This window comes from Caloenas nicobarica, chromosome 3 (genome assembly GCF_036013445.1).
Source record: "Caloenas nicobarica isolate bCalNic1 chromosome 3, bCalNic1.hap1, whole genome shotgun sequence".
Classification (NCBI taxonomy): Eukaryota; Metazoa; Chordata; class Aves; order Columbiformes; family Columbidae; genus Caloenas; species Caloenas nicobarica.
Genome location: NC_088247.1, coordinates 93,412,511 through 93,484,599, shown reverse-complemented (window position 1 = coordinate 93,484,599; position 72,089 = coordinate 93,412,511).

The window sequence follows — 72,089 nt, the reverse complement described above, 5'->3', positions numbered from 1 at the left end:
ATCTTCTCTGTCATGTAAAAAAGGTCATTCCCATTCTGATTGCTTTTCCTCATTTATAGTGCCACACAATATTGATAGTTCTCTTTGGGGGGTTTTTTAATGGGATGACCTTAACGAGAATAACTTAACTGGATAAGGGCTTTTTTAACATTGTATTTCTTTAAAAAAATATAAAGACTATCTGTTCTGATTTGTACCTTTTTTGTGTGTATTTTTTCTGCGGGTTTTCCATAAATCAGTTAAATTTGTTCACATAGACATTAATTTTTGTATTAAGCCTCTCATAGAAGAGGTGACAGAGACAGTGGACTTTCACAAACTTAGTCTCCACCGCCATCTCACGCATTTACATCTCCAGTTCTATAGATGCTCTAGGTAAATGTGAGAAGAGCAGTCCTACTGATGTGCTTGAAGTTAGACATGTCTTGAAACAGGGCACATTAGATTAATTTGTGTTTGAAGTTTCTGTGAAAATTTCCTCTCAAATTTACTATTAGTAAACTTCTGGCTTTCTAGTGACTAAAGTATGAATAAATAATTATGCAAATACAATTCAGTAAATAAATTGACTATAGAAGTAAGCAGGCATTATGACAGTTAAGATACATGGGAAATGAAAACAAACCTAAAAGGACAGATCACTCTTGGTTATACAATGGAAAATGTCTAGTTATTCATTGTTCATTGACCAATATTTTTATAGCAAATGAGGCATGAAGAAATTGTGCACAAGAACAGTGCTGGTAGAAAAAAAAAAAAAGGAATCCCTCACTAGATGTAACGTTGTGAAATACTATAGCTTTTCGAGTTCTGTGTGTATATTTATCTGACTACTGTTTGTATGACTTAAAACATCAAAGAATAAAAGGTTGATATGCACAGCAGATGTAGCTTTTCCAAGATGTTTTGTGTCTTGATGCACAGACAATCTAAATATTAATATTCATCATGTTCTAATTTCCTTATTCCTATGCCAAGCTCAGAACCACTTAGAATTAAGACTCTTCTGGTTTGCTGCTGTTACATATTGTTTTGTCTGATTTCACTTCAGCTTGTACAGTTCCACCTAAATAAGCAACTGTGCATGATTGCTTTACAGCTTCAAACTGTGATGTGTAGAGGAAATAAAATTCCCGATGTGTTTCTGGTAAAAGACAACATCTGCATGTCCATTTTAACATATGATTGGAAACTTATGACCCAAAAATCCCAGTCTTGCAATTAGATCTGTGTAGTTCCTGTTACCCTCTTTCTGTATGTTTTTAAAACCTTCTGTAAGGTGACCCCTTAATGCAAGTTATTATTGTCTTCAAAGTATTCCAGTTTTTATTCACAGTGTTAATGTAGATTCTTTATTTTATTTCTCTGTTTGGCATCTTGGCTTCCAGAGATACATAAATTCTTATCTTTCCATGTACAGTCTGTGGAACAGAAATTGTCACAGGCAACGAGAAAATCAAACCTGATAATCACTGAGAGATTCAAAGTATTTCCGTAACTCAGTATACTTCTCCAAGGAATTTCGCTGATGAAGGGGGCAGAAGCTCCACCTGGACAGACAACGTTAAAATCATGTAATTATAAAATGATATAATTCAAAGAAATATCAGAAACGAGCGATATTGGTGGAAGAATTGCAACAGAATTGCCAATGTCTGGATGAGTCCAGAGTCTGGATCTAAAGACCTTAGAAACCATGTGTATTCTGGTGAAGATGGCAAGGCCATGAAGAGAAAAATTCTGCCTAAAATCTCTCAGGACTTCAGACTTAAGGAATTCTTGAATCCTTTTGGGGGTGGGAAATGGTGCAGAGACCTATTTCAAATACCTTCATAATGGTGTATTTCAATGGAGTCAGTAGCACAGGTTGGCTAACGTTTTTCAGGATGAAAAAAAAATCTATTCATGTAGAAAAAAAAAAATCCTGCAAATTTCTTAATGTCAGCAAAATTAATCTTCTGTGTCTGGTGCCAGTAAAAGTTCATATGCTGGTGCTCACAGGGAGGTTTTTTTTTTTTCTCTCTTTTTGTAATTATTTTTCCAAATCTGAAACAATAAAGAGAAAAGGAATTTTGCTGCTGAATTCAAGCACAACTGGGTGTTATCCAGAGGCTAAATTCTTTTCCTGCTTAACATAAGAACATAATAAGAACATAAGAGGCACACTGGTTCAGAACAAAGGTCAGTGTAGCCCAATATCCTGGCTCCAACAATAGCCATAAGTGGGTATGCAGGGAAGAGTAGAGAACCGGTCTTGCATATCTGATGCCTCTCCCTAAGTATTCTCCCAGCTCTCAGCTACTTGCAGCTGAAGAATTTCCTGAAATGGGTGTAGTTCTGAAGTATTGAAAAGCCCTCTATACATTTCTGTTCTGTGGTCTTGCCCAGTCTTCCCTTGAGGCTATGTAAAATTACAGTGTCTACTAACTGATGCCAAATGGGAGTTGGGCACCTGGATTTTGTGGCAAAAAGTCATTAATGGCATTTGGGATTCAAGAATAACACTTTCTCTGTATCTTCATTATTTCATTAATACAATAGTTCTAGAACAAATCTGGTGATTTACAGGTGTATGATAAGAAGTGAGGCTATGTTCAGAAATATTACCATGTTTTTCTTCAAAATATCTATGCAGGCATTGTGATCTGAGACAAAAAAAAAGAAGAGTGGGTTTTGCCAGAGTAGGACACTAATAAACTGTTGATAAAAGAGTAGCCTGTGGGTTGAATGAGGAGATACTCAAACTGTTCAGGCAAGGTGCTAGAGGCAAAGAAATAGGTGATTACCTTTGAATTATGCAGTTCTGAATTAAAGGAGAATAACTGACAAAAGTCCATGAACGTTTTTCAGCGTTGCAGAGAAGGAGGCAGATGTCAAATTATATAGCCGTTCAGTGGCAAATTCCAGTTAGATTGCTCTCAGACCAGATTAAAATGTTTTTGTATCTGTCTTCCTTGATTTTTCAAACATTTCCCTTCCATTTTTTTTTTCTAGTGAAATTTATCCATTGTTTATAATTATACAGATTAACTTTCTGAGATCATGCCACTCTCATTTACATTTCCCCATACAGGGCAATTACACAAAATGAACGAAATGCAAAGATACATACAACAAATCTTCCTGACTGTAAGTGCTCGCAGACAACAAAGACACTTGAATATTCTGATGACAGGGCTTGTATAAGGACCTATGTGGCTAAACAGAGTGAATCTTTTATTTTCTGTGCCTACTGTAACCAGCCGTATCTCCTGCTGTTCTGAATCACTAGGTTCAAATCATTGGCTTCCAAGAATCCTGTAGTTGGAAATGTTGAAGACAGAAAAACTCTAATGGGTCATTTTGCACAGCCTCCTGCCAGGACATGATTATTCCCTCCAGAGCTATGTTAGTGCTTGATAAACAGCAACACTATCCACAAATGAAGCAATGTTGTCCACAGATGTAGACAAGGAGAAAGAAGATACTGGTGAATGTGATCAACAGATATCTTGCTCTGTAGCCTGTGTTTTTATTCTGTGTTATCTTTAATTTTATTCCTTGCATTGGAAAGACAAGAAAAGGAAGGCTTGTTTGAAAATCTCCAGTAGAAACTGAACTGCCGAAGTTATGAATTTGTGTTGGTTTCACTGTGTTTGAGTAGCGAGGAGCACTTTAAAGTAATCACAATTGAATGCTTCTCAGACATCTGCACATTTTCTCTAACATGTTGTGGGGTTTTGATTATGAGCGTATGTGTGGATTGTGTAGGGTGGCAGATGTTCTGTTACCTATTAGTAGCTTTGGTGTGTCTCTCAGAGGATGTCCCATTAGATCAACAGGTTGCTCCTGGTGCCTGATAACTTATGGATGCTCACAGATATCACCTGATCACACAGCTGGCAATTTTTCCAAAGAGAAGTTTTAATAAGACATTTCAGTCAAGGTGAGGTCTATAATCTTAATTTCTGGGGGAAGTAGTCATCTTTTGCAGTGATGGTAAATGTCTTTTTTACCTAAACAAAGTGTCAAACAAGCTGGAGAAATTTTTAAACCAACCTGTAAGAGGCTGCTGGCCCCCCTCAGTAGTTCGTAAAATCTTCTGATGAGGTTAGACCCACATGAGGGAAGGGGATGTCAGTGCTAGTCTTAACTCTTCACTTTTAATGATATTTTTCAAGCTTTTAGTATCAACATTCTCGATCTGCAAGTCCTTCAGAGTCCTTAATGGTTTCTGCCTATGCCTACGGCAGTAGCTATGAATGTTTTTATCTAATCTACTTGGTGATGAAGCTGTATTCAATTTCTTCTCATGATTAGATCTCTGCAATGCATCTACATCCAGTTACACCGTGAAACCAGAGCCAAACTTCAGCTGTGGTTTGTTTGTGAGGGGTTGTTTTATGAGCAGCCTGCAATATCTCCACTCTATTACTTCAAAAGAGTTTTTTACTGTGATTTTCCCCTTAAATAGTTATGATACTTGCTATAGAAACCATCTCCCTTTTTCTGTGATTCAGTGAAGACGAGCTGATGTACCTTGAGGGACCAGGAATGTGTCAACTTTGATAGATGGCTCCTTGGCTGGTGGAACTTTCATCTTATAGTCTCCACAGAGGTATATAGCTCTCAGATGATGCTGTAAAGCTCAAGGATACCCAGGTTTGGGAAGAGGGGGGAGATGCCAATAGGGTGTGACGACAACAAGGCATTTTTACATTTTTGAACTCTGAGGATTTGAGAGTATCTTTGCTCTGATGACAGTCAGTGATGACTGAACCTGAGTCTAGATAGGTGTATTTTTAAATTCTGAAATAGTGAGAGACACTCTCTGCCTAGCCACAAATCCTTCTCAAAAGCCAATTTCTCCATTCTATGTGTGTTAGAGCTAATGTGTTTGGAGTTATACTTTCATGTATGTACATAAATTATTCTTAAAGAAAATCAAAATGTATATATGTGGGAGACAGTGTTTTCTGTTGTTAGCTAGCAAGGTTTTGTAGTTCTCCAATTCCAGTTTCAAACATATTTATTGTAGTAAGTAATATTTAAGACTGGTCTGTTTTCTACATCTTTTCTCTGTTCCTTCTGCTGCTTCCCTGGCAAAGCATGACAGAGATATGTGGTGCATATCCTCTAGGGGCCAAGGAAAAGTTGTTTATTTATGAAAAAACTTCTTCCTCTGCGGCATTCTCAAAAGGAATCAGATTTTCTATGGTTGGTTGAACAGCTACATGTCTCACATTAAAACTATCAGACCTTTAATTCAGGAGAACATCCGCTTCCTCCTCCTGGACTGAACTTAGATAGGAATGGGACTTTAAGTACTTGGCGTCCTGAAGAGAAACACTTTCCTCAGTTGGAGCCCAGGTGGGGCAGAGTAACAGGATGGATGGGGCAAAGGCTGAATGTGCTGGTGACTCTGGACGGGTGCAGAGAGGACACCCTGGATAATTTCACTGGAGCTCCAAGAGAACCTATGGAGCCTACCTGCAGCCCACACACAGCTGTCAGTGGCAGAAGTCCCCACTCATTCAGCAGGAGCAGGATCACGCCCAGTGTTTGTAAAATGTAGGCTCGTTATCCCTGGGTTTCTTACACAAAGATGATTACTGTAATATTTTATATGACTTTTCTCTGAACTGACTATTCTTCTTATTTGTTGAACAGAATTGCCCGTTTTTCTCCTTGGTGCATTTACACAAAGTACCTTTTCTTTTTCTTGTCTTTTTAGGTAGGATTTTCTGTCAGCATGTTTTATTTGGGAAATAGCATGTGACACTGATGGATCTTCCCCTTTCCTTTCTTTTTCTGAGGAAAAACACCTGCAGCATCGAACAGCCTTGGAAAAGTCAAGTAAGAGCCTGTGTGCTGTGATGTGCTGCGGTGGTAAATATATTCTAGTGTGTTGAGCAGCATAAATATGTAAATATTTTACAACGTGTACTTACATATACATTTTTTTCTTCTTGCAGAGCATACAATTAAAATACACACATCAAGTTACATGTGTCTGGTGTAGTGGCAGCAGTCTGCTCTGTTAATACTGAATATGTAAATCCCCCTACTTTTTATAACCAGTACTTTAGGTTGCATTTACTGTAAACAAAGATGTATTTTGGGGGGCAGTTGGTTTGAGTTTATTGTTTATGTAAATCTCTCAGAGTGTGACATAGCCAGATAGCTTCCTATGTTGTGCTGATCCACATTTTAGGCCAGCAGCCAAAGTATTTTATCTTTTACTTCATTATAGTGATCTTCCAATTAGCTGTGGTCTGTAATACCCTGATTTTGGTGGCAGTGGTTTGGGGAGGATTGTTTGATAGTTCTGCTCGAGAGGCAAAATGAGGGGCCTTATTATAGAAAGTGCAGAGGTTGTGCAGTAGCTGAGTTCTGTTGCAAAGTTTGCCGATAAGGGAAAACTGGCCCTTGAGCATCCATTCTATTCTGTATATTAACACTTCTAATCTGCACTGCTGATAAAACTGCAAGCCATTTGCCTTTGGAGGAATTAGTTCTGCCTCACTTGTGTAACCAGGCGATGGTGATTAACCTTTAAACTGTCCAATATTCTCAGCAGACTCCTGCTCCAGATTAGAAACTATTTAGTTATGACCAACTAAATTAACAACATTCCCTCCTCTGAAGAATAAGATTTGGAAAGTATGCATTTTAAGGTGGAATGTGGAGAATGTCCTTATTTATTCAGGACTTTTGCTACATAAAATGTATTTGTTGTTTAAGACGAAAAAAGAAGGAGAAAGGGAGATTGATTTCAGATTGAAGCAATCTACAGTTAGTTACGTACAGGAGGATCTTGGGTTGAATTTGGCTTGGGGTGCTGCTTCAGATGGCTGAGACCTGTTTCTGTCTTTTCATTCTCAAATAAAACTTACAGTGCAGGGGATAAAATGGCAGGATGGTGCTCTGGTATGGGCAGCAGTTTAGGAAAAAGATTTCCTTCCTTTGAAAAGAAAGACAATTATCTCAGTTCTTCGGGAGAGTAATTTTTGGAAGTTTACTAACCTTCCTGTCACAATCAGGCAAAACAAAAGGTTTTGTAGGTGGTGGTTACAGACCGACATACCCAATGGACTTTAGCTGCTGTGATAACCTAGTACTGTACCGTTGTATCTACATATTTAAAATGTGTAATTTATCAATTGAAACATACCCTTCAATACATGTGCCATAAAAGAAAAGAGCAAGGGCAATTATGTAATAGTATAGTGTTTGTCTGACGTGCCTTAAATCCCCATATTGTTATTCCTCACTGAATAACAAATACAAAATCCCTGTTAGCAATGTTTTCCGTTTTACCAGTTTTATATTAGCTGCCTCCTTAAAAATTGCTAATCTAGATACTACATTAGTAGGATGTCAGTCAAACTGCAATCCACAGTGAAGCCTTCTTCATATACCAATTTAAATCATTCATGGTCCTTTCTTTGGCATTATTCAAAAGATCATAATAATTTTCTTGTGCCCACAGCACAAAAAAATCAATTATTTCCCCACAAAGACTTGAAAGTACTTAGCGAGTGCTGTAAGAAAAGCTGAGGGTTATATCAAATTGAAATTGCACTCATTACACACAACACAATTAGTTGCCACTAGTCTGGCCGGTGCTTTAATTCTGAATGGCATATCTTTATTATTACAGAAACAAGCATGCAAATGGCATTGTTCAGGATTTGCAGAAATCAATAGGATATAGTGCTGTGTGTTTGGTGGCCACTGTCACTCAGTCTGCTGTGGATTTGAGATAATGTGTGTATTTGAATTAATGAAGGGAACGTGAGACATCATAAGTGACACCCAAATAAAAGAAATGGGTACATGATATTTGTAATTATTCTACTTGTGTTTTTGTTGTAAATACTTGTGCTTTTTGTTTTTTAATCAAAGGATTAATTGCATTTTAATAAGGCATTATGATTTTCAGAGCTTTAGTTAATTAAAACTTGTAGTATATAATTATGAAGTGATGCTGAGATTTGTCTAAAGATCACCCATACGTTTAGAATATGTATATTTTTCCTTATTAAGCAGTTGCTACATTTTGAGGGGAGGGTGAATTATATTAAATGTTTGAAAGATGATGGCAATTCCAAATGGATTTCTATAAATGTCAGCTAGGAATGTAGATTATGTTGTTGGACAAATTAAAGTGGAGGAACTACTGGGGTTGGAAACACTCTTTGGCTGTAGTGCTGGAACACTCATTTGCACAAATGTTAGCTTTCAGCCGCAACGGTAAGAACAGATGTATTTGTTCAATGTATCATATCATTCTGCCCATTACGTCCCACTGAAATTGCTGCAGTTTGAAATTCTGAGTACAAGCCATAAATAGTTACTGGTCGTGCGTGGTAAAGATTATTTTCCGTGTGACAAAAGGGTTTTAAAAGGAGGGAGAAGGTAGGTGTGCATGCGTGTGTCTGTGTGTGTACAGACAACTTTATGTATCGACTTGTTTCCTGAATTGATGAATATTCCTGGTACAAAGTTTTAATCACTCAGAATCTAACCTGGGAGATACATATGTATATATAAAGACTGTTTCCTGTGGGAGTATATTATGTACGGATTGATAGACTAATTGCTAGATGGATAAAACAGAGTTAGAGCAAATCGGTATTAGAAAGTTAAAATCTTAGTGTGACGAATGAAGCTTTCCTACAGCAGTATTTTAAAAAAATCTGTTATATTTATTCTATTCCTTTCATAAGTGTACATGGAAAATATATTTTTTTAAAATATATAGAGAGGAAAATATTACTTTGCTGTTGAATGGTGAGGTGTTGTTTTGGGAGTTGGTTTTGGTTTTTATTTCATGTCAACTATAAAACGAAATATACGTTTATGCAGAATAGTCCAATACAGTCGTATGTTCCAATCACATGGGCCCATGAACTAGAAGGGGTTTCTAATGTTCTCTCTTGAAGGAAGGGTCTTAAATTAGACCTCAGCATTTCCTGCTTGGAAGCTTGGTTCTTGCAATGCACGAATATTTATTTATTTATTTGTTTGTTATGCCCTTGCTTGCAGATACTTCTTGAGACAAACCCACTCAAGAGTTTAAAATGTTCCAAGTGAGGTGGGGAGACGAAGCCTGCAGAGAGGGCAAAAGAAAGAACAAGAATTTTCAAAAATTTACGTTGACTTCAGCACTCAGAACAGGATTTTATTAGGTATCTATAAATGGATTTTAAGTAGGATTTTCCTATGTTTTCTCCCAAAGCTGATTTAAAATCTAATATTATTAGATTGGTCACAGCCTTCATATTTTAACTGTCAAACCCAAAGCCTGAAAGGTGATTCATTCAAAGCCTGCTAAAATATTTGCTCAGCAGCACAATAGTGTGTGATGGAAAATAAACTCCTCTAGAGCATCTCACCCTATCAGCCATGGCCTGCAGCAGGAAAAGAATGAGGGAAGGTCAGTCAATTATGTGTGGTAATCACCGTAAGCATATTATCTGAGACACAGATGTCTTCCCTGACCCCACACGACATAGCTATTAACCCCACAGTAGTATAAAAATGGGGAGGAGGAGGAGCCGGTCCCCTAGGTAAACCAGACCTTTTCAGTCAGGGCTTGTCCAGCAGCTCGGCAGAGTCGCGGTGACGAGGGTGCTGGTGTGGGGAGCCGGCCCCGCGGGCGACGTGGCCGCCTCTCCCCTTCGGAGACCTTTCTATAGACCTAGTCATGTGAGATAAATAGTTGCATCATCGGAAAAATGAGACTGGCAAATTGACGCGTGAGATATTTCGGGAGCGTAAACAGCCCTGGAATGCCAGGCACTGCCCATGTTTTTACGAGAACAACTTTTGTGTTCCTGAGTACACTTACACAGTTGATGTATTAGTGCTGATAAAGTATAATACCACTATCGTGCAATAGTCTAATGCTTCTAGAAAACAGAGATGATTTTCTCATTACACTGAGTAATGTGCTGATTACCACATACGGCTCCTTTTCAGTTCAAGTTCCTTCTATATTTACTTCAGAAAAATGATCAACTGCTTATTCAAGTGAAAGAGATTTTTTTCATTGTGATTGTTCAAACACATCAAGTAAGCAAAGCAGATTTTTAAACTGACTATTTAAACTGTTGAAGTCGAAGGTTCATTTAAAAGTTTGCATGTAAAATTTGGTTTCTGTGTGGAAAACATGCATTAGTAAGAGATGCAACATCCCTCACCAGCTCTAATCTTTCTAACCGAGCATCAACCCTGAAAGCAGGTCTGTTTATTTCTTGTAGCCTTTCGAAAATATTTTCTTTAGGTGACACTTCGTTACCTTTTGGGGGGTCATTTTGGATTTTTCTACCAAAAAGGTGAGTGACCATTAAGCAACGTAACCTACTGCGATTGCTGCACAACATACAGTGCAAAAGAGTCCATGACCAACCAGATTCAGGTTTTCTTTCCTTTTTAAATAATTTATTTTAATGGCATTCCGGTCTTGTGGCATCCTTGTAACTGAGATCAGACTGGGCCCAGTGAATACCAGAGCATTAGGGAAACTCTTTGCTCGTGAGATTTGCCACAGAACATAGCAGAGGAATCCATGAATTTCATTTCTGACAAAAGGAATTATTAAAATATATTCTCTTTGATACTGTCTCCTTTCCCATGGATAATCACTATGTGAGTGAACATTTGCATGCATTGCTGAGCTACAGGTTACAGACAAGGAAAGTGCTGGGTTGAGCACTGGGATAAGCCTAACCACCAGACTCCCAGGAAAGGAAAATCTATTAGAGATACGGGATTTAGTCATGGTGTAGAGAGAGCACCGGTTGCCTCTGCCACCAACCTAAAGGGATGACCTGAAAGTGGATGAAAAGATGGATGGAGATGACTCACTGGGATAGCTGGGCTGAAGGGAGGTGTGGCCGGTTCCCATCACAGCCACTGCTGACCAAATTCAGCTGGAGTCCAAAGAAGAGATTTGGGCTATCCTCCCCATGAGTAAACCCCTGTAGGGGTCTCAGCTATGTGGAAAGACACCACTTGCACTTCGTCCTATTATTGTGGTCAGTCTTGAATTTTCGTCTTCTTATATTCCCTTATTAAACTTCCATCCTTTTGTCGTTTCAGCCCTATGTCTAAATGTTGCTAAGTAACCTCCTGTGTCAAATACTTTTTCTGCCAAGAGAGAATCTTGCATCAGTCACCTATTGTGACTGCCAGATTAGATGCCATAATGTGCTCGACATGGGACTGCGCTTTACTTCTATCTGGAAACTGCAGCTGATACAAGATTTGGCAGACTACTTGTTAAGCAGCGTCTTTTCCTTGAGCATATTAAAGCAGCCCTGAACAACTTGCACAGTTTGTTTACTGGTCCCTGGGCTGATTTTTTAAATGCTGGAGATTTAAGAGTTTGTTTTATTTTAGCTTTAAAGCCTACCTGTTTGAATGAGCAACTCTGCTGAAGAAGAGATTGCTCTGTTTGCAAACAGTGAAACCTGTAAGTTGAGACCTTACCTCTGAAAGGGAATGAGCAATGCATACCTGGAGCTTTAGAAAGCTGTGGTCTCTACAAGGTTTTTTTATCATGTTTTCCGCAGGGCCAAATAAAAGCCAAATTCTGAAGATCACTTGCGTAAGTAGAAATTGAGAGCAATGCTATTTAAATAATATGTAATTAGGCTAGAGTGAATGAGAATGGGAGTTGGTCCCAATTGATTATATATTTCAGGTCAGTTGAAATAATGGAACAGCCTTTTCTGTCTCAGCTTAATGCAGTGGTTCTGAAGAGTTCATCACCTGCTCTTGGCTCTCTTTCCTATTTCCAGCTGATAAATCATCTTTAATGTTTCCTAATATTACTTTTCCATGTAAGCACTGGTTATAGTTCTATGTGACAACAAGGAGGGGTGTAAAGCGGGGGGGCAGGCAATAATTTCACTGACACAGAAATTACTCTAAAAATGCATTAATGTGTCTTAAATTTTGCTAACAAAAACTAGAGGTAGGCAGAACTCCCACAGCATCATTCCTGGATACATATTAGATAGTAGTGAGGGTTTCAATTGATATATTTGTAAAATATATTCGAATTCCACATGTAGAAATCACACATCTTATTCAGTCATGTTTTGTCAGTTAACCTTTTCTTATGTGATGGTTTATTTTTCTAGAGCAAATATTTTCTAAAGCCCATAGTGATTTTAATACACAATTTACCATGTTAATACTTGTCACTTATCACATGCTCTTCAGTTTCTCCTTGTTGATTTTCTGTTAACCTTATATGTCACAGTAAAAGCAAAGCATTTTTCATAAGGCTGTGGGAAGTCAGAATTTATATTCACTTTTCTTAGCTAAATTTTGTCCTAATTATAAATAATCGTGGCCAGTAAAATAATTGAAAAGAAAAAGAAAAAAGCTAACTTGCACTATGGTTTTATCATTGGCCTAAAATCTCTCCTGAATAATGAGAACAATCTGAGAATTGTTCAGTTTTATTCATCCAAGTTAAACTATAGCTGGTTTACATACCAAGGAGCCCAAAAGTACCCATTTCTCCATTGTATAGAAGGAAAATATATCTATATACTTGATAGGTATACCGGTTGCAAGGAGACTAATCATTTGCACATGATGACTCAAGCATGAGAAACTGCACATATGAGTTGCATTCAGTACACATCTGAGCACTTCACCTGCACACTGCAGACCATTCCAGCTGCAGCACTGCTGGTCGCACTGAAAAGATTCATATAATTGCAGCTGAAAAAAACAACACAAAACGTGGTATCCTGCCACTCTCACCATTGCGTTATTTTGAAGGGCCCTATAGACGTCAGGTCTGGCTTGCTGACAGGTAAGCTGCATCTTCACCTGCCTTTTTTTAAAATGTGGATTGGGCTTCCAAATAATTTAGCTGCTTTTAAAGACTGATGTAGCTCTACATGTCAAGAGATGAAAATAGATATTTTCCACAAATGCTACAGTGTAATGTTGAAAAGGTTTACACAGATTACAGTGGTGTTTGCAATAAGTCTCCAAACACCAGATAGGAGGTCACTTTCATATGTTGGGATTTTTTTTATATTGGATCCTGCAGGAGATAGAAAGCATTTTATAGACGACATGTCCCAAACCAACCCCAAAGCTGTATTGGCTATACCTACAGTATAACCAGGAATTTTGTTTCTGCGAATTGGTGTTTACAATTTTACAAAAGGACTGAGAACCTTTGGGAAATCCATGGATAATTACTAAACACAGAGGTCTGTATTTAGACAAGGTTAAATATAGGTATAAATTCAGAAATATGTCTTTGCATCGACCCAAATTTTCTTTGTATTAAACATTTCTGCCTACATCTGTCAAATTATTTGAGTCAAAATGTATTTTCAGTAAGCCTTTAAGTTAAAGGGTAAAAGGGTTAAGTTGCTGTCATAACAGCTCTGTGCTGCGCCTTCCATTTTTATGAGAACATCTCACCTGTGTTCTTGTCTGTGACCATCCATTTAGGAAGAAAGGTATAAGATTTTGATTGTGAGTCAGACTCAAAATACACAAATTTTTTCTGTGGAAGTATTGTTACACTATTAGCCAAAAGAGCATTTCAAATAAAGTGGATACAAAATGTCCTTCACTTTAAAGAAAAAAAAAATCAGGTTTTTTATGTGATTCATTTGGGGTTTAAGGAACATATTGACAGAAGAAATTGTATTGTTCTGCCTGATAAGAAGTAGGGACTGGAGTACCTCCAGTTAATAACAGACCTCCGAGATTCTAGGTAATTTTCTTCTTTGCCTGCTAGAAGTTAGGCAGAAACAGTAAACCGGGAAACTTCAAGTTCTAACACAAAATGAGATAAGAAATACAAAATACTCACTTCCAGGACTGTTGAGTGCCCAGTGAAGACAGAGGCTGTTTACTATTTTTGAAGAGGTCTTCAGTATTAGCTACAGAGGGCATGAAGGAAAAGTCTGGAAGAGAAAGTGTAGAAGGAGGAATCGTAGTTTTGCTCCACTCTTTCCCATCTGATGCCGTCCAAGAAACAGTGAATTGGATGCCAATCCTGCAAGCTCCTGAATGAAGCTGTACAAAGAGCTGTCCTTGGACCCTGATTTTGAGTCTTAAGCGTCAAGGTAGTGAGCATTTTGTGGAAGATCCTCAATAGTTTTTACAGACCTCTGTTGTACTCAAAATCTTGCAGAATATTGCTCCCAGAGCTCTGGGTGACTAAATCCTCTTTGTCACAAATGTTGCTTGTTGCCGTCATCTAGGCCTGATTAAGCCACTCGCACCATGGTTTTTCACACTAGCGTTGCACACATGCTGGACTTAATATACTGTAGGGTACAAGTGCCAAGATTGTGTTCTTGCGGGCTAGTGTATCAGCCACCTTGTCCCATCATGGATTTTCACCTCATCCTGCTCAATCACTGCATCCTTTGGCTGTTACTGTAACCTCCCTGCTACCTTCTTCTCTTAGTCTCCCTCCATGCCCCCAGCTGCATCAGCTCTTCTTCTCCGTCAGACATTCAGACTCAGCCTTCAGTCTTCCCACATTTCTCTTCCAGATGCTTTGCACACACTGAAGATACAACTTAGAAGAGTGTCACTGACACTCACAGCTCCCATGCACATACATCCTTTTCTTATATTTATATTGCACATCCAGTCACCTCCCCAGGTGCAACGTGTACAGCTGCTCCCTCCTCTATGGATGCCTTTCCTTCTCTATCTCTTCGGACTGACTCAACTGCAACGGCACGCAGCAAAACAGCTGGTTGGCTTTTTTCTCCTCTGCCTTTAGCAAACCCTGGATCAGCTCTCCTAATCCCTGCAAAGGTTACATCCTTTACCCTTTTCCCACAAAGCACTACTCCTTTCTGACCTCTTGCTTTCTACATTCCTCTCTGTGACAAGCACCTCTTCTTGCTAAAAGCTTTAGGCAAAAAATAGTCCTTCTACCTTGAGGAAAAAAATAATCAAACTGAACCTGGAGAAAAAAATGCAGACATTTCTGTTTGAAATATTTTTATGCTAGAAAATCACAAATTTATATTTCTATTCCTGATGTATTTCCTTCAATCATTGCCACATTTCAGTTTATCTGCCTGTCATCCCTTTTGAAGAGGTTTTATCTTCAGCTTTGACTTAGCATGGCCAAAACTGGGTTCTTCTCTTCTGTACTCTGACTCTACTTTGACGCTTGTTCTTTGTTACAATGACCAACATTGTCATCATCCCTGTGATCTTAGACCTAGTAACCTGCCATTTTTTCCCTCCAAGATAGGGGCCAAAGTCATTTTTCTTTTTGTACTAAAACAAGGAAATATGGTCTTTCTTGCCCTTAAACTTACATCATCTCTCCTTGACACAGACAGAAAAACAGCCCTAATCATGCCCATTAGTCTAAGCAGTCAGTCCTGCTCGCTCCTTGTCTCTTATGCCTTTCCATTGCTCTCACCTTCAGGCCTGCCAAGCAGCTGCCTTGCCTCCTAGCTGTCACCAGCCTGCACCCCATTCCTGGTTATTAGCCTGTATGGGCATCACTATTTGTTTTTAACACAAATAACACCTGGTGGGCCCATTTGTAAGGCTCTCTAATTCTTCAGCCCTTTCTTCAAAAGCCATATGTACTGCAGCAATGACCTCTGGAAACACCTTGGGGTTGTAGTTGGCACATAAGGTTTTCATACTCTTGGGACAAGGGCAACAAGATATGCAGATGCCTACAATGAGAGCAGACACACATCTTTTTGGTTTTATAATTTTTGTTTTTCAACTTCTGTGTGTTGCCTGAATAATTTGACTATAAGTCCTCTGGGTCAGGGATGCTCTGCCTTGAGCTGTGTAGCACCACCTCTGTGGGCTCTGAATGCCAGCCAAAGCCTCTGTGTGTCACTGCAGAAAACCCACTGGCTCATACCCCCATTCCCAGTGCTGTGCTTTCTGGAAATCCCCCGTGTTTGCATCCATACTACTCATGCTCTTTCCCATACTTAATGACATATCTTTCTCAGGCAAGGACAAGGCTCCTTTAAATGCATCAACCTGCAAAAAACTTATGTGTGAGACGTGTATGTCACATATGTTCTGTGGAACTTTCACAGTCATGATGTTTATCTTGATTTAGTGATATATTGTTCCTCGAGAAAACAGGAGCTCCAGGGCAGAGACGGACTTTGGCAGCTGTAAGGAATGATTACTTTCCAGTTTGGCTAATGATATAATCCACTGTGGTTGCAAGTCTTGCTTTCCTCTTTAGATGATGTCAACATTTCCATGAGCTACATGTGTTGTATTCATAAGTGGTACTTAGAAATATGTGTTCTGTAATCTCCTCCTTATGCCTGACACTTTACACATGTGTTTATCTACAGAGTGGTGACATTAGCTTGCTAATTTTGCCAGTGTACTGTACTAGCGAGGCCATGAGAGACTCAGAAGAATATTTAAACTGGCAAAGAGGGAATTATTGACATTAGCTAGGAGTACTTTATGAGACCCTGTTTTGGAATGTCATTTGTTAGAAAATCTTTACTGCTGAAAGTCATCCATCATTCCCAGATGGACCTGCAAGCCTTACAGAAACCTCTCTTCCCGAATCCCACTCATTGCCAGTGGCCAAAAGTACTCGCCTATTGACATTTGCAAATTAAATATACAGATATTATTCCTTGAGAAGAAGTAGAGTGTGCAAATGGTATGATAAAGTATGGTTTTCTTGGCCGCTGAATGGACTTCAGTGGTGAAAAAAATGCTCATTTGCCAGAATTCCACCCACAGGCCCCTGTGTATCCACAGAACTCAGTTTTTCTTTATTAAGTAGACTGTATGCACAATATTCACATGGTGAAGATCCTCAGCAAGAGCTCATACTGCCCATGTAAGTGTTTTTTTTGACAACTCAAGCTCTTACCTCTCAAAATTACATTCACATGGCATCGTTCAATATGTATGGCTGACTACTATAGAAAGCAACAACAACGGGGTACAATGCACTGATTTTATCCCACTTTGACTTTGAAAATATAATCGGTACTTATAAAATTGTAAATACTACAGAATCATGCTAGTAGGATTATTCTAAAATGGAAGTGCTAATACATCAAGCAAAATAGCTTTGCTAGTCCTAACTGGCTCCTATTATCACCATTATCAGAGAAGATATACCTCTGGCAACAGAAATGTGATGGAGTATAAATTAATATATGCGAGAGAGCCAAGATTTATGGAGGTGTTTCTTTTTCTCTCACAATGAACTTTTTTCTTTTGAGTGCCACAGTTAGAGTAATAAGTGCAAGCTCTTATGTCCAGTGGCCAAGTTTCATCTGGCTAATGAAATGGTAGCCTGATAAAATACACATAACTACCCATTTTGGCAGTACACTATTCCTCTCTGCATTAGGCAACAAAACACAATCGTTCTCGATGCATTATGTATTTATAATATTACCTATAAGAGCCTATTGTAAACAAGTTGTTAGATTAACAAGCACAGCGTATAAACTATCGTTATAAAGTAATCGTTCAATCAACCACTCAATCAGAATCATCACAGAGATGTTTTTTTTCCATATGAAAGACAATGCCTGAACTGAGGAATTTTTTTCCTCAGATGATGCTATAGAATCTTTTTTTGTATATGACTATTCTGAATGTTAAATTGCCTGTCGCAAGAAACTGCAACTAGAACAGCATGGTGGCTTGGACGTGTTTTGGAGGGAGAAAGGGCTCCACAGCAGTGTTTGATTTGGACTGAGTTTAAGATGGCATAAGCACCATTGCCTGCTCATCGATGACAGTCTGAATCATTTCTATCATGTCCTGTTCCACCAAGTTTTCAGCAGGTGTGTTTCAGACTGCTGCAGCCTGCTCCTGCTGGCCTGAGAGCTGTGCGCCCTCCATGTGCTGAAGATGTTGTGTCAGCACCATGTCAGAGCATCCAAAGCCAGAAACTCACCCCGGGAGTCCCATCAAATCTAATTGCACACAGCCAAAGCTTCCTGGACTCTGCAGGGATTCATCTCATCCTCATCAAGATGACACCGTGCCGACTTTGGGGCTGTCACGGCATCACTTGTAGGACCATGGCAGCCACACAAGAAAAACAAAGGAAAAAGGTAACCTGTAGCCTCTACCTGCCTTCAGGAAGGCACCTTTGCAAATGGAAGCAAGTGAACACAGACCTCACTTCTCTTTCATAGCCCAGTACACAGCAGGTCAGCAAGACAGTGGTGGCCTTACCTCTCACTGCCTGCTGAAATAACACTCTGCTTAAGCCTGACACCTTAGCACAGCAGCAACAGATCTTAACGTCCCTCTTTCTCTTCCCAAAGAACAAAAAGGCTACATCTAGACATTGCCCCTTCTATAAATGCCTTCTGAAGTGCAATTTAGCTAGTTTGTAAGTTGTCTGGGATGACAGATTCATTAGGTACAGATAGAGTTTGTGAAATGAGCCCTAGTCCTGGCAAAATCTGCTTCACACTCATGGAAATTATAGTAGCAGTGGAAGTGGTAACAGAAGAAAGTAAGAATTAATTCATTAGCAAGGTGGGCAAGATGAGGCAACTGAAAAGATTGTGTAGAAAAAATGCACACAGCTTCAGAGCTTTTTATATTCCGCCATGTAAGTTAGAGTATTTTATATTCTGCCGTGTAAGTTAGAGTATCGTGTAAGAATGAAAATTCTCAATTCAGGTTGTTGAGTTTAAGATCTCTCATTACTGATAGAAAATGACCTAGCTTTTGTTATGGAACAAGGTATAACTGAGACGTGTTTAGGTGAGATGGAAGGATTTGTTTTGATGTAATTAACACAACGTAAGACGACAATGTGGATGAGAGGGTTCTGCTGGCATGGATGAGTGGTTTAAGTCTTCGGCTTTCATCTCATTTTAAATGGAGTTGGTTACCAGCTCAAAAAAACAGTCTGCTAGAAGATGCTGATTAAGTAGGTGAGTCCTGGAAGAGTACTAGCGTGAGACAGATCTGCCAGACAGCATCTGTTTTGACGGTTCACGCTCAGTATTTAATAGAGTACTGAGTTGTCCAAAACGCCTTGAGGTAAAATAAATTGTTGCCAGCAGCTGCTCTCTTGCTAGTTTAGTACATCTTAATAGCGATCTTTTGTCCTCAGCTGCAAGGTGATTCCTAAATGTCTTCCAAGGTTTTGTTCACAAAATGGCCATCAGTAATTTATACAGTAAGTGTTTACATTATTTACAACAATAGAGAGCACTGGCAATAGAATTACCTTGTGAAACTAACTAGTTATATCATAAAGGCACAATTTGTTGAATAGGCAAATTAAAGTGTCTATACCCTCTGCAAAATCCTGATGAGTGGATTTATTTGGGTTGGTGGACATCTGGTTAATCCTAGCTGTCTTCACTTGGCTGCTGATGTGAATTCCTCACATTGTGAGGAAATTTCTTGTTAGCTGTTAGCTAAAACCAATGAGATCTGACTGAGCTCTCCATGCGCGTGGAAGGCAGCCAGGGTGTTGTTTGAAGAACACACGCGAGGGGCTTCCTGAGCACTTCGCAGCTGTTGCCTGCTCCTGGTGCTCTGGGTACAGGCAAAAGCTCTATGCCATAGCTGATAGGGGGGTTCATGCCTTTCTGGGTGGAGACTGCCAAGTCTCTTCACTTTGATACAGGACGCTTCAAATAGCTGTCTGATGCTTGCTTTATAAGAGATGTGTTTGGTGCCTATTCTAGTAGTAAGTCTCTAGTACTAGAAATATCTGTCTATTTTGGGGCTGGAATGTGAAAGGAGAAGTGTTGAAAGTGAGTACAACATCTTGGATGCTTTGATGCCTCAGTATTCCCCAACTTTGCCTTTCAGGATGGTGACCTGGATGTAGCCTAAGTGGGACATTGTTTCCCTGCATGTCCATTGCTGCTCTACTGATGAAGATCCACTGGAATAACACTAGATCTCATAGCTGCTTTCGTTACTGAGGGTCAAGAGTAATGAAGTAGAGGTGTATGGAATTGCATTTCTTTCTCTTCAACATCTAACAAAAGGTAATTTTAGATAAATAACTTCCCTTTCTTGAGATATTTTATATGCGTGGGATAGCAAAAGTTCTATGTTCAAAATCTATGTGAGCTCATAAGAAAAAGAAAAATGAAGTTAAAAGCTTTTGATGTGCTAATCAATCTTTATCATATGACTTTACTTCAAGTATCCAAAGAATGTGGCTGAGGATCTCTTCACAGCCTAAAAAGTCTGGACTAGAGATGAGTCATTCTGATAAATCTGATGTAACAACCACAAATTGGGGGAAGCAATTGGAAGGGCTGACTGCTGTTATGTCGTTCCACTTGACTGAGTGCATTTGCTTGTTTATCATTCGCATTTGCAGGATGCAAGGTCCCCACCATGTTGAAAATGTGAAATTTTTTTCTGTCATTCAGTAAAAAAATCCCTGGCGATACTTACTTTAAAATGTTACTGATAGCTGAGTTCAGAGTTTAGAAATTTACCGGTGCAATTATTTTCTGAACAATATTACTAGACACCTCTGTGCAAAATATGGAGTTGAGACTGACAGTCTGATGGACTCAATCCTATTTATTGTCTTAACTATCATAAACACTTGCTAAATCTGTACTTATTATCTTGGTCAACATTAGTGAAACACTAGTATCTATGACATGGTCCAGGAAAGCAGCATGCTCTAGGCATACTCTGGTTATATTTAATAACCAGGAGTTCTTGGGCACAAAGTTTGCACAGAAATCCTAGAATTTAAGTATGAATCTGGGTATTTTTGTTCTATTTCACATGTGACCATTAAGTAAGTGCTCTCCAGACCACATGTAATAGCCAGTAGCCCCTAAATGACTGAATGTTTAAAACTCATAAGGATTTGAAAACACTCAATACCGCTTAGAGTGTGCTCAGCCTTTAGCCAGATCAGATTATTGAAGTAGGAAAAGACATGTCTTCTTTATTTCATGGTTCTCTGGGAATGTCACTTTCCCCAGCAATCTCATTGTAGTTGACCAAATTTGGGGATGGAGGAAGGTAGTTCAATAACTTAAATTAATTATTTGATCTATTCTGTCCTTTCAAGACACACATTTCTCTCACGCGTAAAAAAGAAGCTGTATAGCCAACCTAGATAAATGTTGAGTCTTTAAGGTTCTTCTGAGCATGCTCTGCCAAGACCTGGCTGTCAGAGGTGCTCAGCACATGCCAAGATCACATCTCACATTTATAGAAAAAAGATGGTACTTAAGAAATGACATGCATGTACGTGAAAAGTAACAAGTCACCTATTTGCAGTGTAGTTCATTTGCACATAAATAAAATGACAAAATCCTGATGGAGGTTTGTAATGTTTTTAAAGTAACTAATTCTATGCATAGCAGAATTTGTTAATGAGAGCAATTGTATCACACTTACTGGATTTATAAATACATATATATATGTGAAGAAAAGTCCTTGTAAATATCCTTTGTGTTATCTTGGAATTATTGGCTGGGTAGAAGGTTACAGTAGAACGCAAAATCATCTTCTTGTCTGAATTATTGTCACCATGGAACAAATTGGAAAAAAAATTATTTTGTGTCAACCAGTCGCACCCCACTGCACACATGGATGTCTCCTAAAGCCATCAAGATAGTATCTGAGCATGTAATCATAGCTGGAACAGTAAGGAATCCTCTTTTTCTGCGACAACCAAACAGCATATTGAGCCCACAAAGACACGACTAACATTGTCACTCTCAGCCAAAGTTAGAAAGAAGATTTCTGCCTTATGGCCTTTGAGATATCTTTTTTTTTTTTTTAATGTGCAAGCAGGAAATTTTGGAGACAACCTTAGCATTCTAAATAACTTGTGTAGCTAAGGTTAAAACCGCAAGCTTTGCAAGTCACTTGAAATTCCAAAACAGAGTCAAAGTAAGCTTAAATTGTGTTTAAGTATTTCTAGATTTATACAACTGTTCATCCTCTGTTGGGTTTTTTTTTCCCAAATCTTCTTCCTGTGCTGAGGATTATGGATTTAATCGTGCTTAATATATTTATCATGCTAAAAAGAGATAATTGCTTCAACCAAGTTATCTGACTATATATATTTTGTTCAGAATTCACTGTATTGTATAATTATCGTATATAAATACTAGCTTGTGTTTCTAACAGTAAAGCTCTGTTTCAAGGAAATCCAAGTAGCTATCTTTTAAAGGCTTTATCACGCAAGATGCTTCGAGCACCATAAAATCTGCAATGGGTGCTCAGCTCCACACAGAAGTGCACAGCTGCTGACAGCATCCTTGGTTGAAGGTGAAGCAAGAGCTCCCAATGACTTCACTTGCTTGATCCAGCAAGGTAATGTGCTATTTGCAAACCACCAAAAGTGTAAGTCCTTACTGTAGCTGCAGTTTCTCAGGTAGAGAAAGTAACCAACAAGTAATCCTCAGTCTTAAGGAACATCACTTTGGGTCAGTTTGGGAATTTTCAGTGACCTGCAAAGCTTTTAATTTCAATGTCTATTATACATCAGGGTTATTCTAGGAAAATGATGGAACTGTGCAAAATACTCATTTTCCAACACTTTTAATGCTCACAGTTAAATATATGCTTTAGTGATCTCTGGAAAATTAGTACCTTAAAAATTACTCTGGACTGCTCAGAAATACTAGATCCTGCCTTCCTACCTGCACTGAATGCTGATCCTGAGGCAAAACAAGAAACTGAGTTCTCCAGACTGATTTGGAGGGTTGAGTGGCGGGGGCTGAGAAAGAAGTTTTCCCCCTGAAATCTTCTAGGTCAGATGGATTCTGTTTGCCATTGTTCTGAAGAGAAGTTCTTGTCCTGGCAGGTTATTTGTTCATATGAAGCTTTTTAACATTAATTGTAGAAAGCTCTGTAAAAAAATACCATAATGTGAAATGACAAGAAGGCTTTACCCAAGGAGTATTTATTTATTTACGCTTCCATCAGCAGCCTTCTGCTACCCCGAAGCACCAAAGCTACCATACATTTTGATTTTAGAATATTTTTTTAATTCAATAAATTTGTCATTTCGGTCAATTTTGTTTAAAAAAAAAAAAAACAAACACAGCTAGGAGAGATAACTGTGCCTTTGGTTTCAACATATTTTCTTGTTTATGGATCAAACTATAATACAAAGTGCTGTGGTTTAGTTCTACTTTTAAAGGTGAGCTGACCATATTCTACATTGCAAGAAATCTATGAGTACTTACTTCTGACCATGGAGCAAACAAATGCATTTTTTTCCTAAATGGTCATTTTTCCAGAAAGCACATTGAAGTGCAATTTATCCAGTTTACAAAAACACTATATCATTTCTGTGTTTAGCATTCTGTTCATGGATGGATGAATCTTCTACAACAGCGTACAGTATTTACTGTACAGGCAACAGATTTTCTACACTACCTGGCCACCAGTAACTAAGAAAGAAGATGAACTGTGCACAATTCTAATGGATCCTAGTCTATTAGTACACTGCAGTTTTATTTCAGAATAAAATGGCTGGAAGCACAGGGAAAGAGCATTACTTTGTTGATTTGAGTGACCTCTTGCTGCCCAGAATCTGGGTCTTATCTATTCTAGGCATTTATGAAGCTGAATGAATTATTTGCCACTTCTGTTTAAATATGATTCTTGCGAGACTGATTCAGGGCCAGATTTTCAAAACCCTGTTGCTAAGAACATTGCTGTCTAGCCAAAGGGAGAGGAAAAAGTAGCTGCAGTGGCTCTGGGACAAGGCAGGAATCAGAGAGTGGCTTGGTTTGGTGCACGGGATTTACTTCTAGTAAGGAAATTGCCCACTAACAAAAGCAGTGGCCTGCAGTGGTCCACTATAGCCTACCACAAGTGTTAGAATTATTTTGGCGTTAATGTAGCCAGAAACAAGTAGGACTTAACACTTACACCAAGACACAGACTAGATCCACATCACCCTTAATATGCTGAATGTAGCATCATATAGACCAAAATTAGCCTTTGGTGCAATTTCTGACACAGCCAACTGACTATAATTTGTAGCCTCTGCCTACGATTAACACCTCAACTGCTTCTGAGACTAGTAGACCACAACAGTGGAGACGAGATGCATCTAAATGTTACTGAACTCTGAAGTCCAGCTTTCTTCAGGGAACAGCTGCACAAAAACTTTCTTACTCCATTTATACTGGTAAATTGCTTAGATTTGATCAGTGTATCTGAGTCACTAGTAACTGTTGTCTCGATTTTAATGGCTATAAGTGGTTTTAATACCAAACAAGGGAAAACTCAATTGTGTAGTTTGATATTTTTGGGGATCTTTTCCTACAAATATCATGAAACAGAAAATTGTAATCAAAGAAAGGAAGCCATAGAATTTTTCCAGATCCCTAGCGGTGCCCATCCTCAGCTCTCCTAGCAACTTATTTCTCAGATGCTAGACGCAGATATAATACTTTGACAAGTGCACTGGAAGGGACTCCCACCACCTCCACACCCCTGGCCATGCAGAAACAAACACACATCAGAAGGCTAATGAATTGTACATAGTTTTTAGAAGGACTATATCTGCATTGTGGCTTCATGAAAAATACTTGAGTTTTGAACAAGATTTTTTATTTTGTGATACAACTATTAATTCTTTAGTATCTCGTCATATTTTTCACCACAGTTACAAGGAATTGGACCAAGCTGGTTGGGCAAGATTGTGCAGCCTTATACAAACAGCAAAACTGAAGGTCATATGAAGTGGTGCTACCAAAAGCAATTCACTGAGCAGTAGAGAGTCGGTAGTAATTTAATTAGCTGCTTATAGCAGTCATAGCATGAAAAGTCAGCTGTGTAACTGCAGTCTTCACAATTTCTAGCGGAAATGTAGCACCAAAACACACCCAAATATATTTTTCAGGACTGTGAAGTCTAAGGGCATTTTTTTGCTTTTAGTAACATGAATTGTAAACTGCACAGAGGATAGGCTAATGACCATGTACCTTTGTTATACTGCATACACTCGTAATGTTGGATTGACAAAAAGAAATAGAGGTGTGGACATAATGTAGGCTTTTTACTGTTATGGAAATGGAAACCACCTAATAACTATGGACCCTCACCCCATGGAAGTGTTTTTGTGAGGTTTTTGAACATACACATGTTCCCCATAGTGAGGCAGTGGGAAAGCGGGTGATCATCATTGTAAGAACTGAAGCAGGGTAGCAATATTCCTTCCTGTCCTTGTTTCTTAATAGCCAAAGAGGATTGTAGTGGGGTATGCTGCTATTGTGGGATATATAACAATAACAAACATCTTCAAGAAGAGAAGGAGTTTAGGGCTTTTTCCCCAAAAACTAGCAGATTAGTGTCCACTTATTGACAATTGCAGTCTCATGTGAGCTCCAACAAAGGCTCAAACTGGCCTTGTGCTAAACATACAACTTGCATGGTTTGTTCTTCTCCTTTGGATGCCTCTCAGTGACAAAAATAATATTGCCCCTCACGGCCCCACAGACACCACTGCATACTGGGGAGCTGGAACTGTCACCACTGACCATGAGCGATTCATGAGTGTGCAGCTTGTTTTTGGAACTAATTAATTATGTCATGGAAAGCAGATTTATTCTTCCCCCCCTTCCAGCCCCCACCTTCCCCAATCCTTGCTAATCTTGCTTTCTGGATAACAGGGGGAAATGAGGAAGGTGTTTAGCAGTCTCAGTTGTCTCTGTGATTCAAATGACAGAATGAAGCCAGACAGCAAAACAAGTGCAGATCAGGCAAAGACTGCCTGCTCTGCTTGTGCTTTCTCTGCAAGAATCAGTTTCAAATATTAGCTGGATTTTTTTTTTCTGTTGCAATTAACTAAGAAAAATATTTCAAAGCTGTATAATTAAAGGCCAGCATTTTATTAGGGTTTAAAATAGTCTTTATGAAATCTACTCCTGCCACTGGTAATTACAATGTACATCTTAATATACCTCTGCTAGGCCTGAGCTGGAGATAACAGTCCTGTGTGTATTGCATTTGGCTTGTGCATAGAAGGTAAAATCCTTTATCTTATCTCAATCTCCACACAACAACCAGCCTCTCTTCCAATTCAGCCCTAATCTTCTTAGTAAATAATACTGATATTTTTCACCATAACAAAAATGGAGCTGCCAGATTCAGACTGATAACACCTCTCATTTACACACCATTCTCTGTCAAAATCTGCCTGATTTTTCTTAATCTCTTTAACTCATCAAAAAATACTTTTTTACATTCAGCCATGGTAAGTTCCTTGCTACCAAATAATATTATTATAAATAAATCCGTTGACTACAGCTGTCTCTTTGGACAGATATTGGAACTCCTCTTTTTCCTGGCTCGTTTCCTTGAACGATGACAAATTATTGTTGTCCAATTTAATTTTGCTGTAAAGTTTGGTATCCTAACAAAATTACTTGAAAGTAGTGTTTAACTGAGAGCATGCCCAAAAGGCTTTTTTTTTTTTTTTTCTGCAGGATGTCATCTCGGTTCACTTCTCTAGAGAATGCTGTCTTTACACTCCCGTCCTTTCCTTTGCAATGGCTTATCTTTAAAACAAAGGAAATGATAACCTAAGTCCTTGGATTTTTATAGCCTATTAATTATCTCTATATGATTTCTTAAATTGCAAAAAAAAAAAGAATGGCAGAGAATGACAGGAAAAAAACTGGATAGCAGGATTTCTACTTACAGTCATTGAATGGAAATACATACTTAAATGTGACTATTTTACTTCAGGGGCAAACTGCCATACAAGTGGCAGAGACATTTGGGGTACCTGTCCTGCAATGGCAAACTGTCCAGGTAAGCAGACACTAGACTCAGTCATTTTACACCAAACCTGCTTTCATTCACTGCCATGAGCAAGGTATCACACCAGTAATTTTTATGTCGAACTTCACATATCAGAGAAAACAATCTGAAAATCTATAGCAAAATACAGCCCAGAATTGCCAAGCGTTACAGCTGGAAGTAATAGGTATTTGGCTTCTGTAGAGCCTGTGGACCTGAAATGCTAATTCTGTCCCTAGGTAGAATTCTGTAGCTTACATTTTAGAATATAGCAAAAGGGGGTTTGTTCCATTAACTTTATGTGGGTGTTTCAGGGTCATTTTTACACCACTCTTTCTTATTAAAATTTGCAGAACTTTTTTCAGAAGCAAGGCTAAAGACGTTCATTACAAAGTAATAAGATCATATTTTGAGGCTTGAAACCTTGCTGACATGCTTCCAAAGTGCTAATCTGGCTCTTTTAATAGCAAATCACCTGACAGCATCACTATCCATGTCAGGATTATGGAAAAGATGAACCGTATTGTTTAGATAATCTCTCGTCTTTATACCAAACTGAGAAAGGTAAGAGCTTGTGACATCACCGAGTACAAAACTGGCATCTTGCGAGGCTGGTGGGGAGTGAGACGTGTGGTCAGCATGAGATGTGGGGCATTGGTCTTGGCCAATACACGACCACTGACAAGGCTCCAAAACAGGTCCATGACTGTTGTATATTGGCACTGTATTTAGCCCTCGCATTAGGACTTTTCCCGCATCTAGTGCTATGTTGGCCTTTTTTCACTTGCTCTGCACAAGGAATAGAGAGCACGGCTGAGAAGCAGGGCAAATACCTTGGGAATCACAGGCAGGACATGATTGCTGCTGCTGTTATTGCTACTACAACTATGAGTACTACTACTGTTACTGTTTTTGCTACTCATTCAGTCACAAAGGTGTGCTAGAGTGCCAGGGTTCCCTGTTAGGAGGTACCATATGAAACCGGGACAAACAGAACATCCCTGCCTGATGGGCTAACATTTAAGTCAGAATGTTATACACCCTAATGGGAAAAGTTCCCTGGAAGATGTACACAGCTCCCTGTGGTCTGACCAATTGTCAGTACAGACTACTGTTAATATCTATCACACAAGAAACACAAAAGACCAGAGTCTTCCTATAGACTTGAAGAACACGTCTGTCCTGAATATGAGTTAAGGTAGATGTTTGGTTTGTGTTGGTTTTGTTTGGTTTTTTGTTTTGTTTTGCATTTTTTGTTTGGTTTTGCATTTTTTGTTTGGTTGGTTTGGATTCGTTTTGTTTTGTTTTTTCCTAGTGACAGTCTTGGTATTTATATGTATCCCTGACAGCACACTTGTTGGTTTACTCTCTATTTTCCTTATCATTTTGTTTAGCCCTCCTTTGCACTTGGTCCAGTTTTAATTAATCTTGCCTGAGACTGTGCAACAGGACTGTATCAGTGCTTATGGTGGGGTCTCACCAGAGACCTCCACAATGGAGCTAGTCCTCTTCTGTTCACCTAAAATATACCTCCTGATGCATCCCTCATGTGCCTTTTTATACTGCAGTATCTCACTGGTCACTCTCAGCTGTGTTGTGACTGACAACTAACCTAGGATCCCCCTTTAGCTCAGTCTTTACTGATTCCTAATTTTTGTTATTAGTTTCCAAATGCATTATCTTCGTCTGGGGATAAGTGACTACCTTCATTATCTTCAAAATGCTGCTTTACGTTCCTATTACACCTGTCCTTACTATCATCCATCCTTTTTCTGCATGGTATCCTTCTCTCCTGTGTATTGATAGTACCACCGTATGTAGTATCACCGCATTCCTAGTATTCATGTCATGGTCTTAAATGAAATAAGAAGATCAGTCCCAAGATTGATCCATAAAGAATTCCACTGCTAACTGGTAACCCTCCTGATACTTTTCCTTTCAACACTATCTTTTGCTGTCGTTCCTTAAGACAGTCTTTTACCTGTCTTTCAATTCCTCTACTAATCCCTATCTTCTCCAGCTTAACAAATAATTTCTTATGTGGCACCATGCCATATACTTTACTGAAATCTAGATAGGTGAGATCAACCCCATTTCCTTTGTCTCGAAAATCAGCTATCTTATCAAAGAAGCTATTAAGTTAGTCTGCCTAGATCTCCCTTCTTATATTATATTTCCTACCGCAATGTATCCAATATTTCCTTCACCTCCGTGTCTTTATTTATGTGTTCCTTCTAAACTTGTTCTAAAACCCTCAGTACTTTAGAGATTAGATTAATGAACCATTATTTGCCCAAATTTTCTCATTTTCCTCTCATTTACTTTCTGTTCTCCAATCATATGGCATTATGCCTTTATTCACCTAGGTTTTGTTCCCGCCTTTGGCTTGAAAGACAAAATTTCTCAAGTTTTTAGCCCCTTTGGCTTCAAGAAATCCTAGGTATAATTCTAATTCAAGTCTCTGGTTTCACCATTCCACATGATCTTAGTAACCAATTATGCTAGTCCATTAATATTTGTTCTCTAGTAATAAATAAAATATTAGTTGCAACCTTTTTCAAATATCTGTCATTTAATTGAAACAACTTAACTCATTACTCCTTTTTATCTTTCATAACCAGATTTTCCATTGGCCTGTAATGGTTTTGATGATGGATGATGGACACTTGCATTGAGATGGACAGGTATTTTTTTGCTTCATCCCTCACAAGCAGTATCAAGTGGATCTAGATAACTTCAGCTGAGAAACACAAGAACAGAGCGGGTCTGATTATGAAGGAAAGGGAGCCTAGGCTTGAGATGGGATGTTTTGCTAAGAAAACTGAAGAAAAATGAAGTTGGAGTGAACGTTTTCAAGTTGATACTTCATGCAATTGATTAAGAATTTATCCAAAGCAAGGCAGGAACATAATTTGCTGAACACCCACTCTGATGGAGGTTCATCTTTACAACAGGCAAAAAGGAAGATACTATGAAATAGGTAACAGAAAATCAGGGCTAATTCTGAGGTCTCAAATCACTCCTTTTTCTGACTTGGAAATTTCACATAAACCATCCTGGCTTAAATATATGTGCAACTATGTGCTCTTATCTCACTCAGCATCCACACAGTTTCTTTCCATTCAAATGTTTGTGGAAGATTAGCAAAAGGAGAGAATAGACATCCCTCCTTGTATAAACATACACTTACAAATATTTCTTCTTTTTTACCTTTTTTTTTCTTCCAGGTACTCTGTTTACTCAGTTTTATTGATCTCCTACACCCTCCCAGTCAGCTGTTAATGAAAACCTATGAATTTTGCTTACCATCAGATGGTGAATGAGGTTTAACTGGTATCAAGTCATGGAGATACACTGCAAAAGAAAAATGATTGCAACACAGTCCACTTGGTGCTTTTTTAAATTTCTCTGTATTGCCAAAATTAACTGACTCATATCTGATATATGCTTGTCTCAATTGTGTGTGTGGAAGTATGGCTTGTATGGCTAGTGAGCTGATCTATGGAATAGTTTTAGCAATTCGTATTTAATTCTTAACTTAAAAAAAAAAAATAAAGCACATTCACAGCACTGATAGAAATGCGTGTGTTGAAAAGTTCATTTCCTGACCAATATTTAAGGACCAAATGCTGTTCCAGGTCACACTGGCCCCGTATTTATACAGGGACTTTGCCAGATGTCAAAGAAGACGTTTACAAGTGAGCACACAGCTTTTGCATACACTTTCCGAACTTTGAAGTTTCTGCTGCCTTCCCGCTGAGCAGAACACATTCAAGTTCAAGTGGGATATAGAATTGTTATTTAAATCTTACAGTCAAATTAGACCCTAGAGACATGATTGTATAGCGTTATTGTCTCAGTCCCCATGAAGTTAAGTGTTCTCATATCAAATATGATGTGTTTCAGCTTACCACCTACTGCACAAGTATTCATCTTGTTGTTAAAAGATATCAGGCAAAGTGGCGGTTTATTTATTTTTACACGTGTCAGTTATTTTTAGTGGTAATGCTAGCGTGACACTACTGCCTTTTTCTGCAAGTCACAGGAACAGGAAGCTGCTACCTAAAGTTCTCAGCCATGTTAATGATAAAAAAGCCTCCAGGCTTTTCTTAAAGGTCAGAATTGAATTTTTTGTTGTGCCTTGCTTTTGAAGAACAGTATTTTTGTCCTGAAGTGCTGGTCTCAGGAAAAGTAAGCTTTCTGAATGCAAGTGTCAGTGGTGGCCGGAAGACAGACATTGATGAGACACCAGAGCTGCATCGCTGCGAGCTTAGTGGGCAGGGAGCACCAGCCCCATGCTGGGGGGGCTACTGCTATCCGTCCAGAGCGGGGCTGGACAGAGGGACATTTGCAAGCCAAGAGGGACAGGACTTTGTGTCACAAGTCGGCCAGAAGGATTTTTAAGGAGCTACCTCTTTGAGAAGTCATGGTTTCACAGAAACCAAAGTGCATGGCAAATATTCAAGTTGATTTCACTTGAATTTTCTTTTGAAAGAAAACCAAGGAGAAAATGTCAAAATAATCAATTTCAACATTGTTGGGATTTCATTTTTCACTTGAAATGATTTTTCACTTTTGTATTATTTTTTCTCTAATACAATAGATTATGTATTACAGCACAAAATAATACATTAACATCAAAATGGGATATTATGAATGACTGTGAATGTTTTTAAATAGTTCTTTGTGAGAAATTTTGAAATATCTGTGTTTTACTCCTGGCACGGAATGAAATTCTTGTCACCAAAGCTCCTTCTGCATAGCCTCAGAGTAATGTCTGCAGCTGATTTGAGAAGACTGAATTTGCCTACTTGTTTCTCTGACTAGCTCAGAAACACATTTCTGACAATGGTTTCCTACATATTCTGTAATTTCCAAGAAGACTTGATCTATAGCCCTCTGAAGTCACCAGAAACCTTTACCCTGTTGGAGTTCGGGCTATAGACACAGAACTTTTTTGTACACTTTACTAGTGTTACTATCAGTATTTTCCCTTTTGTTAGTAGCGTGATAGGTGACACGGGAGGGACTCTGGAAGACATTTGTTGGTAGGCGTTACTGGAAGGCGAGGTGACATGAGGCCCCTTCTGATCTTAACATTAAGTACAAATAAAATCCAGACTTCCTAGTCTTTCTGTGCTATTAAAGCAGTGTGCAGTTGTGACTGAAGAACTCCTTTTGCTTAACTTTTTTGCAGTGATTCAGCAAAGATGTATTTTGCATTAGTACTTTATTGTACACCTGCATAAATCATGCTGTTGGGTAGCCAATGTTTTTTAAAACAGCATGGCTGTCAATTGCTTGTGTAATGGGACATTTTGCGATACTATCAGATGACATATAACTTGTTAAATTACATTGAAAAAATATCGGAATTAATTGCACTATAATTAAATGACAATAATAATGAGACCAATATTAGCTGCTGCCATCAATTATGTAAGACAGAGCATTCATTATATATTTTTCCAAAAAGCCTTGCCTATGGTCGAAAAGGTATTTCATTCAAAACTCCGCTGGTGCTTTTAACATTTAAAAGACGTTAACCTCTGAATTCACATTCAGATGTTTATACCATGACCAGAGGAGACCTTCTATGTGCAAGAAGTTTGCTAAAGCTCTGTGAGGTTCTTTTAAAGACATTTTATTAATCATTTAAATATTGTGCATTTTTGATCACTCTTTTTGTTTGTTTTACATCTAGTTGATTAACAAGTTGTTTCAAAAAATCAGGTTTGATCAACTGATAAAATTGCATTCACTTGCTTGTAAATATTTTGTTGACTATTGAGTATTGTTCCGTGATATTATCTCTTGGTGAGGGCACATCTCTTCCACACGATCTATTTAATGCGGTTTTCAAACAGTAACACTGTTGCTAACACTTGCATATAGTACTTTAACACTACACCAAGTGTCTTCTGTTGCGTTTTCAACAGACCATCTGAATCTGCTTTCAGCTGCATCAGAGCAGCACCCCTGAGCAATGGGTCAGAACTGGACCCATGTGTGCACTGCGCATGTGCCCAGGATTCCATCCTTTGCAAATCTGTTCAAGTCCTTTGGAGGAGCCATTGAGTATGAGCACAGAGGAAATCAGCTGATAAATTTTGGATTCCCATCTTCAACATGGTGCCTCAACAGAAACCCTAAAGGAATTAAGCTGACATGAAATAAGAGGTAAGAAAAGAGTTTTTACGATTTAAGTCTAGGAAACAAAGTGTAGGAATGACTGGTGAATTTTCTAAATAGAATAATATTTCTAGTGAAGTCTCACAGAGACTTATTTGTAAGTTATTATGTATTTGTAAATTATGTAGAAACAGGGTTGCGAGTTGCTCTAAGGTGAGAAAGCACATCAGGAAAGCAACGCCATCAGCTTGAACACTGTGAACTAGGAGGTGCCGAAGGAACTTCAGGGAAAATGCCAAGGAAACATGAGTCAGTTCAACCTCCACTAAACCTGTTGATGAGCTTTGTACACATTCTCATTAGCATCCTCTTGTGGGAGCAGGTAAGAGAGAATAGGTCATTTCTGAACCAGGCCTCAGAAAATCAGCACAAACAGTGTCTGCTCTTAAATATTTATTGATTTGAAGGGGAAATTGTACTAACCACAAAAACATCAATGGGTGCAGCAGCTGCAGAGCTTCTCTGTTGTCCTTGTTCTGCACTGTCTCCATTGCACAATTTACCAAGACTGGTTTCTATGGCAGTAAGAGCACCAGAAAGGAGGGTTAAGTCAAGTTCTCTGAAATATAAGAAGCCATAAAATTTCAAACTGAGAGTAAAGAGAGGAAAACCTAGTTCTAAAGCTTAAAATAAATAAATAAATAGGTTAATTGGAAAAATAGGATACAATATTATGAGCAAATTTCTTCCATAGTAGTGCCGTGCTTGAGTTTGTAGTATGATGACAGTGTGAGAGGAAAGAGTTAACTGATAGACTTGCAGAATACATTTTCAGAGGAATAAATGATAAGGTAAAGGTTACATGCTCCTTCTTTAGAGCTGTGGAAGTGGCAATAAAGTGGCAGATGAAACTCAGTGTTGATCAGTGTACAGTGATATATATGAGAAGAAACAGTCTTAACTTTATATACGCAACAAGGTAACTAGCACTGAACGGGCAGCTATTAAAAGAGGGAAAATGCTCTTTCGAATGGTAATGCATTTCTCAGATAAGAAATGTCCTTAGGTAGCATTGTAAATGGAAATAAATTAAAACCTGACTATCCAAATGTTTCACACTAGTAAAGAGAGAAAAAAACCCCAAATAATTGCAGTCAGGATGTTCACTCACCGGGTTACACAAGGAGCATGAGCCTATTTTGGAAGCAGCCTGCTCTTTGCCTATTATCTCCATCAGACATTACAAATATGCAAAATACTCCAGTTGGCGTTGTTTTTGAAGGATGGTTAAAGCAGATGGATGAACTGGATTAGGTGAAAATAGCAACTGGCTTCTAATCTCGTCCTTTTAAGTGCTCTCTCTCTGAACCTTTTTTTCTGAAGTTTAGTAAAACCTGAGATTCACATGCTTCTGCATTTCCTGTTTTTGACCAATAGAGGAAACAGAAACACTGAAATACTGTAAGATGTTATTTTTAAAATAAGGAAGTTCTGGAAATCTTGCAAGAAGTCTAATCCTGTAGAATATGTAATCCAAATATGGTTGCGCAAGTGTGTCCAGTCTTTCAGGTATTTATAGTCTTATCTGATAAGGATCAAAAATACAGAGAGAACACTCTATTAGCGTGAAAAATATTTTGCATATGCAATCACAGTTGCCTCTGAAGAGCTTAAATCCTTGATGGGAAATATGCAGTAACCAGAGCTGCAGCTGAGTGCCAAACACCAAGGAACCACGGGAGGAGGTGGGGGCTGAGTTGCCACACAGAACAGGAAAGGAGGTGAAGGGAATTGTAACTGCAGCAAAGGGCACCCACTGCTTTCTGCAGGGTGTCAGGGAGAGTGAGATATTGGCACAGGATGGATGGATGGATGAGTGGATGGCTGGATGGGATGTGGAGCCTCAGTAAGAGCACTGAGAAACGGGCAGGTAGGAACAACAGAAACCAACAGCAGCAGTCCAGAGGCTGAGATGGTGTGCTGAGCACAGTGCAACACAGTATATGTGTGGGACAGCAAATCCATACATGTTGTTTAGAAGAAAGCAGAAGACACAGGGAGCTTAGGAAGGTGAGGTATGGAGAAAATAGGATTAGACCAGGAGTCTTAACACCAGTGACATGTTGCATCATTTTCAAGGAGTGTCACTGTAGAAAGGTGTGCCATGGAGTGGACGATAGTCAGTTAATGAGCCTACAGTGAATGGACTGTCAAAAGTCAATGTGATTTACTTTGAAGTGTGATAGAGATAAACAATTCAGAAGGGAGATATCCAAACTATAGAAAGAAAACAATGGTCAAAAAAAGCAAGACCCAAGTTTACGTTGCAATATTCCACTTTCACTTCTTGCTTCTCAAGCATGTTCTGCTCCTCATTCCTGGAACTGGCTGTTTAAGAGTTATCCAAGGAGAGTCAAACAGCTGAAGACGAGATGCCTATTACAGAAAAGCCAGTGCATCACTTGGTGAGAGCTAACTGGTATGTGAAGGCTTATATTAATGGCACTTAACTGCCTGGGTACTTTGTGATTTACACTTTAATTTAAACTTCATCATATCTTGATTCCTGATGGTATGAATGTTAGTCTAAAGCAAGATAAGGAACTGTTCAGATATGTTTAACATTTTAAAGGTAGATTTGGTTCATGAGATTGATAGAGCAAGTGTTTTCCATGTTGTGAAACATCTTCATATGTTTTAGACAACTTTTAATGGGATGTATATGGAAATCTTTTCTGGAATAGTGTGAAGGCTGGTTTTTTGCTATGACACTAGTAAAACTTGAGAAACTGAAAACACTCTAAAACCCAGAACATTCCATATCATTCACCAGATGAAATTTTTAAGGCTGTTTAGCATGTTCTAGAAAAAAAAATCCTTCTGTCAGCTCTAATTATCATGGATTTTGCAAAAAATCTATTTTGAGGTGAATGTGTATAAGCACACTATACTGACCCTCAGTCAGATACATAATGAATAGGAAGAGGAAAAAAGAGGAATTATTTCTTCGTTAGTTGTTTAAACAATGATAAGAGAACTTGACATTTTCGTGTGTTCCCTAAAACATGAGTACTAATACAACTAGCAGCAGGAACTTATCAAACCCCTTACAAAAAGTCCCCTTCCCCGGCCATTGCTCTGAGAAGCACATCCTTGGCTCGCTCCACAGCCCTGCCTAAGAGACAGAGACCTTCCCTTCTTGAATCACACACTATCTGAGATCTTTTCTCTTTAGAGCCACTTACTTTATTTTCTGCTGCATCCAAACTGCCTTTCATTTCCAGAAAGTCTTCACAGATATCTCGAGTTTGTCAGATTATCACAGAGCTCATCATTATTAGCTCCTCATCAGATGATATCTTCCCCTACACATAGGTATCAGTCCTTAATCGTTTGTGTGTGTATTTTGCCATCAGCACAGCAGTACACTCTTTATGAACAGCATTGTAAAAACAAGTCATTTGTTAGCTGGCATATGCCAGACCATTTGAATCCTGAAAAATTATCTGAAAGTGGTAAACTGTTAGATCTAGATACCGTCCTTCCCACTTCCCACTTCATTGTGCATACTAACTACTTCCAAACTATTCGAATCAGTGGGATGACCACAGAATATGCCCTATGTCGAAACTGCAGGCTTAAAGCATTGAACAACAGTTGCCTTCAGAGATGCCCCTGTAGTATGGCCATGCTCAATGGAGACCTCTAAACACCATTAAATGAGAATTAAAGGGCATGCAGTCACTTTGTAGGGTAAAGTGAACTAGAGTTTCTCTCCACTGTTTGTTAAATTTAATTTCAGTTCAAAAGCTTTTCTATAGGTTTTTTAATGATCTGTGCTCTCGGCAAAGGAAAATTTTGAAAAATTATGTATTTATGGTATTAATAATGAAATTAAGTACTAGATACAAATGAGAGTAGTAACTGTAATTCCCATAATAATGAGGCTATCCATCTTTAATAAGCACAAACACAAACATTTTTAGTCTATTGTTGTTGTTTGTGTAGAATAAATATTTTAAACAAGGAAGTAGTTATTTAAGGCAAAAGTACTTTGGGAGAACTTTTGGAAGAGATGACAAATGTAGGAACATATTAAGGGGATGACCAATTATGAGTCACACTTATGTTTTTATTACCTAATAAAATCGTATCATGAAGTTCCTTCGTATTTACAAAATGCTCTCTGAAGTTGCAGGTCTACAGAGGACCTGTCACAAGGAAGAAATATTTTGAGCAGGTGAAATTGAGAGAGAGATACCATAAGGCAAAACAGAACTATTACCACTGAGTATGAAAGCAATTAGCCATCTATCAGTATGTAAATATACCATCCCTATGTATCAAATAACCGTGCCACAAATCATTATTTGCCTTTGTGCTCAAAGCAGAAGTAGTTAATGACTGAACAGCATTTCAGGCACCCACTGCATGCACAAACGTAATACAAAAAAGAGGGGAGGCAATGGCAATGGACAGTCAGTATGGTACAGCTTGAGCAACATGAAGAATTTAGGATGGAGAATTGAGAAGGGATTGATTGGGGCCTGATTGGGGCCTGACAGCAAGAACTGGAATGACTGAAATTTGATATAGAAGAGAGCATTTGCTGAAGAGATTTAAAATGGCGATTCTGACCTGTGAGAAGGATGTGCCCTGTGAGAATTGTCTTCTGTGATGGAGAAGTAGTGATTTGAACATCAGTGGGACCAAAGAGGAGGAGGTGGTGGTGGGTGGCAAAGCAGGTCCAGAGTTTTCGATGTGAAGTTTGGTCAGAAACAGAGAAATTTTAGATATGGTCTGGAGACACATGGCAGAATTGTAGTGCAGCTTGGATGTGTGATTGGAGAGGAAGTCAAAGATGATCCTCAAATTATAAGCCTCAATGTCAGTGAAAATAGTGGCACAGATAATGTGGAATAGGTCAAAAATATATAAGCAAAGATGAGGGGCTTGGTCTTTGTTGGAGACGGGCTAGGATACAGGATTGTGTGGACGGAGATAAGGCTGGACGGTACCTAGCAGAGAAAAATTTCTGAGCCGTTTTCACTGAAGTGGGCTTTAGTACACAGGTGGCTGAGGGAAAAAGATCATGCTGAAGACAGACAAAAGGAAAGAACGCTATAAAAGCAAAGGGAGATGTGGCTTTGTGTTGGGAAGGATGTCTGAAGCTCTCCAAGGATACATGGAAGGCAGTGATGAGAAAAGCTCAGCAGAGAGTTTGTTGAGACTAAGCAGATCATAAACAGCTGAATATTGGATCACAGGGAATGACTTAAAGCAGAAGTTGAGGCAGTCATGTAATGCTGTTTGATAAAGTTTTGTCAAGCAGTGGGAAAATGTATGTATAGTTGGAGACTATTTTTAAGAGATGGGTCTATGGACAGAAAGCATGCAACGTAAAGTCAACAGAAAGCTGGGGGAAGGAAGGAGGCAGCAAGCATGGCTGAGAAGTAGCAGGAGACAACATGAGCAGAAGACATTCAGAGGTGGAAAAGAAGAAAGAAAAAAGTACAAAACCAGAGTCACATTGTGAGGAATTAGCCAAGATTTTAGCTATGGGTTTCACTCTGTACCAGAGTGAAAAACTCAGTCTGTGGAAATCCCTGGGATGGGGAAGACCTAGCAGCCTTTCTGAATGAACAGAACTTTCCTGATTCATAAGATAACAACAGTGTTTTACATAAGTGGATGTATTTCACTGTTCCCTTCACTGTTACCTCAAGTAAGGCTTCCTGACAGCGTTTTCTCCAGAAATCAGTGTATTCCCATAAAAAGTTTCATCAAACTGTTTTTTCTAAAGGAAAGAAAGAAAAAACAGCCATTGTTACAAATAGAAAAAACCTTCTCATCAGAAATGGACACACGTGCTAAGTGCAAAAGCTGGGATACTTCTAAAACCTCACATCTTCTAAAAACACATGGAGCTATGAGGCACAAAATCTGAAATCCACAGATATTTCATCCTTGGTTCACATATTCAGAAAAGGAACACTATTTCACTGACTGTCAGATGCAACTGAGAAGCACCGCATTTTTAATGCTACCGCCTGCCCCCCAAGGTATTATGGGAGTAAATGGAGAAGAATAGCATATCCAACTGAAATTGCAGGAAGGACTACAGGCAAAATGTAATGAGATGATCAGTGAATGCAAATGAACCCTCTCCCTTGAGAAGGTGATAGAATGACTTCCTGGAACAGTACAGAAATTTCACATAGGTTTTTAGGCCAATAGATAAGAGCACATTGTTAATTTTAAAAGACAAATTACTTGAATAATTATCCTCCTCTTTAAACATTTTCTTAATTATTCTCAGGCATATCTTCAGTTTTAAAGCAGAAACTGAAGTGTAAGACTGACAAGCTAGAATATTTTAAAACTTTGCAGGTATCCAAATCAGAGTTGCTGATAACTGGACTTAATCTACAGGACTGGTATCTAGGAGAACTCCCATTAATTTCCCAGATAGAAGAATAAAGACTAAAGAATCAGGCCTTACGTACTAATTGTTCAAATCTTTGAGTTTTATACTGAAGAATCAGCTAGTTGAGTGTGTGTGTATGTATAAATATACAGATAGACAGATAGATTGAATTAAAATTCTCTTTTTTTGACTATTCTAACTGTAGCCATTTCTGTCACTGATTACTGGTAGGTTTGCTTTTTATTGTACATCACGGATACCAGTTGTTAGCTGTCTTTGACAGTGGGTTGAAATGCACCAACATGGCATATAAACTGGGGATGGGTGGCATTGAGCAGAATAGCTTTGCCACACAATGATATACTTGAGCTTTGACAGAATACTAGCCCGGTGTCAATCATCCTGTCTTTGCCAATCAAATGCACATCCTTCTGGAGGCGCCTGCAGTTGACACTGGCACCCCAAACATAGTGAAAGGTTAATGTAATGACATTTCAAAGATGACACGTTGTCAAGGGCCCAGCAAAAACAGCAGAACTAGACTGTGTTTAAGAAAAACTAGTGTGTTTTACAGGACACACACATGATGACGACATTCCCAGAGGGGATGGGTTTGGTGGAAACACCCTTGAAAGCCCTTGTTCAAGAAAATCAGGAGTCAGGAATGGATAATAGCATAGTAAGATCTGGACAGTACCCTGAGGTTCTTTCTTTTCCCATCTGTAAAAAAACAAACGTCCTTTTGCCAGAGCTCTGGCTAACCTTTGCCAGAAAAAGAGCAGGGGCTGGAATGACAAAGCCTTTAGAGTCTACAAAGCCCTCTACTTAATTACAGGGATTTGCAGGGCAGCTTATGACTATAAAATGTATAATAACTTATTTTTCTTCTTAGGTAAAGATGTGTGGTACCTCCACCACTTTCAAAAGAGATAACTGACAAAATAATTCAGGTAAGGAGAAAGCTGCATATTTAGAAACCGATATTCCAGAATGTGTCCCCGGCACAGATAGATGCTATGCACATATTTTAGAATTCCATTTCAAGTGCTCCCTCCCTATCTCCATAATCTTTCCATTTATTTCCATTTTTCCTCCAGCTTGCTTGTTTTTCATCTGTCTTATGAAGAAGGCCCCCTCTCCTGGCACCTTCTTCTAACCTCACCTCAGTTAAATATACTGTGAACATTCATATTTAACTCATTACTGTGAAGAGCAAGTATGTTAGCAATGATGTGGAATTATTTTCTTTGCCCTTGACTGTCAACAAAAGACCAGTTGGAGCAGCGACTCTCTTTTGTCATTATACTTCCCACTGTCTACAATTAAGCTCTGCTGACTTACTCCGGTTACAGATCAAGCTTGATATGTCCTATTTGTTTATTTCTTACGTATATGTTTATATGTTTGGTTTTTTGTTAGAACTTGAATGCTGTTAGAAGACATAGTAAAGTGTATAAACAGTCACTGGGCCTAATGGTAGAAGATGAGGCTATTTCAGAATAACGGGGGGTGAATTAGAAAAAAAATGTTCAATGATAACAGCAAATAAAGTCAAAAAAGAGAGCAAGGTCAGAAGTGCTTCAAGGCAATTTTCTCTTCCCTGGAGACAATGACAAGGACTCAACGGCTACTGTATCTAGGCCTGATCTTAATTTCCTTGACGTCAGCAGTAAAACTTCCATTGACCTCAATAAGAGTAAGACTAGTGTCTATATAAGCTCTTAATGTTGTCTCTTGCAAAGCTAAGTGCCCCAGACTGGCCTTGCATTATGCACTGATCATCAGCTACTTCTTTATCCTATAAATGTACTTTTAAAAGTGAAAATATTAAGAACTATAATTTCTGTTCTAATGAGTGGTTTTGCTTTAAGAACTAGAGATAAGCCCAAGCCAGAAGTTCAGATGCAAAAACTGCCCTGAAAAATCTTAGTGCAAGAAATCAGAAGGTAATATGTTGTCTGACACCTTTCAACACGCTCCATTGTCAAAGCAGATAAATAGTTATCCCTGGAACAGAATCCCTTCCTCTGGTCTTGAATAATTCTAGTTCTGGGAGGTGCTTTGCTCTTTGGGGGTACCTATTTTGCTTGCTCGGCTGTGGAGACACCCTGGACAATGCACAGACTCAACATCAATGTTTAGGCAGTAACATTTAAGTGAACTGAGTCTTATAATGAACTGAAGTTCCACTACTATGGACTTTCATCTCCCATATTCACCACCTTCTGCATCTTAATTGCTGCCCTATAATATCACTTTTGCTTTCTCATAAACAACCTCTCTTCCTACATTCTTGCCCTCTCCTTCTGTGGGACAATTTCAACAAGCGAGACCTCCATCATTTACCAGCCAATTATCTGTTGGCTTAATTACTTCATTAGACATGAAAACCTGGAAGTTATGTCTACACAGCACATACCTATAGGTGGGTCATGTGTATTCTTACCAGAGGGTTATTTTTAGAGTGGTGCCTGTATTTGAGACATGTGTGAGACAGTGTCCCTTGACAACTGTAGATGGCATAAGCAAGCCCAGAGTCCTACTGGTGAGATAAGTGAGGAAACTCTTATTTCCCAAATCTGCGCCAGGGCCTGTGGGACTCCAGGGCATTGGCAATTAGCAGTCTTGTGCACATCCATTTGTTTGACAGAAATGTTGGTGCTCTAGGTGACAAGGACCTGTAGAGGTAGGTTGCAGTTGAGTAGCACTTTCAAGCACATAAATATTCAACATCTAAAAAGGTAGATGTTTCTCCTCAGAAAAAGCAGGGTGTTTCAGCTAAAACCAACCCAGCTGTCAGATCCAAGCATGAGAGATCTAGTGGTATTCTCGGACTTATTTAGCTTGAAGAATTTGGAAACAATGCTCTAGTCTAAAGCATGAATTGATTGCTCTCTTGTCATGCTTGCTTATAGACAGAGAGATCCAACCAATAAATCATCATTCCACAGGAGAAGACTTTCAGAAGGCAATTTATAATCTTTATAGTCAATTAGATAAAGTTTTATGTAGTTTCAGATTGAAGGCTATACAGGAGCAGTAAATGTCTTCTCTCTGAATCACTGAATATTTCTATAACTCAGCTTGAGATAACCACGGTGTTAAAACATTTCTTCTTTTATATTTGTCTTTGTCTATTCTGAAATGAGTACTCTTTCATGAGAGTTTGATAAAGAAGAAGCTGCCTAGCTTTGTGGCTGTTGTGCACAAAAAGATCTACAACTTACCGTTTATTTCTTGGAGGGATATTCTTGTGGCTGCTGGACAGTTCTTCCAGGCAAGCACAGGATATCAGTGCTGAACTTCATGGGCTTAGCTTGCTGAACATACAGGTCACAGATGCACTTGCTTTACCATTTCATTGTCATGAGAAAAGTAGCGGAGTTAAAGGTCTAAGTCATTTGCTCTGTTCAAAGTGTTCCCATGGATTCTTCCTGTCTGTGTCTTATTAAGATTAGACAAGCAATGCCTTTAAATTTAGAAGCAAGAATTCAGGGAGTACATCCCCAGACATCACAAACTAGTTCTGGAAGAGCAAAAAGCCTTTGTAGGACTATTCAACCAAATAGTGACTGTTTGTGAAAGGTGAAATCAACAAAATAAGTAAGACAGAGTGTAAAAAGAATTTTATTGCTGCTCTACTCAGTAACAAAAGGAGCAAAAGTTATCATGTAGTTATAGCTTTGCGTTCCTTTTAACCTCTTGCAGCTGGTCACAGTTTTCCTTATCTGCTCTTGCATGTGCTTGCAAAGTCTATGTCTCTCCTGGATTTGCAGTGCAAGCATCAGAAGGAGTCATGAATGTTTGTGCCATGCAGAATTATTTTTCCCAGGGCTGCTTATTCAGTATAGATATATTTTTAATTATTAACTGTAAAACCTGTTACTTAAGGAACATGTACCTCGTGTGTCAGGACTTGGAACTGTGTAAGCTTCTCTTAAAGGGTTGAGAAGTAGTTGTGCACTGCCTAAGACTCTTTGGAGCTTACCAGGTCCTGAAATATTTGGAAGAATAACTTGGCAATAGCTGAAAAACTGGGTACTTTTGCATGTTCAGTCTTCCAGATGGTAGTCTATAGACAGACCCTTTAGTGTGCCTTGTTTATGCAATATTTTAGTCTGCAGCATATAAGGAATCTTTTCAGCTTAGCAATGAATTTTCACTTTAAGCCCCACTGCAAGGAAGAGAATGCAACTGCTTTTATTAACACAAATTGTGCAGTTGGACAAATGTAATGGCATAAAAATAGCATGCTGCTAACTTGCTTTTGAAAAGAAACTTGAAAGAGTCTGTATACGTTGTGGATATTACATCGTTCAAGATTTTCCTTTGAAGAGGTGAAAAAATATAGTTATGCTTAGTATTTTCATCTGTCTATTAACCATTCCAAATATAGTCCTTGTTAAATATATGGGATTGCAAGCTTTTTACACAAGGAGTTGCTTTTAAAATTGCTCTGGCACATAAAAGGTTGCCTTATACTACAGACTAGAAGTCAGTTAACTCAGAACATGCCTTTGCATTAGTATTAATGAATACTATTTTTCCCCAGCCTGCATGATTATTATTTTCCATGTGTACAAAGAAAATGTATGCATTTTAAAGACACTAACTTAGAAGGATGTAGCATGCAAAATGTATTACAAGGTCAAATCCAGCCCAAACTTCATTTTTCTTTTTCATTAATATTTTTAGAAGGAGTCTTCAAACTTGTAGGTGGTGACTCAATGGGATTTGATATGAAGATGTGACACCTCATCTTAAATTCCTTAACCACATTTCTTAAGTTGACAGGAATGTCAGGAAGTGTGCCTGATAAGGCTTGCTGTCCTCTCCGAGCTGACTAATCATACATGAAGTCTTGGCAAGAGATAACCAGGTTACAGTAGAGCCAAAATGACATCACATCAACTCAATTTCATATCCTGTAGACACCAGTGCCTATCACCACTCCAGGTTGCTAACATCCTTGACACACAAATGGTATTTTCGGTCTCCGATGTCCCCCTTTTACCCTGTGTCTGTCACTCTGGGGTAAATCAGGAACAAATTTGTCACTAAATGTAAAGAACCATTAACTCACGGGCACTTTGTCATCTGAAGCATAATTTTCTGTGCACAGCTCGCCAATCCCTGAACTCCAGCTATTTGCATAACAGTTTGCTATATGAATTTATGACGGAGGATAGTGCTGAACTTGTTAAAATTCCGTGTGAATCTCAGCCCAGAAAATGGACTGGTGCTTTGAATCTTGGAGAGTTGTTCACATCAATAATGAATTTCAAATAATTTATTCACTTCAAGTGTAAGTGGTTGGCATACAGTCCTTACAGCTGGTTTGTTGAGATAATTGATTTCCATATAGTTTAAAGATGGGGAAAAGAAACATATGACAACTACAGCAGGTTTTGAGGCAATTGTGAATGCCATATCGGTTTAATTATAGCTCCATCTTTAGCTGACATGGGTTCTGTCCTATTGGAATTAAAATATCCCAGCAACTTGAAATGTAACAGTGATGAATTTTTTATGTTTTTCTACCTACCTTGTATGCTAGCTTAGGGCACTGTTACAAGTACACTTCTAGCTTTTTTCAGTGGATAGTTAACATGACATGCAAGACTGGTCTGCATGACACAGATAACTCAAGGGAATAGCAACAAAGTAAATGAGATGCATTAGTATCTGGATGTGAACTGGAGGATATAAGTTCTCAGAACTTCTTGTTTAATTTATAGAATTGGTTTTTTTCCCCTGTGCATAAGATTTCAATATGGTAATCATATTCAGGAAATGAGATGTTCCTACTTCAGGTACTAATATCAATATGTAAAAGATAATCATTAACCTGATGTACTACTTGGCAGCGCCTATTATATGTAAACAAGCTAACTGAGGTGATAAAAGAAGCTTTTACTTAAAATTTAGATACGTTTACCACAGACACTGGGAAAACTGGGAGGTTGTTTGCTTTGGGATTTTTTTTTTTTTATTGACCACTGTCTGCACAAAGCAAGGCCTGAGTGAAACAAACAGTGTAATAAAAATTTGCACTGCAGCTAACACCAGTTTTGTTTCAGGTCGAAAGAAAATTTCTGAGGATATTGAGTATACCTCAAATATCCTTATAGCATCTGAATAAACTGGAATAAATGAGAATAGACCCTTTTCTGAAATAAATTAATAACTGTAATGATGAAATAAGGGCTTCGGTGGTCTAGCTTGACATAGATGGCACAATGTTCCTTGTTATTAACTCCTTTTTTTATAGATATATACAAAGTTTTCTTTTGACATCATTCAAGAGCAGAAGGTTCTCCAGCATTGTGACTTCTAGCTTCCAAGATTTCTTAGGGAGTAACTGTTGATGATCTGCCAACTTGGGGTAAAAACACTTGGTAAAAAGTATTCAGTAGACTCCACAATGGTCAACTTTTCACGAGAGAGAGGCAGAGGAAGGACAGGGTAGAGGCTTGATCTTAGCAGTGGCTAGAGCTGTTTGGAGCTGATGGTGCCAGTAACAAGACCATTTTTTAAAAAATAATCTTAAATTCCTAAGAACTATTTTAGCCATAATAGGTCATAATCACGCCCTTTGCAAGTTTAGTTTGGGGAAAACACTAAGTTAAACATTACTTGTAAGGCACCAAAACCTGAAGTTCCCAGTATTGACTTCCAACTCCAACTCCAGAATGCACGCTTTCACTTTAAACGAGCAACAGTAATGTGCTGGAAATGATCAGTTGCAGGTCCCTGACAGTCACCACAGAAATGCTTTGGGATGCATAATCCCATCACAACTTTGCTCCCTATTTGTGGCTCAAATACATAGCTTTGATTCTGAATTTGTGCATGTGCATTATGAACACATATTCTTAATTTGGGGTTGGAGCTCGGACAGAATCTTGTGTCAAGAAGTCCCTGTGTGGAGTCACACCAAAATTGTCTTAGCTACCTTAATTTAAAGACATCACCAAGAGGTACTGGAATGATTACCAAGAGATCCGAAGAATTAAAAAGCCTTTTTGTCATACAGATAACATGAACACTAGAAAGAGTTGAGATTAGTAAAGGACCTAAAATGGGGGCTTTATGCAGAAAGAACACTCCCTAGCATCTGTTTCTAAAATACAAAGGAAAATTTAGATTGCACAAGAAATGATGTTGGATGATTTTGTTTGCAAGTGGCTCCTGAAATATGTCAAGGAGTGGAAGTCAGTTGGAAACTATAGTAGAAAAATCACTGTGCAAAATACCATCTAGACTTCCTACATCAGAACAAAGTTGCAAAAATGCTCTTTCACTGTTAAATATAGGCTCGGGTCGTGTTGATATGCCTGAGATGGTTTGTTAAGGGACAAGCAGGAATTCTGCCAACGGAGCTAGGGCAGCCAAGTGTGACATGGGCTACAAATAAAGGAAGTTGTCTGCAAAAGCCCTGTGCCATGGGATTTAACCTTCTGTAATTCTGAATCCAGTCAGGTGAGTAGGGCAAGCTGAGAAATAGATGCCAACAATTTTTTTGTGTGTCACACTTTTATTATACATTCTAGGTTGCGTCACTCCCTCACAAACTGGTGAGTTAACTCAAATACCACACAGATACCTGTTGAGTGATATTAATACTTGGCTTTTTATACATTGACAGTAATTTGGAACTGCCTGCTTCCTTCCCTCAGCCTGCACAAAGAGAGAAGGGGAGAGCCAGAGGATAGAGTCTCTCAGTCTCCAGTGACAGATGCTTACAAAATCATCCCTGACTTCAAAGGAGATGTGATCTGTCCAAGCATCTAGTGTCTTCAGTAGTTTTTGGGACCAATGTTTGTTAGGTCTCAGAGTATCTGTTTTCACTTTTGATCCTCAGCCACTGAACACCCATGCTCACTTTTGGAGGAAAAGACTAAAAAACCCAGAGCTATATAATATGTTTTCAAATACCCTAAAACAACATTTTCTCTGTGCCACTTTTGTGTAAATGTTATTCCTATATCTAAGTAGAAATACACTATTAACTTTGTATTTTAAAGCCTGTATAGGACCCTGTTCAGATGCACTCTCCTAGCCAGCTGACATCTTGCTGCCTACTGTGTTTCATCCAAGTCTTTCTGTACACAGATGGATGTGATCTAGTGTCCCAAAATCTTAACGATTTCCTTTCAGTTTCTGGCCAAAAAGTGGCCAGCTTGGTGAGAGAGTAGACATGTTTAAATTGATGTGTTTCACAAAGGATGTTGAGACAAATTCACACAAATGAAAATTTATTAGCAGGATCCATAGCTGATGGCACATATCAACAATGACAGAGGAAAAATTTATTTATTCAAAAAAAGAAAAAGAGGAGGAAAGGGAGAACTCTCCCCAGTGACAAACTGGGAGGAGAAGCTGTTGTAAGTATCCTGAGGTGAGCATCTTCCTCAGGCATCCTATCCAGGCCACCAGGTTGCTCCAAAACTATATTTTCCCTACAGCAGCTACATATTTTTGATCGGGACTCACGTAAACACCACACTGATTGCTTCCATTTACAGTGCAAGCTTTGAGCAGGGGCAGGTGCTGCATGGCTGGTTGGTTGGTGAGCTCTTTACATGCATACTGTTGAGTTCCTTGATGTAAACCAAAAGCTACAAGCAAAGGGTAGGAAGTGGATGGGAAAAGGCGGGAGTTATTCTTGCTCTGGTGGCAGTTTCTTCCCCTAGAACTTGCCACACCAATACTATTGGAATCCCTATGGTTTCAGGGACCCCCAGTGTCCTCTGCCAATGCACAACCTCCATGGTGTTGAGATCATAATTCATCCCTTTCAGTGCCATGCAGGAGAAGATCAGGAATCCTTTCTGTGTCCCTTCATGATAAAAACCATCCAACCTTCCAGCCATACCTTGAGTGGGACACAGCAGTCACTGGCCATGGGGAGGAGAGCCTGCTGTAGGGAGTTTGTTTCACCAAAAAGGAGGTGGCATTTGGATGTAGGTGGAAACCATTGCTTGTGACCATTTGCACAGCTGTATGTTCTCATTAAAAATGACAGTAAATTTATCAGCAAATGCACTGGTACTCCTGAAGCGCTCAATTAGCTGGTGTGAAAAATACATTAATAAATCCTACACAATGTGTAATTGGATGTTGCCTAATGCTTAAAATTATAGCACAAAAATGGAAAACTATGTCTCACGTTAAACCTTTGCCTTCCTTTGCCCAGACTATGCACAAGAATTCCCTAAAGCTTCTTTGCTGCACCAAGGTGTAAAATACCACATGGAGAGTCTCCCTTGCAGAGTAGGTGACACAGTGATACTGTTTCTAGGCTAAACTGTTTGATTCATACTGCACACATATTGGTATTTGTGGGGATGTAAGGAGCCTCAAGATGCAAAAGGATAGTATCATATTTAAATATAAAGTGGCAGTGATTTATACTACAGAAATTCCTGGAAATAATATAAAGAATTATGAAATAAGTGTATTTCACTTATCTGGATACTGAAACATCCATTTCACAACTAGTCTGCTAGCACAGAACCAGTAGCAATGCTGAACAAGGTAACACAAAGAAGCAGGCACTTGACATGTAATCCCTGTATTTCCTCTTTTCATATTAAATTTTGCTTATGTAGACAATTACACTGACAAACAATGAACACAATACTTGTATTTTCTCCTTCTTAAGGCATCAAAAGTAACAATATCAAATTAAAAGAGTGGCTTTTACCCACATATTAAATTTGATATAAATAAAAAATGGAATTCCCATGAGAAAATAAAAAAAAATTAACATAGACGTTTTCACTTTTGCTCTTGAATCTCCTTTACTTCCAACACTGTGTGTTAGTAGTCATATATGATCTTCTGTCTGGACTATGCTGCTGCTTTATGCCAGCTGCAGAAGTGAACCGATGCAGTCTGCAAGGCAGTTTACTTATGCAAGATGCAACCCCCTTGCCCCTGGTGACTGTGAGCACCAAGTATCTGATAGAGGGTTTGATCCACTTTGTGATCTCAGAAATACTGCTTACTAACTTAATTTTTAGTTGATTAAATTTGTGTCCACTGTCTCTTGTTTAAACAAACAAAACAAAGAAAAAACATGCAGAAGTGCTGTGTTTCGTATCTATGCATGAGCAGGAGGCCTTGATTTATTTGCTCTCTTGTTTGCATAGTCTAACTATGGTTATTTATCTAGATTATTTATTATTCATAGACCTCTGTAAACACTGGCCACACACACCATCAGTATGTTTGCAGTTCTGCACCTGCAGTGATGGATTCTGACCAACCTTTCAGAAACATTTCGTAGCCACCATAGTCACTTCTTTCTAGAAACAGCATCTTGCTGATTAAGGAATAAATTTGGGATCTTGACCCCTTATTCAGTCAGTCCTTTCTATCAACTGACTCCAGAGTAATAATTAGGAATTTTTATCTCCACAGAAACTTACAGATTGTAACAATAAATTTTATGAAGAATTAACTGTTTTCAGCTGAACCTGTGAAACTTATACTGGGTGTACAAACACAAAGAAACATATATACAGAAATAAAATAACTGTTTCTTTATGTTTTCTTTTTACATGTCTTGATCACAAAATATCAAGATCCTGCTGTAGTTTTCAATCAATATGAAATGCATTTTGTTTATAAATGGATATTCGGTTTTGCTGCAGTGGCTCGTAATGAACAAACAGCAGCAGCTAAGTATAGAAAGATTAATTTTCACTTTTGTCATTCACTTGCAATAAGTTTTTCTCCAATTACTTATTACCTGTGGAAAAAATACTGAAATTAAAATGAGAAACCCTGTCAATATTGCATGCATCAAAAATTATTAAAATCTTCACTTACTGAGAACTGTGAAATATTTATCGGTTTTTAGACATAGAGTCCTCCAGGGAGTGCTACAAATCCACACAAACTCTCTGCATCTTCGATGTTGCATTTGGAACATTGATTTAGATGAAATATGCATAAAAACTCCTGTAGGCAGACAGTTCTCTAGTGACTATACATCTACAAAGGCTCAAGAACAAAAATTATTCCAGCATGAGTCTGGAATAAATTGTGCTCACTTCACAAACTCTAGATTTGCTTGATCCACACAGTAGTGAAGGAAAAACTGTTGTGTTTTAGAGTTAGGGAACAAGAGTTTGTTTACCAATCCTGTATACGTATGTGTGATTTAACACTGAATTTTTTACTGAATAGCATAACATTAATGAGACCAACAAAGAAAAGAGGACTTGTGAAATTAGGACACAAAATGATGTGCGACTGGTCTGGTACAGCAGGTTCCCCGAGCTACATCAGAGCTGAAGGTAAAGCAGCTGCTTTCTCTTCAGGAAAAAAATGAACCAAGCTTTTTTCTCCCACAGCACCCTACCTAGCTCAGATCCCTTAAAGCTACTCTGTATCCCCTGCAAAGATAAAAGCACTGTATTTTCTCTTCTAGTTTGTATTTCATAGACTATCAAAAAGATTATTTAGATCGGATTAAAAAAAAAATCCCAACATTCTGTCTCCAAAAAATCGGAGCAACTATGCAGTGGTTCATCACTTGCTACTATTATACACCCGTATATTGCATCTGAACACTGCATTCAACAGCTGTGGCAGGACTTGCCTGACATGAATCTTTTCCAAGTTTACTTATCTTTAAGCCTTTGCAGCATCTTGTGGCACTGAGTCTCACACTTCAGCTACTCGGTCTGGGAAAAAATACTCTTTCATTTTGTTTGGTCACTGATAATTTCTTGTGTACCACTTGTTCCTGTGTTGTGATTAATAGTTAATAATCTTTCGTGTTTATCTTCTTTGTGTCTCCTGAAGAAATAACACCCTATGTTAGCATTCGGTCATTTCTTGTCCACACAGAAATCTTATTCTATTTAAACAGTTCTCGTTTAGAAGCTATTCAATGGAGCTGATACTTTTTTCTGCCTTTCAGTGTATTTGTCTAGGTTTACTTATATTGTTTTCAAGATGAGGTGACTGTACACCACAGGCTATATATCAGCAGAATAGTTTCTGAATTGTTCTCTTGTGTTTTCATAATAATCCTTAATTGTTTTTGCTGATGCTGAGCACCAGGCTGACATCTTTATCAGGCTCTCCAAGATGTGTTTCCTGAGATGAAATAGCTAATTTAGTGCTCATCATCATGTAGATGTATTTGTTTTCCCTGTATTCATTGTCATTACTGAACTAGAATTCATTGACTTCTGTTTTATTAAGCAGACACTCAGTATCAAGCGGCTTTGGTTTTTTTTTTAATTATTCACGTAAGTTTTAGTTTCTCTATCTTGAGTAATTCTGTGTTAATATAGATCTCAGCCCAGATTCCTGTGGATTTCCAGCAGTAACCTCTTTTCCTTGAGGAAGCTGACCATTTATTGTTTCTTCCTTATTTGTTCCCCTCCTGCTTTTCCCAATGGTGAACATGCTACATTTATCTATGAAATCAAGTCAAATTTGTACTGTCATGTTGCAGCTACAAATGCTGTTTTAGGCAATGAAATACACAATTAGTCTTCCTTGCCATTTTTATTTTCTTCTTTCCACATTATTTCTTGACACAGTTCTTATGTTCTTTTTGCTTCCATTTTCTGTTTCTCGATCACCTTCCCTGCCTTTGTTATTGTGTTCGCTTTCTCATCCATCCACTTTCCCATCCAACACCTTCTCCTGTTCAGGTTTCCTGCGGGGTCTCAACCCTTTCCTCACTACTCACACCTCTTTACCCAGGCTTACTAGGGCTAGAGTAACTGCATATGTGTATCATTCCTCTCCTTACCCTATCCATCCCTCTTTCACTAAAAACAGAGGCAACCAGATGCAATCTGTGCACAAGCCAAAGTCACTGAACCTAAGGAAAGTCTCTCCACTGAAGTAGAGTTGGAGTCAAGATTTCCATGAAAGCAGGATGACTTATGTATGAGGCTGGTTTACAGATAGACACTGCACTGCTATTCCCAGCAGAGTTAGGTGGTAAGGAGTATGTCAGGTCTCCTCTTGGGCTGTTCGACCAGGTGATTTGGTCTTCATTATAAGATGGCAAGAATTTCCCAAATAGGTTGAGGTACACCAGGCTGAAACATACTCCTCCCAGCTCATCTGCCTCTCTAGCGAACTGTAGAAGTTCAGCTATCTACGCCTTTCCTAGTATTTGGCAACTAGGGGATAACAGAGCTGCCAGAACATATAGAGAAGGATGAACAAACCAGTGTGCCAGGCAGGAAGTTGATTAACTCACCTCAGCTTGCTGCAGGTGCCTGTAGTGGCAACAACAGCAAAACACAGGACGCCAACATTGTAATGACCAGCTTGGAGAGCTGTGTTGAATTTTGCTCTTCAGTCCTGTGACTCCTGCAAGGAGGGAGCAACCGCCGTACTTAGATGTGCTACCACGATCATAGCAGAAATGGAGCAGCCATCCTCTCTCCCATCTGTCATCAATGACACCTGTGGAGCAACACATGATGGGACAACACGGTGGAACTTTTTTCCCACATGATGGAACTCTCCAGTATGGTGGGACTTCCTTCCTCACAGCTTGATTCCCTTAACTAGCCTTTTGGATGCCAGCAATACCTTTTCTTCCTCATATATCCAGCATCCTTGGTTTATCCAGACATCACAGGGGAGCTTAGTGGGATTCAAATTACCTAGTATATGGAAAATTTTGCGAGATAGGAATATGTGGTGATGGGTGAGATAATTTCTGTGATATGGCTAGTTATTTTTACCATTCTCAAAGCCATTTGTCAAGCACTAAGTCAAATAAAAGATAACAGGACACTTACTTAATCTTCACCTTATTTTTCAGATATTTCCACTGGACTTAGTTCTTACATTCACAAATATCTTACTCCTCCAGTGGCAGTGGAATCAGCAGGGATAGTTTGTAGGGTGAGATATCCTTCCACTAAATAAACACAGGAGAAAGAATGATGGACTGAACATATTTGGCACAGTGAGGCAATCTGCAGAACTGGGGACAGTGTGGGGGAGTGAAGGTGCTGCAATCAACTATTTCAGTGAAAATAACTGAATGAGTCAGCAGTGATGTGTTAGAAGTGGTAACAGTGGTAATGACCACACCTTGTGGCCATGCTGCTCTCCTTTTGCCAAGGATTGTTTGCTATCGGGTGATCTCTTCTTCAGGGTAGTCAGGAGATTTCCGTTGTTGCGAGGCTTTCACACGAAGGTTCTTTGTGCCAAATAACATCATATTTTTGTCCGAGGGTGTTCATGGTTATTGTTTCTAAAATGCGTCTCTAATTAATTTTGCCAAAGCCACCCACCTTCTGCCATCTGTCAAGCGGCAAGAAGAAAGGATGTGGCACCAGACAGCTAGGCATTTTGAAGGACAGAAGAACATGTGGTGAGGTGAGAAAGTTATGGAGACAAATTCAGATCATGACTTCGCAATAGCTTCTTTTATATGATAGTTTACGAATCATAATGGACTATTATATCCGTAGTATGTAAAAACCCAAAGATTAAGAAATTGCAACAATGTTATGAAGCAAGAGATGTTAAAGACCTTTTTCATCTAATATATCAATGACAACAATAAAACAGCTATTGTAGTGATCATTTTTAAACAATAATCTGAGTCCTCATGGAGAATGTCCATGGTTTATACTTCCTGTAAGAACAAATGTGTATTATCTTTTATGTTAACTATTTCCACATTTCCATACGCTTCCAGTTATTTATTTTAATTGTGGAAACAAAAACAAATATAGAACACATAAATAAATGTCTTGACCTTCCTTCCATAGGCCACTTCCTATATTCTTTGCATTCTCCAAAGCTACTTTGCACTCCAATTAACTTCACTAGGAGTTGTGTTTGTGTGTATACCCATACAAAACATATATATAACCTGCCCTCACATGGCTCCACAGCACTAAACTTAAATCCCAGTAGAACTTCATCTATGGTATCAATCATGTTTTCATGACCAAATGTGGGTTGCAAGAAAATGTTTAACAGTCCATAGAAACTTTTCTTTAAAGCATGCAAACCCTAAATATTCGAATATTTGGTTTTGCATTATGGTCCTTTAGTTAGGATTTATTAGGCTATTTCATATTTGCCTTTCTGTTTATTTTGTGAAAGTATACTTGTCTAGCACACATTTTTATGCCAGCCTTGCTTTGCATTTTTACAGTGTGCTAATTAGACCATTTTAACTAATTTGTTTGCATTTTGTATGAGCAAGTTGGGCTTTTGGATTGACTAATGTAATTGCAGCCAGTTTCTGCCAAATACAAATTACTCTTTCTAGTGTGAGCTAGAGAGAAAAGTAAATATTTAATAGCCATCAATACCCTTGCAGCATTTTAGTGTGTTTTTTTCCTATGGAAAGTTTAAATAATTTCTTCAGTACTTGATTGCACTTTAATGTTAAGAAATTATTTTTTAATCTTTTTTGAAATAATAATGAATTAGACATTTTAGCGTCTCCGTAAGGGTTTTATTTCTGTGCACTTTGCAGTTTTAAATTCCAAGCTTTAAGATCTGGTGCTTTCATGTCTGAAGTTTACTTGTGTAGCTTTTTATGCATTGAATGCTGTCTCCTGAAGCCATTTTCCTGGAAAGTACTTGGGTTTTAATGTTTCTAAGTGGATGAGGTCAAGTTTTATAGCAGTCTTAAACTCTGGGACTTTTGTTTGCTTCCTATTTTTTTAATTCTTTTTCAGAGGAGCATAGGAGAAGTCAGGAACTGGTTACCATACCTCCTCATTATTGGTATCTGTCTTATGTACCACAAATCTTACGTTATCTGCCTCACCTGAGGAGTTGCCAGCAAAATGTTATACACAGGCCCCACTTCTCAGATCAGCGCCAACAGAAAAGTGCTGAAAGATGTTGCTTTCTGACAAAATTTGGTGATGGTGCTTTTCACCCCGATGTACATATCTGCCTGACAGTGCCTTTTCCCTGGGGTGTGAGTGATTAGGCTCTAATTTATTTTCCCACATGAAACTTTAAAATGTATGGGTCCCATAAGTGCCTTAACCAATGGCCTAAGGAGTGAGGCTGGTGTTGTTCTCTGTCTCCCACTGAATGCGACAACAATCCATGAAAAGCAGAAGGGTTTGAGCAGGAGTGGTGTGTAATGGTTAGCTGGTGCTGGGGTTGCCTTAGTGCATTTCTAACCTTACTTTATCTCTTGTCAGTCATCTTGTGTAGCTAGTATCAGTCCCAGGATGCTGTGGGAAGGAGAACCTGCCTTTGCTCATCTTATTGTTTCACCTGATGAAGCTAAAATGATAACAGATCAACAGTGAGATCCAGTACTGAGGCAAGAGAAAACAAAACACCTTTTACCTGAGTCCTTGACATGTCAGTACTCATTTTCTTTTCAGATACGGTGCAACTTCATCGAATAATAATAATACCCTGTCCATAATTATTAATTAAGAGGGTGAATACATAATCACTGCCAAGTGACAACAGAGGTCCATGTCATCATCAGGCTATGTAATCAGGCTCTGAATTTCACAACCACAACAACCAAATTTTTTCTCTCTGTCCCATTCCTGCTACATCAAATGTGTCCTGGAGTATGAAACAACATGTTTTTGATGGATGCTCTGCCTCTGTCCCTCACTATCTTCACAGTCCTCTTATCATGCACTAAGAACAGGTGCATTGCAAAAAGTAAAAATCTTTTCTTTTTCTGGTATTGGCCTGGCCTAGATGGATGGGCAGGTCATTTGATCAGTGAACTAACCATAATGTTCTGGGAAAGTTATTAGTAACAGGCAGTCTTATCTGCCCTCCTGGATAAGCTTCAGTGTGGCATTTCATTAGTAAACTCGACATGGCCATTGTTGGATATCTGCAAGTTTCACAAACATTAGTGGCAAATTTGAGCATAACTTGGTGGTAGGATTTGTCTGCTTTGATTAAAATCTTTAAAAAAAATTTAACTCTCCATTGAATGCTAAAATTTTCTGCCGAAAAGCTGTAGTTAACTTAAGAATGAATTTAATAAAATTCGATTTAATACTAAAGTTGTGGTGTATATTTTCCATTATGTACCTGGTTGCTCTTTGGGTACAGTGGAAACGAAGAGGACAGATTATCAAATGGATTTGAGTACGTACCCGGTACTTTTCTGAGTGTGCCTATCTGAATACATATGGAAAAGCTGGTTTGATTTTGCTACCCCTGCGAGGAGGTAAAAGGGTGGAGGCTTTGCAGATGTCGGCACCATCACACAAGAGGTCTGCCTAAAATAGCTCCACAAATCATCTTTAGAAATGAGAAAGGAGTTACATTATTTTCTCACTTCTGACAATTCTACGGTTTATCCATGCCTATATTCTCTTGCTGCTAATAGGATTACTCACACAAGTAACACAATAGCACTTTAGCCTTAAGCAGTTGGCCTCCACGCTGATAGAGAAGTGAGCATGTCAGCTGGTGCCTTCTCTGATGCAGAGAACAAATTAACCAAGAACTGGACTGACTCTGTTTCAAGTCATAGATAACTGAAATCTATTTAAATCATTTCAGTCACAGGAAAGCATTTTCTAAATGTGTTACGTCAACACATCCCCAAAAGTTACATGTAATCCAAGGCACATATTTTATCCTTGATTACACTTGCAAATTCAATCTCAGCCCTTTCAAGGCATTTTGAATTTAAAGTAATATTGTTAAATGCTTATCTTCAAGATACGTAACTAAAGCAGTGCCACAGGAACATTCAGTAAAGGACTTCAGCACAATAGTTCATTTATTCACTGAACATCCTGTCTAACCAACTGACAATTTTTACAGATCTTACTCCTCTCCAGAGATTTAGTCATTCTCCAAAATGTAACAGCAGGGGATGAGATGCTAAAAAAAAAAAAATGTATAGCACTTTCCAAACTGTTAAATAAATAAGTATCCAAAATAAAATACAGATGCTTTTCACCAGCTACATCACAAGACCTTTCAGTGTCTGCTCTCTGCTTATGAACTCTCTATTTCTTTAAAAGCCTATGAGAAACAGTGTCTTTAAAATGTCAGGTCCTGACAAAACTATGCAGGGGAACAAATCCCAGACATTTAGTTTTCTGAAGCTACAATGGCATTTCTCAATGGCTGCTTCTGCTGTGCTAGGTTGTGTCAGTAATTTTCAGAATTTCATATTTCAATGCAAAATTATTTTTTAGAAATTTGGAGTATTTCTAAGCCCAGTACTTCTGTGCCTGATGAGTACCTTGAATGTAAGGGATGGTGCGTGATTGTCTCTCTTGCATGAAACAGAGGAAAATTCTTTATCTGAATGATGAACATAGATGGTGGTATAGCAGCTAGTTCTTAAACATATATATCCTCTCATAAATTTGAGCTCTGCCCATGATATTTTTCCACTAAGGACAGGCACACTTAGAAGACAAACTTCCATGTGAATGGCTAGATATTCTGCAATCATTGTGTGAACTAAAAGGGGAAATGGCAATCACCAATTTTAGACTATTTTATTTAAACCAGGCAGTAGATGTTTCTAACATTAACTAAACTCTTTAGAGTATGAGAGCTGAGAAATGTTGTCCAAGAGAAATTGTTGGTTCATTTTATGTCATTTGGAACTGTAGTTTGGACTTAACAGATGAAAGTAAAGATGTGTAAAAAGTACTTGCAAAGCAACGATGTGAATGGCGTGAAAGCAAGCAAAGCTGAAGAAGAAAAAAAATGGTCTGATTAGGTGGAATCTGTTGGTAGAAGATTTTCTACTCACCTCTGCTGGAAAGCGGTAATAAAATGGCTGGTCCTTATAGAGCTCTGCATTAATATAAGGCTTCTGCAAAATTTAGTGTCTTGATCAACACCTGGTTTGGCATCTCCAAGAGTTTAGATCTACCTACATCTGGCCACCACCTCAGTAATGCACTTTGACACAAAGCATTGCTTGTGTTGCTGCTGATTATAAAAATTTGTTTGCAAATATGAACATCACTTTAAAAGGTTATAAAGACATAATGAACGGGAGCTAAAGTTTCCAGTTGTTAACCTGTTCTATAATGTGTGTAAGGTATACTTAAAAAAAATAGGAATGCCAGTTATGTTTGCAAGTGGCTTCAGATTAACGGGGGTAGATATAATCCAAAGTACTGTTTAAAGGTCAGTGAAAAGTTTAAAGGTTAAACTCTGCTACTTTTTTTTTTAGTTTGGACTCCAGCGAGTTCGAAAAGAAAGGCCCGTTTCTACTCTCAGTTACACTAGTGTGAATTTAGCATTCACAAGTACTTGGTCTTAGTTGAATTGATGTGGATTTACAGCACAAGGACTACCAGCTCTGGCTCTGGCCTGTTGCTTTGCTCCTTGGTTGAAAGAACAGGTTTTGTTCAGCTGCCACTTTCTCCTGAAAAAAAAAAAAATCCGTGTAAATTTGCCCATGGAGTTTTCAGAGCAGAGAAGCTACACTAAATACTCTGAATATACTGTAGAGTTTGAAAATAAATATATTGGGAAAGGTGAATTCCATTATTAAATAAGCTTATCTGATGCTCATTATCTCATAGCAAGAGTAACATTCTTCCCTCAGCAGTTCTACAGCATTTTAAAAGATGGTGCAAACGTTGGATTATATTTTACAGGGGAGGTTTGCTAACAGTAAAATCATCATATCCCTGTTTCTATAATAACCTAACAGGAGACATACCACTGAAAAGAAGGATGTCTTTTCTCAAAAGAGATTTCCAACTAAGATAATCTGAGGAAATATGTAATAACACTGTGACTCTTTGGTGACTTTATGTTTTCTTTTCTACTTTTTTCTACTATTAGCAGTAATAAAACCATACTATTTAGCAAAAGCTTAAAAAAATATCAGGCAATTAATAAGAGCATTCACATTAGCATCTTTTCTTCCTGGAGAAATCCTTTAAGTTTCCCTCTTGGGCTCCACTCTTATTCACATTCCGAGGCCAGAAAATGTTCCAAGGGGTGGAAGGGTTCCAGATGACTCCTGACAAAAATTGTGAACACGACACATTTGAGCTCTGGGGCACTGCCTTCACCTCATCTCTGCCAGCCATGCTCCGCACCAAAAGCCCATCCACAATTGTTCTGTCCTGGCCAGGTCCCTGAGCAGTAACTACTGGAGAAAGTTTCTTAAAGAAAATGCCTAGAGTTTAGTGATAGCAAGATTACAAACCATATTCTGCAAATTCCCTTTGGGCATCTTCCCAGAGAACATTATTCAGAGAGGCAGCTGGGTTAACAGCAGCAAGGAGCCTCCCACACAGGATCTCCCAACTCTCCCTTGGTCTTACAGGGTCTTCACAATTGCCTGTTCTGCTGCTGTGTCCTTCTGGTGGTTCCTCCTCAGCTCCTTTCATTTCGTATCCCACCTCTGTGTTGTCTTTACAAGTGTCCCCTCAGCATCTCCACTGCTCCGGAAAGCTCTGGCTCCTGTTCACAGTGTGCTGTCTCATTGCTTCCCCATGTCTGCTCAATGCCAGTCCACAGGCAGTTCTCACATCACAGTTCCCTGTCTGGTTTTCAAAACCGCATAGCATTATGGAGAGGCTTTTTATAAATTATCTTTTTAGCTTTTCAATTTTTTTCCTTTTGAAAGTCTCTGAAGGAATTAGACAAGCTTTGAGCCACAATTTCATGGAGAAAGAAGGATAAAGTGTTGCATGAGGGGCAAAAATGAGAAATGGCAGCCTTCTTTTCATCCACCCAAACATTTCTGAAAAAATACTATATGCTTCTGGAAATTACAACTAGTTTTATGACCCTCCTTACAACTCACGGCTTGAAAAGCTGCAAGACTTTTCCTCCCCTTGAGAAGATATCTTCCAACAAGAAGAGTTGCCCATGTGACCTTTGGGTTTTTTTTTTCCTTTTCAACCTCTGCAAACATTCAAACAAAGAAATTCAATTGTTTGGATATGGATAGAAAACGGATCCACGAGAATGAGAACTCAGGCAATGTATATTAATTTCAAAAGTCAAGGAAATATTGATGGAAAACACTTCTGCATCTTCCACTAGAATTACTGAATAGATTTGATTAAATATATAAACTTCACTTTGCTATTCAAGTTCACCAAGCATGTTTGGAATAACAATTATTTTATTAACACACCGACATGATCTAGTCAAACAAAATTAAATGTGTTTTGGGGTAATAAAATGTAAAGCTTTGTTTAAGTATCTTTGCTTTTTTAAAACAATGGAGAGACAGAGATTTCCACAGAAGCAAAATGATAATCCCACAAAAACTGTAAATTAAAATCATTAACCTCAGCCTTGCCATAAGCATCTTTTTCCTCAGGGGCATGGACCAGCTGTCCTCAAAGGGAAATTTTAGTTTCAGGAAGCTCTTGGGAAAAACATACAAAATACACTCTTACACTGTTTATAAAATACAACAAGTTGTCTCTAATCTGTTCCTGCTGATTAATATAGGACCAGAAGGAAAAATAATGCTCTTAGAATAAAAATTCTCTGAGTCTTAGGGACATAGAGGAGCTTCTGAAGGGCAAAGTTTAATTCTGAGTAAGGCATCACATTCTAACCCTGATATTGGCTTAACAACCCATACAGGCTCAGATGCATCAATTTATGCCAGATTTTCTGAACTGTGAAACATGAGTAATGTTTCTTACCTTACTCAGTGCAACTGACACACTTCTGTTTGAACAATATTTGATTTTTCTTGTCCCCTTGCCTGCTCTGGTGCACCAGCGTCTACCTATTTAGCATTTTACCTTGACATCCTTGCAATCTATTACCTCAAAGTTTTTGATGGTGCCATCTATGTACAGGATGCCTCATAAGCAGTAAGGTTCAAAACTGCTGAACTTGTTCATCCATGCGTTAACCTACATGCAAGGATAATCTAGTTAATGAAAAGATGGCCGGGGGAAAGCGTAGTCTGTCTGTAAGCTCAGGATGCGAGAGGTAGCATGGGCTGTGGCTGGCACTAGGAAGACCTAAAACTGCCACTGACCCATTGCGTGATTCTGAGGAAGCCATTTCACTTTTCTATTGTGCTTTTCTTCCCAGCCTTCGTCTCGCCAACCTGCCAGCCCTTCACAGCAAGATCTGTCTCTTACGATATGTGTCTCACAGTGGGAGCTCAACTGCAGCTTCCAAATTAGAGCTGATTGGGAATTTTTCAAGGAAATGAATTTTCATTAAAAAGTGCAGCTCAGTCTCAGTGCAGTTCTGTATGCAGTTGTCGGGATGTTCACCCAATATGTGAAGATGCAAATTTAAATAATTACTCTGAAGAATATGTTGTTATAGGAAGTAGATCATCTCTAGCAGGAGCTGTGGAATGCACCTTGCCCTAGGATAACTATGAGGCTGTGAGTGAATTGGCACAGTTATCTGTAGTTAGAGAAACAGCAGGTCAGGAATTTGAACCTGAGTATGTTAGCAGACATCACATGCTGTACATCTCTTTTGTTGTTGTGTTTGTTTGTTTGTTTGTATAAAAACAAACCTTCAAAAAGCACTTGTGTTTGCTACAGGAGAGAACTGGAGCATCAATGAAATCCTGGAAAGTTTCATGGGTAGGTTTACTTGGTCTCACTTATTTCTGCTCTGAATCCTACAAACAATTCACAGTGAGATCAGACATATTTTATCTTGTAAAATACTCACAGTCTAAAGGAGACAGACGACTTCAGAATAAATCATGACCAAATATTTGAGGAGAGTTAATGACAAAAGATAAGTTATTTTCAAAAAGCATTCCAAAGAGAAATAGACAGGCCTTCTGGTGATTAGTAAAAACATGTTGTCCCCAGCATGAGGAAGATGGCAGTAGGCAAGTATGGCTAAAGGAAATAATCAGATCAGTAAAACAAAGGGAATAGCAACAAAGTTCAGTGGAGACAAGAGGAAATTAAAACATACAATTAGGGAGAAAGTGGTATGGGGCTTCAGTAAGTTTTGGTGTGTCATAATGAGAGAAAGGAAATAACCTGGAGTTTCCAGAAGTGATACCATTACCGCTTTTAGAACATTTCCTTACTAGCTTTTGAGTATTAATGCTGATGGAACACTCTGAAGAAACACTTTAGAAAGGGCTTGTTTTTATAGAAATAAAATGTTGTTATGAAGCAGATCTCCACTGTACACCGGTGTAAGATGCTAATTGTGTACAACCCTACAGCAATACCAAAATGACAATTCTGAAGGGAAGATGTATTTTGTCCCCTTCCTAGCCCCACCTCAGCTTCTCTAACTGACTGCTGGTTTAAAATAGCCTGCATTTCTAACCCAGAGCCAAGTCATATTCAATTCACATGGTCACCTCGCAGCTGAGTATGATTGCGCTACCTTCGTGGCATCTCCAAAGAATATGCAAAATATCGTTTGCTGAAATGGAAACTCTCTAAACATCTCTCCAGGGGGTATTTTGTACAAAAGTTAAGACTGTAAGGAATGTCATATCATTTAGGCTAAAGATTTGTACTGGATCACACGCTATTCTCTCCCCTCTGTCTACCAGAGCCAATTCTGTGTGCACGGCTGTGAACCTGGGGTGGGGGTTCAGGCTCTGGTGTAACCAAAATCAGAATGCAGTCTGCTGCCTGGCATCCGCGTTACCACTGTCCTCTCCTTTCAGGAAAATTAAGACCTCTTTCTCTGGGAGCTAATTTTGCTCAAGATCACCCCATGAGTTTCCACTCTCTAATTTTTCACTTTAGACTCAGCCAGAACAAGTCATTTTTCCAACCTGTAAAATTATTTTCCAGGAGAATTTATGGAGGAATGAGTCAAATCCTGGAAGAAATCTCAACAAAAATATTGCAACAACAGTACAGATCACTAACAAAACCACTAGATTAGGCTCCTTCTCAATGAAGACTGTAACTTTTCCAGTGCAGGATGATGACCTGTATAACTTTCACAGGGGAAAAAAAAAAAGCCTCCTTTTCAATTATATAGATAGCAAAAAACCAAGGAACTATGGAGTCTTTTGTGGGCAAAAGGTTTGTCCATGAACCTTCTGCTACACATATTGAGATTAAAAAGATAAAAAATTGAGACAAACAAGCACTGGCCTGTGAGTGAGAGTTAAGCAAACACGCAGATGAATTCAGAGATGCAGCTCTGTGATGGGGAAATACCCAGGGTAAGAAATGTTTACAGAGGAAGGTTCTGTGGATTTCCAGGCAGGGGAATAGCAGTGGTTACCTCCTGCTGAAATATCATAGCTGCAATGAAGTGGCAAAGACGACAACTGACATGTCAGAAACACATAAATCTATGCTTATAGGGCTGACAACTTGGTATGATTGCTCTCCAAAGATAACTTTATAACTTGCTGAAGTGTGATTTAAGGATGCCCTGGAGCAGCACTAACCTGTGTACCTTTCTTGTGGGTAACTTTTTATAAGCTATAGATTTAGTTAATAGCTTATGCAATTTTTCATTTGACCTACGGGTGTCCCATGTGGGTGGGATTTTCAAAAACACTTGGGCCCAGATCCACAAAGAGATCTACACAGAGATGATTGCACCTACTATGTGTGTAGTGAGCAGAGACCTGAACACAATTTAGCCTGTGATCTAATGAGGACACAGGAGAGGGGCTGCAACAGCCTTAAATGCTCACCAGGAAATCCACCTATGCTTATGTGTAAAATTGCTCTGGACTGTGATGATGCCTTAGCTCTGTTCCCACTAAAATGGAGTAAAATCAGGCACCAAACAAGTGCTCTTGAAAAGGTCAGACTGAATCTTTCTTTTCCTACTGTAACTTAGAACCTTTCTAAAATATCTTTTAGAAAGAAGCACTTGAATTTTATTATCGGGTAGACCACTTCCGCAGGAAAAATTTTGCAGGTTTTGTTTCAGTGTTTTGTTTTTCAAGTGAACTATTGTATATACATACAAGAATAAGTATGTTAAATATATACATACAAGAATAAGTATTTTTAAAAGGATGATAATACAATATCCAGTATGGTGCCAGTGATGTTAGATGTGCTTAATCTGAAGCAGTTGATAATCTCTGCATGCAACTTGGGCTGCAGATCTTTGCATACATTGTCCCTTTTGATACTGGCAAAGAACAGGGTTGTATCTTCGTATATGTCAAACACTAGGATAAATTATACCTTCTATGCAAAACAAGCCACAAGCAGCAGTGTACCTTATAAATAAGGCTTTAGGGAAGCTGCTTTATTTCCATTTTTCCCTGTGTTTTCACAAAAACAAACTATCCCATGTGACATTTGGGCACTCAGAATACTGTTGTATTCTGAAGGCTTTAAACAGTCCAACCAAATAAATAGATGTGAAAAGCTGAAGTCCTTGCAGTGCCATGCTACAAAATAGGTGCAAGACTGGCAAATTCTGCATGAAGGCTCAATGTGGATTTGCCTTCTTCAGACCCAGAGAGCTTTCAGCATGTGTCTCTGAAGAAAAGTACAGGTTGCTCTGGCCTCATGCCCTTGGAGCAAACAGCTACCTTCCTGAAGGCTGGTGCAGCACCAGGACGTTGCAAGCTAAACTCTCAGATCCATGTTCTGACCCTGGTCACCAGCTGAATTCACACTACGCTTAGTGTGAAGAAAGTATCTTGAAAGCAGTAGAGGACCCCAAGGTTCTTTAGAGCTCCTTGAAAGCTCAAGTGAAGTCGTAGCAGAACATAGCCATCTAGCTTTCACTATGGTAGGTAGTAAACCCAGTTAACTTATTTGAGAGTAAAATTCTGTGGGCTGCAGAGTGAACTGGAGAAAAGTCTTTATTTGTCCTCCTGGGACAGCATTAAGGGAAAGCCTGTAAAGCTGTAGGTCCAAGCACAGAGCCTCCACTGACTTCCAGGGTAGCACGAGCTGCAGATAAACAGCAGTGCAAAGGCCTAGAGGCATGACAAGAATTCATCTCAAAAGCATTATAAGTTTATTTTGTTCACACCTACAGCACAGACAAAGTATGGCAATATTATTGCTGTTGTAGTTAAAATGGTCTAAGAAAATAAGAACTGCAGGAAGAGGCAGTATTTTCTTTTAGACCAATGGTTTAACTGGGAGGGGGGAGTTTGTAGAAACCAGTCTTCTTTCATATACAAAAAATTTCCTCCTGCTATTGGTATCAGCTATTCTAGCAGAAGAGGTTTCTTTTCCCTGTAACTTTGCCTTGGAAACAAAGTAAGACCTGAACTCTGCTCCAATGCAAAATACTGGGTGTTCTATGCTTACATAATTACATTTCCCAATAAGTGTTGAAAACGTTTACTGGGAAAGCTGATGAACTCACAACACACTTTTTCTTAAGACTGACAGGATTTTAAGGTAAGTCAGAAAAGACCTTTTTTCCCAGTGGCTCTGTTTTGTAGGCATAGTGATTTAAAGCTGCATCCTCACAGAAAGTCATTGCAGAGTATCTGAACACTTAAATCCTAAGGATGAAACCCTGTGGAATTGGTATGGTTATAAGAGTGCATAGACCTTGTAGTGGTGTGTTTGTAACAAGGTGGAAGTTAGTATAGAGAATAGGAGAAGAGGAAAGCATATTCTACCTTAAAGCACTTGCACCCTGGCTCTTAATAAGAACTCAAGTAAGAATTTTATGCTGCATGACACTTCAAGATTTACAGCCTCTTGTCCTCACTGATAAAGAAAATACCACTTACACACAAGTAGCAGAAAAATCACATAAAAATAAACTCAGCTACTTCCTAGTTCACAGGAAGAACTAAAGTGGTGCTGTTGTCCCTCAACATCAAAAAAAAATTACACTTTGTCAATAAAATGGACCATTCAGCATTCACTGCAAAATACATGTTCTTTTTGGTTCTAGCATTTCATTCCTTTTGCACTCTCTAGGTCTTAAATGAGGGAAAATCTGAAGATGCTGCTTTAGTATCATAGAAAAGGGAAATAGGCTTCTTTTAAAACTCTCAGTTTCCCAGGAACTAAGACACTTCTAAGTATTCATTGAAAAGGCAGAGAAAACTAAGGAAAAGTGACTCCAAAGTACCATCTGCAGTCGGATTTGGAGTGAATGTTCTCAAAATCCGTTTTCTCTTGCACATACGTTTTTGTGAGCTCAAGCATTATGTCTAAAAAAAAAGATAGTGGACTACTAAAAAAAAGAACAGAAACCTGAAAGCAGGATTGCCTCCTAGACCCCTGAGTCCTGGGCAGGTGTGTTTTATTTCTGAGGCTGCCTTAAAGTCTAAATTGGTCATTCTTCCTCTGACCTAAAAGAAGGTAATAACAGTATTTCTACTCACCCATCCATTTTTAGTTAGTGTTCATTTTAATCACAGGTGCCATCAGAGGTTCTTTCTTAATGTATATCATTATTTTGGCCAGCACGGAGGGTTTCTCTTGACACCTCAAGATGTAGGAGTAGTATAAATATATTCAGTGCTACAGTGATAAGTAAAGTCTTTAAAATAACATAGATCTCAGCATACACACATATTCATACGTAAACAGTAAGGCACAGTCAGCATTAGCCTAAATAGAGGAAATCAGGTAACACAGCAAAAGGACAGAAAGCAAGTATGAAATGAGTCTTGATCAAACGGTTTCTACTTCATTTCTTTTTGTCTTGCTCTGACTGGTGTAACTTATAATTAGTCTCTGCCTGCAGTGGTATGGTTCCAAAGAATGGTGGATTAAGGAGAAACTCTAGAATTTCTCCGTAACTTGACAAGTTATAACCTGAAAAGCTACACTTAGGCCATTAAAGATTTTTCACAGTGACATTTTAGTGCAGCTAGGGAAATATGCCACTTTGCCATTTATCATTTTCAGGGCATGGACAGTGAAAAGGAGGTTGCTATGAAGAACAAAATAAAATAGGTTACACGTATAGAAGTGAAGAATACTGATAAATATACACCACTGAATGTCAGCAAATGTCACTTGAGAAGCCATTTGCAGCTACCAGAACAGCCTCGCAAACCAGCAAAAGTAGCAAAACCAGGCAAAACAAGTTGGGTGTACTCACTTCCACATGAATAAGCAATAAAGCTCTCTGAAGTCACACCAGAAAGTTGTTAAACTTGATAGATGAATCTTTTCCAAATTGCTCTGCCACATACTGTATATGGCTACAAAGGACTATGGAAGGTTTCAAGTGAAAAGAAAGAGAAAGCATTGCTGAGAATGCAGCAATTTAATCATTTTTGTTCAAACACATATTCTGCTTTGTATTGAAGGGACAGTTTGAACAAAGGAGTGATTCATCAAACTGCTTGTTCTTCCATAGGGCTGCTCTTTTTTTTTTGTCTGAACTTCGTTGTCGGAACTATTGCCTTATTACCATTTCTCCTTCAAATATATTTGCCGCTCTAGCAACAAGGCTTAGAGTTAAATCGATTTGTGTTTGGTAGGCAGAAATGTTGCAAATGAAAGATTTTCTGCTGAAAAATTTCTAAAGGTAGCTAACTAGCACGCCATCTAAGTGTCAGTGAAAGACCTGCAAGATGTCTCCTATCTCTCCAGGAGCGTCTGATTTGTAGATCTATGGGTCAGCTCCATTTTGGTTTATAGACACAGTGACCTGGAAAAAGCTCTCCTTGTGAAAGTTACAATACTTGAGAGAAAACATCAAGATTTCTTCAGCTTATTTTAATCTGGGCTGTCTCTTTGCAGCCTCTTGAAACACTACTCTTCATTGATAATAAACAGAGTGAAGATCTTTGACTAAGAAAATGTCTCCAAGGAAAAGTAAGAGTTCTTAAAATTTCAGAAACTCCAACTGCTTTTATATTTAATTTTCCATGAGATTCTTCCTCCCAAATTCTAATTTATGTTAGCAAAATCAGAGACGGCCTGCATCATTTTGATTTCATGAGACTCGTATCCCCAGACACCACACTCATGCAAATTTCAGATCAGTTTTGTTTTCATTAGTGAAAAGCAGCGACATGGATCACATAAATGGGGTCATACAGGAATTCTTTTATTCAAAATATTTCATACATGCTAACATACACTGATTGTAGAACCATTTCAGCCAAACTTCTCACCATATGTTCATGTAAAAGCTACCAAAAAAAAATTAAGTCTTTGAAAAGAACAAATTTCTTGTACTTACAGATGCTGTAGTGGAGTGAGGGCAAACCTTCCTTTCTTGGGCAGGATGCTTATACAGTGATTTGTCTTTGTACCAGTCTTCACTCTATTCTTGCAAAACCAAAAGTGGTCCTTATTAGTCAAACCAAAGTCTTTATTAAAATAAATGTAAAACCTGTTTTAGAAATGAACAATGAAAATCAGAAAACAAAGATTAAACTGATAGGTTGTGCTCAGCACTGCATGAACTATCCGGAACCATTCCCTGCCTCCCCTCCCCGTGATTCTTTGAAAACCGAAGCAATCTTTGAGGCAAAACAAGCATTTGACAGTATCCGCCATCCAGAAGCTTTGTAGCAGTTGTGCTGCTTCTTTGGTCTTATTTTGAATTTCTCTGTCAATTTGAATAGACACAACAGAGTCTCAAGGCACGATGCTCACAAGCTGAGAAGGCAAGGACCATGTCGGATGCAACGAAAAGATCTATCAGTTTGTTACATCTCCACAAATATGAGCAAACCCAAAAGCTTCCCCTTTTACATAAAAGTATGCAGTTCAGCGAAAAACACAATAAAGCTTATTTACCTTTTATATGTGAAATGTAATGTATGTGATGTAATACTATGCTTAACTTCGTTGAGAAACTCTCATGTATTACATACGTACACACTCATCTTCAAATGAGAAAAAAATTTAGTTTCTTAGAGGATATTTGAAATGCAGAAACACTTGGCCAAGATGTTATAAAGGAATTATTGAACAAATAGGCAGTGCATTAATAAATATGCTGATTTTGCGACAAGCACTGAAAAGAAACTCCCCGTTAGCAGCCTGCCTAACCTAATGAATGGTTTAGTCCTTCCTTCCTCCAGCCTAAGCGTGAAAGCTGCTATCCACACCCCAGACTTTATCTAAACTACTAAATGCGATGGGAAAGTGCCTACTGACGTTGGATCAGGCCCGGCAGCCTCCAGGCTTGACCCTGTGGGCCTGCACCAGCCCAAAGCCAACCTGCTCTTCCCCTTAACCAAAAGTCCCTCTAAGGCAGCTGATAAGGTATGTGCAAAATATCTGGAGCTCTTCGTCACACAGCTCTTCAGAAAGAGTAGAAATTTTGCCTGAATAAAGCAATACAGGGTTTGGTTTGGTACAGTCAGTAATAACGAAGAACCGTAGTTTCTGTTATCAGGGGTTTTTGATACATGTGTCTTTCAAAGTAAAAAGAACATGTAGTTCTAAGTGGGGGGGGATCATTTTTTTGTCCTTTTTTATTTTAATGGCTAAACATTGTAACGCTAGCTAAATAGAAATTCTTGTCTGTTAATAGGTTCCTTTAGTTTGTAATAAATAGGAATGCTAATGACTAAAATTTGGTATTTGGTATGCATTAGCTATTGTAAGTCTTTTCTTTACAGGCTTCATTGACATTCAATATGGCAAGCTTCCTTTGAAACATATTTATAAAATAACTACAGTATAATTAAACCAACAAAGCCATCTTTTAAGTAAGCTTAGTAGCTCAGTTTTTCACTCTGTAAATTTTTTATTTTAAGGAGGAAAAATAGTTATGCTTCAATTCTACTGTATATTTCATTTTACATCTAATATTTCCTTTCCATTTGCAATCTGTGCATATCTAATTCTTGACAACTGTGATTATTAATAAGTGTGCATGAAAAACATGCTTCGTAGAATCTTCCACAAGAGTTTTTTGTTAATGAGAACTGAAACGTATCTTGGCAGAGACAATATATGTAATATTTATATATGTGTGGATATATACATAATTTAATAGCTAATGGTGGTGTAGTTAATACATGAAAATGGATTAATAGATATGGCAGGTAATAATTGAAGTGGATGCTGTTTAATAAATGTAACTAAAAATATTTTAATGATATAAAAGCAATAGATAAATAAAAGAAATTACATCTAATTTTGCTTTCAGCTTGCGAGCTTTTTCTGTAAAATTTAATAGATGGGAGAGCTTGTGAAGAAGGCTAATGGTAGAGCCAGTGTTAGCATTATTCATTAGGGTTTCTAAGTAATACTTATTCTGAGGTATTTCTCTGGAAGACTAAAATGTTCTTGGTAAGGGTGCTTCGATCCTGATAACTCTAATTCATTATAATATCCCCCTCATTCAGAAAATTAAAGTTTACAGAGTCCTCAGCACTTTGAAAATCTCTATACTATTTAGAACCATGATCATGTTTACTAAGGACAAGCTAAAAAGTAATAGCTCGCATTATAAGCAAAGTGGAACCTCATAACTGTTTCTTAAACTCGGTCCTCTACAGGCATAATAATCTTGAGACCCCATTTACAGTATGGTGAATAAAAACAGTTGACATCATTGCTATAATCTTTATTTAAAACTGTTACCAAGGTTACAAATTACCATCACTGTGTGCAACAGGTCCTTCTGAAGCGGTATCATTACAGATTAACTGTAATGTGTAGGATTATAATAAAAGGCATAAGGGATTATGCACAAGCAGAAATGCTAGAAATAACACAAGTACATCTACATTATACAGTGCATCGCGTTGCGAAACCTCTGCTTTCAATGCTGAAATACACAATGTGGCTTTTTGTTTAATTCGGGCATTTAGAGAGATGTTAACTGTATCCTGAAGTGGCTTTACAGATGTCAGGGAGCAGAGGGGGTAGGGTTTATCTCGACATATAAAACCTCTGCTGCTGGAAATGTTCTCACACCGTCTCCACTCTTAGCGGAGCACCCAGTCTACAGGAAAACATGCCCGCATTGTGTGAAGCAGGACTGCAGCGAAAGAAAACAGAGTTGGCGGGTGCAGGGCCCGTAGCAGCGCAGCCCCGGACACGGGGGCTGAGGCCGAGGACTCCCCCGCCCCTAAAGGGGGGGGTCTCGCCTAAGGTGACAGGGTGGCAAAAGGGAACGCGGAGCGGCGGGTGACCTTCCGCTCGCCAAGGCGTTTGGCCACCGCCGGCCAGCACGTCCGTCCCCCGCTAAGTCACTCTTACCCCGCCCTCAACTTAATGACACAAATCCGGGCTCTTAAAGTCTTTGCGACTGATCGTACTCGCTCATTTATAAATAATGATCTCCATATAGATGCATAACAACAACATACCAGAAGTGTTTGGGGAGAAATCCGATTAAAGTCTATAGCTTTTTTTCCTCCTCTCTCTCCCGGAGCAAAAGTCTTGCCACAGATCAGCTGCCGCGGCTGGCCCAGGCTGCGGGGTTAAAGGGAAGAAAAGGCTCCAGGCGAGCCGCTTCCCCCGGGCGGCGGGTGGGACCCGCCACCAAACGATTCGCCCCGCTGGGATGCTGCCCGCAGTCCCTTCCGCCCGCCCGGCCCGGGAGGCTCGGCCGGGCCGCCAGCGGGGGCAGCCGGCATTTTGAAGGGGGGGAGACGCTACCCTAGTTGGAGACTGAACTCTGCGGTGGGGGCCGGTTTCCCTTCGGCGCCAGCATCCCCCGGGCAAGATCATGGGGCCGTCCCGCTCCGCCCGGCCCGGCCCGGCCCGGGCTGGTCGTGACGCAGAAACGTGTTTTCCTTTCCTCTTTCGGGCGATTTAGGGGAACTAGAAAAACAAACATCGAGCCTTTTCATGAAACCGGTGGAGAAAGCTCAGAAGGGAAAGAGAGCAGGGCACATCCTTTTAGAGGAAGGACAAGGGTCCTCTGAGGAGGGAAAACAAAAGATGACAGTGGTGGCTGTAACCCCACGATGAACCAGGGACCTCCTGGCCACGCTCAGAGACCTAACCTC